This window comes from Rousettus aegyptiacus, unplaced genomic scaffold, assembly GCF_014176215.1.
Source record: "Rousettus aegyptiacus isolate mRouAeg1 unplaced genomic scaffold, mRouAeg1.p scaffold_m13_p_9, whole genome shotgun sequence".
Classification (NCBI taxonomy): Eukaryota; Metazoa; Chordata; class Mammalia; order Chiroptera; family Pteropodidae; genus Rousettus; species Rousettus aegyptiacus.
Genome location: NW_023416312.1, coordinates 82,168,178 through 82,232,733, shown reverse-complemented (window position 1 = coordinate 82,232,733; position 64,556 = coordinate 82,168,178). Strand labels below are relative to the sequence as shown.

Below are 64,556 nucleotides of genomic sequence, written 5' to 3'. Positions count from 1 at the left end.
GCCCTGTTGGATTAATGTCTTCCTCCAGCTCCCTGCCTCCTAGGCCCAGAGGTTCCACGTTTAAGCTACTGGGTGTCTTTTCTGCTTTGGAAGGACCATAGAGATGGCTGTTGAGATTTGCCTAGTATTCTTCCTCACCTGGTTTAAAGGATGTGTGTATTTTGGAGAACGGCAAGCCACTAAGGCTGTGGTTGTCTGAGACCTGGTGTCTTGCTGTCCTCACCAACCTTAAATCTATTGCAGTAATGTGGACATAATGCTTGCCATTTTACTTTGTTTGGGGAACCTCTGTTTTACTTGACTACTGCCATGCACCCCACACACACATCTCAAAAATTTTTGGCCTAAGTTGCACCAAGGGAAAGTAAAGATTGGAAACAATTTGTTTAAACTGATCAACATGTGAAATCAAAAATGCATTATTAAGAGGGAAGTCACCTCTTTTGAGCCTGATAATGCAGGCCCCACCAGTTCTGCTTTGATTTGGATTGGGTATCTTCACTGATTTTAATTAATCTGGTAATTACTAAATCTCCACTTCCCTTAAGGCCCTTAGGGCCTTAGGGCCACTATGCTCCTTGGTTTGAGGCCGAAATGGATTCTGGACCCCTTGGCTCCCACTTGTCTATGTCTCACCATTTGGCTGCATCATGGCGAAATCAAAGTTGGAGCAAAATCATTGATTCTGGCCAAAGCTCTAGCTTCTCTGAGCCCTTTCCTATTGGAGCCACGCTTCCTGCCCTACAGGAGATGATGTTGAAACCAAGGAGCAGGATGAAGAGAGTTATGGGAAACTTTTAGAGAATGTAGATATAAATGATTATTTTATTTGAGGCTAGAACCACAACATAATCATAATAATAATGCTTTACCTTTGTACACCATCAGAGTGTTAACAAAGCCCTTTCACTTCTGTTATTTCACTTGTTCCTCACTTGTAATTGAGGAAACTGAGCCTATGAACACCTATGAGTGGCTTGCTCAAGGTCACATGGCTAGTGAGCTCTTGTGTTAGGACTCAACCACAGTAGTCCTGACTCCACATTCAGAATTATTTTCAATGTGGCACAGCACCTCTATTTACTGCCAAAATATTCCTTTTCAGGCAGATTTTTTTTCTAATTATTTCTCCCATTAGTAATAGCTTCTGGCCTGGGACTAGACTCTCAGAGAGGTGTAATGGAAAGAGGATTGTCTGGGGAGTTCTAAGAACCAGATTCTAGCCCTGTCTTGTCAATAGCTAGCAGTGGGGCCTCAAGCAAACCCTAACATTTGAGTAGTGTTAGCCTAATGTCTGGTACTGTGTTTTGGGGCTTCCCCATACTCAAAAATATGGAAATTAATTCATCTGTCCTACCTCCCTCACAGGGACACCTTTGAGCATCAAATGAAATAATGGATGAGAAAGAATTTAATACACTGTAAACTACTGGACTCATGCAGAAGTTATTATCATCCACACTGGCATCATCAGCCTCCCTAGGTGCAGTACAGACACCTAGGGGTGACACCTGCTTGGGTCCTACCCTCTGAAACTTACCAGAAAAAAAAACAGCATTTGTGGGTCCCATGGTAATTTAGGCCTCAAACCAACCTCTGACTTCATAGAATAATTGTTTCAATTCTTTGCTTTGTTCTGCAGTCAGGAACCTTGTCTGTCTGGAAAAATAGCCCATCCCTATGACACCACCACAACAACAATGACAACAACAACAACAACAACAACAACAACAACAACAACAACAAAATTCCATTGATTTAGATCTTTAGAGTGCCAGAATGAAGCAAATTTGAAGTTTCTGGTCGTCCCTTCATCTCCTAAATCCAGGTCAGTTGAAGATGAGTCAGTTTTGGAATGTGAGGTCTCAGGGCTGCAACAGGGTTCATTCTAAGTCACCCCAGTTGAAAGGGGACCAGGGAAAAGAGACATAGAGAAAGAGCCTTGCAAATTCCAGTGAGGTACTAGGCTGACCATGAGTTATAGACACTACGCGCTCTCTAGTGTTTCACTTTATGTCCTGGGAAGGGCTGAAGGGAAGAATTCCTTTCCTCTACTTGCTATTTGTAAATCTCAAATGCACAAACGCTACTGCAGCAGGTTGGTGCTGGAGAGGCATTCCAGCAGCCCACTGCATGCTCTGGAAGGTCTGGTCTCTGCCCTCTCAGAGTCCTGGGTCTGATGGGGAAACAGTATGTCTGGTAAAACTTAACTCTATAAACAACCAACAACCTTTCTTAATTTTATAGCCAAGGGGAGTGAATAAGAAAGGGGGATAAAATCACCCCAGAGGCCTCTCTAGGTCAAACCCACCTTCCCTAAGATTTCTAGGCATTTAACGAGGTTCTTAATCAAACAGTGTTAGAGGAGGAAGGGACTGAAAGAAATCATCTGTCCTCCTAAAAATCTGGCCATGGCAGCCCACTGATAATTTCATAAGCCTTCACCTAACTTTCAGGGCCCTCCCTGATCTGGTTCCAATCTCCTTTCCTTCTGTGTTCCTCACAAGGCTTCTGTTCTAACCCAATTGGCTCTCTGGCCATTCTTTAGATAAGTTCTTTCTTGACTATTCCATAAGTCTTTTCTATGTCCTTAGCTTGTTGAAATCCCACTCAACCATTATTACCCTGGCCAGCTCTTTCATGCCACCTTCCCTGACACCCGCTCCCTCCCCATGGAAGTTAACTGTTCCTCAGGGTACCCCACAGAACTGAGCTTGGCCCATAATTTAGCACTGCTACTCTCTGCCCATCTGTCTCTCCAACTAGATTTTCACTTCCTTTTATTAAAGGGACCCAGTATTTCTCATCTGTTGTATATCACTGCCTCCTTCCTTTCCTCCCACCAATATCCCCCACCCTTGCCTTTGCATGTGTTTATTAAGTGAATGAATGAATGGATGATCTAATCCAACCCTCTTGTATTATAGTGGGGAATCTGAGGCCCACACCTGGGTTCCTTCTTGCCAATTAAAGACTCAGTTTTAACTCTTGGTTTCTTTTTTTCCCCTTCCATTTAATGGTTACAGGCACAGTCTCTGAAGTTAGACAGACATGGTAGTTTGAATCCCTGCTCCACCACTTTCTAGAGATATCACCTGGCCAAGTCCTTCAAGCCCCACCTCCACAAAGCTTTCTCTGAATGCTTTTGCTTCTGAACTCTTAGCGCTGTAGGTAAGTACAGTACAACTTAGCACTTAGTGTTTTTCTGTGCTCTGTGCCTTAGTTCTACTTCCCATCTGAGGGCAAGCACCTTGTCATAGAAAGCAGCATCTCCCCTCCTCCCAGTACCTGACAACGTTTGAGCAGACAGGCTCCACGAATATTTTGGGATTGATTGACAATAGGCATCCGGTGGAAGCCTGGGTCCCCTCAAGTCCTGCCCACCATGCTGTCTCCAACCCCCACCACCACCACACACCACACTTCTCAAATCAACCAGCCTTTTCAGTAGCCATCTTGTTTTTTATCATCTGTAAGTATCTGAGGCAAGAACCATGTTTTATTGTGTCCTCCATGCAGCCCAACATAGTGCTTCCAACATGAATAGAATAAGCACATAGTTTTGCTGCTATAGATAACTCGGTGAAGATACTGTTCTTATTTCAGGTGTGTATATTTATATGTATCCTTGTGTGTCTGTTCTTCTTCATTAAACTTCAAGAAGTTCCAGAGGAAGAATTGTCCATTTGGGAAGGAAGTCACAAAATGATTAAATTCCCAGTTACCTGAGATTTAGATTTTTAAAAAATCTAAGGAGCCAGTGTTTTGCCTTCAGTGCACATTCAGTCTAAACTCTCACATCAAATTTTATCAAACTCTAATACACATAAGAATCATTGAGTCTATGGCCATACTACCATGAACAAGCCCAATTCTGTCTGATCTCTGAAGCTAAGCAGGGTTGGGCCTGGTTAGTACTTGGATGGGAGACCACCTAGGAAGACTAAGTGCTATAGGCGTAAAAAATTTAAAAAAATAAGGAATTGTAAGCTGACGAGGTTGTTGCAATCTGTGAAGTCAAACAAGGGTTGCCTCACCTTAAAAAATAAATAAATAAGAATCATTGGTGGGGAGAGCTTGTTAAAAGTCAGATGCTAAGGCACCCTCCCATGCAGAGTCTTATTGAATAGGTCTGGGGTGGTACCTTGTACTCTGAATTTCTAGCAATCCCTACTGGGAATTCAAAATCAGGGGACTCTTGGACTTCACCTTGAATTATTAATTAATTAATACTTTTTCCATTTTCATCTTCACCAGAGATCCCCAAACTTTTCACTACCAAGGGTTTTATTGTTTCTTTCCCCTCATAGATTCCATTTAACACACAGTTTTATATCACTTAGTATATGCCACATACTGTCCTAAGGATTTTAAAAATAGTAACTCATTTAATACTCATAATAACCTCATAAGGTAAGTGTTATTATTTTCCCCTTTTATAGATGAAGACATTGAGGTATAAAGAGTTCCAATGATTTCCCCAAAGTTGCCCAGCTTGTAAGATTTTAAAAAATGTTATGTCAAATTTCCATAACATAAAATTAGCCATTTTAAAGTGAACAATTCAGTGGCAGTTAGTACATTTACAATATTTTGCAGCCATTACCTCTACCTAGTTCCAAAATGTTTTTGTCACCCAAAGATGGATCTCCATACCCACTAAGCAGTTGCTCTGATTTCCTCCCTCCCCCAAGACTCTGGCAACCACCTATCTACCTTCTGTTTCTATGGACTTACCTATTCCAAATATTTCATTTAAGTGAAATCATAATATATGGCTTTTTGTTTCTGGCCTCTTTCACTTAGCAAGACATCTTCAAGGTTCTTATGCATTGTAGCATGTATCAGTACTTCATTCCTTTTGATGGCCAAATAATATTACATCATATGGATGTATTATAATTTGTTTATCCATTCCAAGCTAATAAGTGTTCAAGTTGGTATCTGAATCCAGGCAGCCTGATTCTAGAGTCTATGCTCTTAACTCTCTGTGTTCAAGGCGCTTATCTATGTGAACGGGATGTATTTTCAAGTAATAATTTGCCACTTGAAAATGTATCAGATACACATAAAACTGCACCATAGCTTCAGATCAGTCTTAGAGAGCCACACAGAGGTCATTTAATTCCAGCCAAAGCCAAAAACACTTGACGTTGTAGTTAACCTCTGCAGCCTCATGTGGGTACATTTCACTAGACTTTATGAAATACAGACGTAATTTATAGACTCTCTCCCAGGCTTTTATGGGCTCTAGGACCCCAGTTTGGGATCCTTTAATCACAAATTCTTGCAAGACACCTAGTCAAAAAAGCCAGGTTCCATCAAGATGCTCAGTAGACTCTACTGATAATCTATAAAGGGGGTTTCATGCATGTTAGGTAGATTTACCACACCAAGCAGCTAAACAAGAAAGGAGTTGGAGGTGAACCTTCAATAAATTAGAAAATTCCAAAATCCAGGATGTCATTCTGCCTGAATGTTCTAGTTAACTAACTAGAGTTTCCCCACCAAGGATGTACATGGCCAAGTACTGGAGGCGAAAAAGATGGCCCTTTAACTGCCTAAGCTGGATTTACCAGAGAGTCCTTCCAGACCCTAAGCGTCTGCCCTGACAGAACCTGAGGTGAGAATACTGTTTCAACACAATGCTAATCACATGATTTTTCTCCTGACCTTCCAAGGGTGTGGACAAAAAAAAAGATTCAGGTTTGCTTGCATCTCTTCTGGAGGTTTGTGATACATGATCCCTATGTCTGAGAGTCCTACTTGATGTTCTGAGCACTGTCCTTTCCAGAGGGGACCCTCGTTGCCCCATAGGAGACTAAACAACCAAGCTGGATTTAAAACCACTCATACTGACTTCATTTAGCAGAATAAAGTGAACATCAAGGAGAGCCTTGCAGGGGAAGAGATGCCACAAAACATGTCGCTTGAGAGTTGAGAGGTGAACGGTGAGAGATGAAGGCTTCTACATTTTTGTGCCCCCGGGGGCCTACCAGAAGGCCTGGAACCATTGGGAAAGCACTCAAAATATGTTTGTTGATTGAATGACTAACTGAAAGGGAGCCTTCTTCTTATTCTGGAGATTGTTATGGAGGCATTGTAGAGCTGTACCATGAGGGAAGAGAATGGAGGGAAGTTGACATGGGTCTGGAGTGTCCTGCCAAGACCTGCACAGACCATGTTTTTTGTGCCTGAAAATTTATCCCAGGCAAAGTTTTCAAAGCCTGCAATTCTCAAAAGTAGATTCCTCCAAGCTCCCTGTGTGCTTTATTTGACTGAATGCAAGTCAGAGGGATTTAACAGTGGCATATCATTGTGGGGAGATGCTAATGAAAGCACCTATTTAAAAGCATATTGAAAAAGAGGGCCAGGGACTTCTTGTTAACTTACCAATATTGACTTTGCATGGTCTAAATGAATCTTTGTCTGTGCCATTTGGCAAGGCAAGTTTCTGTCTATGGGTCTTATTCTGAACACGCACATGTGCAGATACTCTACACGTACTTATTTTATAACAAAGTAAACTCCTGTTTGCCGAAATCCAAATAACCACAACCCTCAAAGAATCCAAATCTCTTTTTGCAATATAATGCAATAATCCCTTATATTTTATGGGGCTTTGAAGGTCACCAAGTGCTTCTCCATCCATGATCCCATTTGTTTGTTGATTGATGTTCAGAACTGTCCAGAGCCTTTGTAAGAACCTGGAGGGCCCTGTGAATCAAATAACAGTGACATGCGGTGCAAGTGGCCTTGGCTATGTCTTTGCCCTTTGAACGCCAGGCCTCTAGTTGTGGCAGAAACATCAGGGGTATGGTGACTTGGTGCCACAGACTTCCGAAGACTCAGCAGCACTTGGAGGACTGGGCTGGTAGGACATGACTCCTGCAGCTACAAGGAGCTGAGATTCAACTGCACATAATCAGCACTATAGTGGCATCAGTGAAGACAGAAGGGTTGGTGCACCCCTCCCTCATTTTGTACCATCAGTCATTCATTTGGCAGACAGACATTGGGAGTTCAAGCTCCTCCCCCCAGCTTGCTCTGTGTAATGAGGGTACAGAGAGAATAAGACTTGTCTCCTAGACCTCTCTGACCATATGATTTGTTTAGTTTTCCCCCCCTAATGTCTCTCCTTCTTGTTCATTACAACCCCATTTTGTCAGGGTATAAATGTTGAGAGAAGGGGTTCCACCCAGTCGCTCCCTCTCATTACCTTCCCTCTCTGTCTCTGTATGTCTCTGTCTCTTTGACTCTCTCTCTCTCTTACACACACACACACACACACACACACACACACACACACACACACGTGATGCTTCACTCAGGTCCTCAAAAACCCCAGGTTAGCCTGGCTGTGTCATGCTCCTCTATTAAGGAGAGTATTTAATAAACCAGATCCATGGAAGCAAAATGAAAATCTGTAATGCATAGTAATAATAGTAATCCCTCATATCTTTATAAAACTTAATAGTTTACAAAACACTTCTATCCTTATTCCTTTATTTGATCCAGTGTCCTGTCATCATCTTTCATATTCAAAGACAATCTTCTGATTGTGAGCTCCGTCACTGAGTGAAGCAAGGCGAAGGCAGGGTTAAGAGTCCCTCCAGCCCCCTGGTAATAGGCAGCATGGTGGGTTTGTTTTTTTGTATCTTTTTTCTTTTTTTTCTCCCCTCTTTCTCTTGCTACTTGTCTATGGAGCTTGAAGTTGCCTAAGACTCAGCTTCACAGTCTTCCTGGAGCCTGGAACTTCAGGGAAAAGGGCTGCCTGCACACATGGCTGCTGACATGTATCCCCAAACCTGCTACCACGACACCTTGGCACACGCTTTCCCCAACAGCTCCCTAGAAACTGAGGACACCACCCCTCCAAGCTGGGCCACAAAGCCTTTGGCTCCTACCTGGATGGGCGGGATGGGGAGGGGAAAGCCTCATCTTTGGACAGCCCCAAAATGAGCCCAGCCCACCTCAGCAGATTGAGCAGTCCTAGCCTGGAAGAAGGGGAACGGTGTCAATAGGACAAGTAAAGGAGGGCAATGTGAAGTTTTCATAGTAGGATGTGAAATGGGGCTCTGAAGCTAGGGAGGCAACCACTGAGTGCAGGCTTTGTAGAGTGCAGACATACCCAAGGAAACTGGGGCTTTGCAAGAAGATGCTGGTGAAGGGCAAAGAGAAGCCCCATTGTATTCACTGAGTTCTAGGCTTTTTGTTGTTGTTAACCTAACTACTTCACTTATTCCATTCTCTCCTATACGCCCATATCTTCTTCATTCCTCCGTCTCTTCACTAAGCCCCCTTCTACCTCCATTCCGCCAATGTAGCCTCAATGTTCTGAGCTAAAGGTGCTTTCAGTGAAAACCTACCCCAGAGAATTCTGAAGCTGTCCCAGCCAAACATTCTCAAACTGCCCCATCCCTCCGTACACAGCACTTAGCCCTTAGCCCATGCCTGTGGCCACACTAGTCACACCCTCCACATGGCCCAGAGCCCACTCCAATGGGAATGCCCAAGAAACTATGGACAAATGGGGGTTATAAAGCTCTGGTGGTTTACAGTAGAAAAGGATCAAAGCCTGTCTTATCCTGGTAGGAGGGATCAGGGTGTGCTGTCCTGGCGGTTGAGAGCAGGAGACCCAAACATCAGGGAAAAGCTGCCTTTAGCTAGTGACCAGGATTAAAAGAGATGAGGGTGCTGAGCGAATGCCATGCTGGGGTGGGAACAGAGACCCACGACCCCCACCTTTCATCTCTGGATGTAACCAGCAGGTAATTGAGGTTTCCAGCCTTTGCCCAGCCTTGGATACTCTCCTCTTTCTAGAAAGGAGCTTCATTCCAGCCCGGGAGTCCCTGGCCGAACCCTCTTCTAGCCCCTAACCTGGCGTTTGAGGCTGGCCGAGTTAGCAATGTCTCTCTGGCAGTGGCAGGCAGTGCAGGGCGGGAGTGTGTAATTGCAACCACTTCCTGCCCCAGCTTGCCCTAGGGCTGGCTCCACCCCTGAGGACAGTTGGGGCGGGGCCCAGGTACCTTAAGGGAGTCCGATTGGTGTGTATGTGGGGGGTGCCTAGTGGGGCTGCCCTCAAGGGAAATCAGCTGAGACTCATAAAAGGGGAGGGGGGCGCCCTCAGCCCAAGCCAGCCCGAACATAAGAGCTGGGGCCTTGGGGCATTGTATCGGCACAATCTGTCCCTGTAAAGAAGGACCCAAACAACAATCCCTCTCCCACTAGTATACAACTAGTTCCAATATTCGCTTAATTCATGAGCTCCAAAGCCCCAAAGGAGAAGGGGAGGGGAGAACCAGGGTCTACACGATAGGAATGCTCTCCTCTCTGGCCTTGGCTCTGCTCTCTTTGAGCCAGTTAGGATAGAGAAGAGACGCGTAAGTGGTGGACTGCTGGAAAGGCTCTGGTGGTACACCACAGTGTTTGTCTGCAAGTGCCTCTTCCTTCCTGGAGCTTCCAGTACTTACTGGCTGGTTGTATCATCTGTCTGTCTACCCGGGCCTCTGAATGTCCATTGTGTGCAGAGCCAATCCCACATCAGGCACCCTGGAGGTACAAAGGAAGCATAAAGACAGTTCCTTTCCTTTGGGGAGCCAGGCATCAACTGAGAATTAGGGTGATAGCATGGGCAAAGTCTGTATTTTGTAGTCAAAGATGGAAGTATGGCTGCCCCATTCCATGTATTGGCTGTTTGACTTTGGGTAGCTGTCTTATCTTCTCTGAGCTTCTCCTGGTGTATAAAATGAAGCTACTAATTCTTGCCTTGCCAGGTTGTGGTAAAAGTGAAATAAGACACGTGTGGGAAAGTGCTTTGAAAGTTATAACAGCACTTTACAAAAGGCAAGGATGGGACGCTCATGCTAAGTGGGGTGGAGGTGGGAGAGAGGACCCTGCTGGGGAACAATGACTAGGCACCAATGATAAGTGTGCAAACTAGCCATGGGAGCATTAAAGGAGCATGCTGTAATGGGGCCACCAGAGGTGGGTGGGGTGTGAAATCAGCCTTGGCTTCCAGTTAGAGGTGGGTCTGAGAGAAGAAACTCCCCTAGGAAAAGGTGGTTAAGCGAGGTGGAGAAAAAGCCATAATTTCCCTTCTTTTGAAAAGGGCTTGCAACAGCCCTTGGTTTCCTTAATCATGCCCATGTGATGAGAGGCTAGTCATGGGTGGAGAGTTTTGTTTGGGAGGAGGGGGTTGCTTGTCAGCCCTCAAAGTGCAAGGCAGCAGCTGGAAGCACACTGCTTACTTGCATACCACACCTGTAGCATGCACATGGCTTGCTGGGATGAGCCCAGAATGTCTCCTCTCCTCACTCTCTACGAACAGAGGTGAGGCCTAGGGGGAGCTGGGTGAATCGAGCGCATTAAATGACAGCTGTAAACCTGTAGAATTCTCACTTCTCAATCTCCTTCGCCCTGGCAAGGGCTGTCCAGTCCTAGGTTACCCCTGTCGTTTTTTCGCTGATCAGCAGCCACATGGGTGTGAAGTTGTCCTCAGTTTCTAGGGAGCTGTTGGGGAAAGCGTGTGCCAAGGTGTCGTGGTAGCAGGTTTGGGGATACATGTCAGCAGCCATGTGTGCAGGTCCAGGCAGGTGTCTGCATACAAACATGTGTCATACATGTGTATGCTCCAAGTGGCAAGAATGCAGGACTGACATTTCTGCTTCTGACTTTGGACCTTCTCATCTGTAAAATAAAGACACTCGTGCCAGAGCATCTCAGAGGGCCCTTTCAGCTCAAATATTCACTATTTCTACATGTATGGCTGTGGCTGCTTTAAAAGTCACAAAAGTGGGGAGGAAATCAGCCAAATCAGTTGTGATGTTGGCTGTCAACACTTCAGATGTTTAGATTTGGAGACTCAGCTTTCAAAAGGCCAGTTACTTGGCATCATGTAACATCTGTTCACTTTTCAAGCAGTTGTCTTACACTGACACCCAGACTATGGCATGATGCTGATTGTCTTTTTGTTTGTGTGTTTACATGTATGTGAGTATCTATAGGTACATGTTTAAACTGCATCACCGAATATTGGAGCTGAATGATATCCTGGAGGTCATCTAATGGAATCCCTTCCATTTCTAGTTCATTTATCCAACAGCCCTTTTGTGAGCTAGGACCTTTGTAGGGAACTGTGGAGATAAATAAGGCATAGTTTCTGTCCTCCAGGAGCTCACTGTCTAGCAGTGGGGAGAAGTATGTAAACAAATAATTACAATATGGTGTGATAATAGAGGTATAAATTCTATGCTATGGGAGCACAGAGGAAAGACCAATTGATTCTGCCTGGAGGTGTCTGTGACAGTCTCACAATCATTCTACAGCCAATGAGGTTTTTTTACCTTCACCTTTTTATTTCCAAAATATACATTCTTGTTCCGCTTGCTCCCCTTCCTCTCAGGAAATCTAGGAAGATGCACACTGAGTCAAGGCTACAGTGAGCTGGGAGTGAGGATTCCCTGGTTAGGAGTGTAAGGCTATGGGAAGAGAATGAGCATTTCTACACAAAAGGCCTGTCTGCACAACCTGGAAAGGATTGGCCAAGCAAAGTGCTAGGATCAACATGGCCCACTAGGATACACCATGACCCATGACTCCTCTCAACTATAGACCAGCAAGAGGCTTAAGAAGGGATAGTTGAGGTTACCTGAGGCAATGGTTTAGCTCATGTTGGGGTGGGGGTGGAGAGTGAGAGGGAGGCCAAGGGGACTGAGACTCTCTAGTCCTTCCTGCTTGGCTAAAGGGGTGTGCAGATGGAAGACACCTTCAACAGGGCATGCCTTTTGAGTTTTCCTACTCAAGGAGTGGGGCCACATTAGGCATTCCCTCTCCATTGCCTGGTGCCCCTGGTGAAAAGCCGTGCCCTTTGGTGATAGGATTGCTGAAGATAATAGAGGCAGCCTTAGTGTGGGGGACAGATTAGAGCTGAGCTAAGTGGCGGAGGTGAGGAGAGACAATAACCCTGGGCTCAGCACCAGGTTCCAATCTTTGCCCTACCTGCCCAGAGATGGCCCTGGAAGGCTAATCTCCAGCCCTCTTCCTCCATCCAAAATTTCTCCCTCTCCGCGAGCAGAAGACGAACTACCCTTAGGGCCTACCACTGCATCAGACAGCAGAAGCACTTCTCTCTCACCCCTAAATCCAGAAAGCCCACAGATGCTACGGCAAAGAGAACCCTGGGAGTGTGCCTTGAATGATCCCCAAACACATCTGGATTTTTGGAATTCAGGCCAGCCCCCGAAATGGACCCCAGGGAAGTCCGCCTGAGGGGGACGGGAGGGAGAGGCAGCGCCGAGTGCAGAGCCTTGCCGTTTAGGGCTCCCGGCCCCACGACTAGGACTGTCCCAAACTTCCTGTTTCTTCCGGTCGCTCTGACCCCGGGGCTGCAGCTCCGAGATAGCTCGGGGCCTGGAAGTGCATGCCGGGTAGGCGCAGAAGGCCGGGGTAGAGGAGCTGCTGGCGGTCACCGCGGTGCGGGGCCGGTATGGGAGCGCGCGGCCGCCTTCCCCCGCGGTCACGCTTTGCATGTGGGATGGGCAGCGGGCAGGTGGCAGGGAGGCCTCTAAGCTGAGGGCTTGAGGCGGAGCCTTCGCTGGGGCGGAGGCAGAGGGGGAGGGGAAGAGGCGGCCCAATGGGCTGGGGCCAGGAGCTGGTGCTGTTAAAGGGAAGCCGAGTTGCCTTCGTCAGAGGCTGAAGTTTGAGCAGACCTCCGCTTGCTGAGTGCAGGAAATCCTGGAGGGACAGCTTCGCGGGCTTGCCCCGGCCCAGCCCCGCACTCCCGTGCCACCCAGAAACCCTAAGGGAGTCACGACAAATAAAAGAAAATCCTTTACTTAGCGTGGGGAAAACGTAATGGAACTGGTGACCCCCTCCCCATAGGTGAGCCGGATTTAAGATTTAAAAAAAAAATTGTAGGCAAATGCCTAACTCCAGAAAGAAACTAAGGCGATTCCAATGGTTGAGGGGTGGAAGTTGGAAAGGACAACCCGTCCCTCAGTGCCTCCGTCCTCAAGACGAATTGCATGGGGGCGGGGGTGCTGAAGCAGACCGCACTTGACTGCTGGTCTTGAGCTGCCTTTTCCCCAGCAGCCTCACTCTCTCCTCCCCGATGCTGCTACTTTAGGCACGTAAAGATGGTTACGTCAAAATAGAAGGTCGATCCCCACCCTTACCTGTACCTTCCTTTGGGGCCACACCCTCTGCACGTAACCGAACCTCTGTTCCACTCCCACTGCCTCTCAAAATTCCCTACTCTCAGGCTCAGCCACATTTTTGCTTGGCATCTTGAAGAAACTGGAAATAATGCTCTCACTCTGGGATCGATGTTGGATATAGGACCAAGCAAGATGGGAGGTAGGGCACAGAGGACACATAGGGGCCCATTTCCAAGATTATTGCTCCCATTATGATGATGAAACTGAAGCAGCCCAGAGAGCTTAAACATTTACTGAGCTCACACAAGGAGTCAATTATCTGAGAGGTTAAAACAGCTTGGAGACGGAGAGGGTTGATGCTTAAGACTCACATTGATCGATTGCATCCAAGTCTCTCCAGACTCTGTCCCCCCACTAGGTGAATGTTATTTTAGCAATCCTCTCTTATCTTCTCTCTGATGGCACACTACTGCACTAGAGTTATCTGATCATGTTTCTGTCACCTGTGCTAGACTATGAGTGCCTCAATGATAGAGATAGGGTCTTGATATTTGCTGTGTTATCTCGGTGCCTTGTAAAGTGTCTGACACATATATAACACTCAATAAATGTTTCTTTATTGAGCAGCAGAAATGAGAAGTCCAGACTCCCAGGCATTTCCAAGTCAAAATGTTACCTCAACTATCCATTCACCTACACATCTGGCTTAGAAGTACCCCACTAGGGGCAAGACCTTACTATTGCCACATGTCTTGGTGTTAGAGTCTGCCCTTAGAGGGACTTTCAAAAATAGACACAAAGGATGAGGGCCCATTGTTGGCTGGCTGGTAAACTCACCTAGTCAGGGCCAGGCCTGAGTTGCCCAATTACAAATCTGTTATGTGTGGTCTGTGGCCTGGTGCCCTTCTCTAGAACCAAAATATAGCAGGCAATGCAAACATTTATGCAAATAAGCCAAAAGCCCTGCTGCTTTCAAAAATAAATGATGGAGTCCCTATCAGTACTTGCAGTGTGTCTTGGCAGGGTTTGGAAGGGGCTCTGCCTGCCCTTGTTAGTTCTCTCATGAAGCCCAGAACAGTGAGAAGCAGTGTCCCCTACCCCTGTCATTTTCCTCTCCCTTCCAAAACTACAAACAACCACAAACTACATGCCCCACAAGCAACAGAGATTTGTGGCCTTTGGAACCTCCCAGGGCAGGGGTCGGTGGGGAGGTCAAAGGTGGTGTAGGCATCACACAGTCCAGAGTCATTACTCTCATGCCTTCTGGGAGAGTTTAGAATCAATGGGTCTATTTGTCCTCCCTCCAGGGAGGACTGGAGGTAGGGCAGTGGGGGTCCATTATCAAGCCCACCCCCACACCGCATAACTGTCTCCAGGAAGCTCACTCAAGGCTTACTATCCTGCAACTCTTGCCACTACCCAGAAATAACAGAAACCAGAAGTGGGATGACTTCTGTGGGGATGGGCAGATAGGACACATCTTTCGGATTCTAGGAGTATGGACTTTTATTTGGGAGTCTGAGGCATTAACAAAGCCAGCAGGATGACTTGAGGTCCCTGTTGAGCCTTCCACATTTTGGTAAATAGCCCATTTCCAGCAAGTTTGTGCCCTGGCCCATGTTTGTCCCTGTTCCTTCTGGGAGAGTTTTAGAATCATTCCCTGTGGGAAAAGAGGCAGGATGATATAGTGGTTGAAGGCCCAGACTTGGGCAGTGGCCAGACCTGGATTCCAAACCCAGCTCTGCCACTAACCAGCTTTATGACTTCTTCAAGTTACCTTCTCTGAGCTAGTTTCCTTATCTGTTAAACAGGGATAACAATAGTACCTACCACATGAGACTTATTTGGATTAAATATGAGGTGTACTATGTACTTGGCACTTTGTAATTGCTCAATAAATTATAGCTGTGGTGACCATTCTTCTTTGGTTTCGTTGCAAGTAAGCATTTTTTTGCATGATACCCACCTGTCAAGCCTGGAGCATTTCTCAGCCCAAGTCCCTCCTTAAGATCCTGGAGGGATGGAATTCCTTCTCCCCTCCCAGCATTCGGGTAATTTGTAATCAGGATTTGCCTGGGGTATGCCAAAGGTGCAGCAAGTGTGGCTCTGGCCACAGGCAATAACCCCTGAGGGAGTTTAGTTTTATTGCCAAAAATGGTTTTGAGTCCTCAGCTGGGAGGGGGGCTCTGAGGAAACTGTCCCTCCCTAGGCTCTAAAATGAATACTCATGGTGTCTAGGATCCAGCTAGTATCCTGGCTATAGCCGCTAGCTAAGTGTGCATTTACAGCGACACAGCTTTGAACATGTTTTGTCTGATTGACTTGATAACTTCTATCTTAAATAGCCTTTGTTGAAAAATTTACCCGGGTATGGAATGAGAGTAGAGTTCACTTCTAATTCTAAAATTTGCTGTCGGGGATTGGTAGGCTTGGGAGCAGGAGCTTGCTAAGTGCTGGGCAAGATGGGCAGGAAAACAATCTGGTTCTGCCAGAAGTTCATGAACATGTAGGTCCAGCTCTGCTTGCAGAGCACTTTCATCACACTTTTGGACTCGTCTTTGTTTTTTCTTTTTACTGAGCTTGTACTACAGAGGGGAGGGTGACTGAGTTTGTCCCATCTGACTCAGTCCCCCTGAAGTTGGAGACCTTCTCACCTCAGAGGACAAGGAGCCTTCTGACGGCGGGGCCCCAGTCCCCTCGCTTAGGCTGGCTGGTGCCCAGCCTGGGAACCGAGAGAGCGGCCTCAGTCCTCGCAGCGTCTCCCCCATCCACGCCCGGTCCTTTTTTTTTTTTTTTTTGGTGTCTGCGGCGCTGGGAGGCTCAGCACCCGCGGCTGAGTGAGTGGCGCGAAAGAGGCCCGAAAAGGACAGTGTCTCGGGGCCCAAACTCCCCAGACCTCCGGCTGGGGAGGAGAAGCTGTAAATGACCCGCGGGGGGAGGGTCACGTGGTGGGGCGCCTCTTAGGGTGCCCCCGAGTTCATCCAAGCCTTTTCGTCTGACCCCCGCGCTGAAGCCCCCTCCCCAAAGAGGGCTGGCAGCAGAGGAGGAGGGAGGCCCGGGCAGGGTGAGGAGAGGAAAGGGAGGGGAGGGCAGTGAGCACTGTGGGGGCTGGGAGAGGCCAGAGGGGTGGTGGGCCCGAGGCCCAGCCGGAGGAGCGGCTGGAGCTGCCGGAGAAGGCGAGGAGGAAAACGCGGAGGAAGGAAGCCCATCCTGCCCCCAACACCCGAGTGTCTCCAGTTACCAACTGAAGGTGCTGCCTCAGGAAGAGGTGATCGGAGCCGTTGAAAGCAGGCAGTCACGTGAGCCAAGGGAGGGGGAGAGAGAGAGAGAGAGAGAGAGAGAGAGAGAGAGAGAGAGAGAGAGAGAGAGAGAGAGAGAGAGAGAGAGAAACGAACGCTGGAGAGCCAGAGCCAGCAGAGAGAAAGCCAACAGACAGACCGACAGACAAAGAAGGAGGCCTGCGGGGACTGTGAGAGAAAAGAGGGATGGGAGAGAGGGCAGTGTGGCCCCCTTTTCCTGATCCTACAGAACCTCAACTCTGGTCTCATATTGAGGGGTGGGGGCAGTGACTGAATGGGAGTGGGAAACTCGTCCTCCTGCCAGAGGTGCCCCTTATCCCCGCTGGCTCACTTTGCCCCTGCAGCTAGGCTGGCTGCTTCCCCACTCTTGGACCAAGAAAGTCAGCTGTAATTGGGCCTGGTAAATACTCTTCTGTAGCTTGGAAAATAAGGGCAATTCCCAGTTAATCCACAGGGTCTTCCCGGGGGCCCTGGGAATCTGGAATCTCCAAGACTTTAGAGCTGCCCCAACCTCACATCCTCTGGGAGCTGGGGTCCTGACGAGGGTGAGTCTAGTCCATTGAACAACAATAAATGAGCCTCCAGTGAAGTGTCCAGTGTGCCAGGTATTGTACTAGGTCCAGGTGGCTGCTTAGATGGACAACACAGGCGAAAGGCTGTGACCTATCTTCTGGGCGCTTCTAATGTAGAAGGAGAGGAGGTCACAGACAGACACAGACAGAGTTGACCTTGAAGGGGGCTCTACCCAGTGCTAGGATGGTGATAGAAGGCACAGAGAGGGAGGAGAACTGACCCAGGAACCACAAGGTTTCTTGGAGGAAGTAGGATTTGAACAAGGCCTGAGGGCCGAGGAGAGCTCTGGAGTTTTCCTATTCAGGTGCAGGTGGAGAGGAGCACCCTCCAGCTCCTTCTGTCAGGAACCTGCACTGGATCATAATTATAAAGGTAAATCTGTTGTTTCAAAACAAATTAGATTGTAAACATTGCTATTTTTCTTTATTTAATTGCAGGCCCTACTGCTGGCCCCTTTTTGGTGCCGATTACTGAGAATTGGTTATAATTTTCCAGAGTGCTACCAATTCAATGAAATCTTTCCTTAGCCCACTTTAGCATGGGCAAAGAGTAAATGAAGTCATTATCCTGTCCCTTATCCCCCTGCCCCACAGGGATAAGAGGTGGCCACACACTCAGTGAGTATGGACCAGGGGCATCAAGAAGTTTGCCTTGGCCCTGCTTTCCCCTCTCATCACAAGCATGGCCTTGCCATTGGCATCACTGGGAAGGAATTCAAAATCCAGTTTCTAGATTCCTGTGAGCAGGTCAGGTGTTCATTGGCTATTCAGGTCCTTTCTTATTGGCATTTTAATCATGTGAATTCCATTATCTATTATTCTTTTTAGCTTGTGAAATATAGTCTACTTCCTGTTATCCACAGAGGCTTTCAAGATGCTCTAAGATCCAGCATCTCCCTGATCTTAGACCCCTCCCTCCTCCAGCCAGTAGAATTTGGGGTCTGACAACCACAAAGGTATTTCAGTGGGGGGAGGGACAAGGTAAATACAAGCCTTGGGTGGCAGGCCCAGTACATGGAGTCCCCAAAGTTAGGAATATCACTTGAGATATGGTTGGCTGGATTGCTCAGGGCAAGGGGACCCAAGTCTCATAGTAAGGTTATAGACTTAAGGACACCCTTCTCAACATCCTGGTGAAAAGGCTATCCCCTCCCCGAACACTTTGAATATACAACGAATCAACATCATCACAATTAACTTTTTCGTTACTGTTCCTCATTTACTCCTTCCTTTAGTCCTTTATTCCACAAACATCTATTCAGCATCATCCCGTGCCCCTCTCTGCTCAGGACTGGGGACTGAGTCGTTCCCCAGCAGGACCTCCTGCTCTACTGAGAAAGCAATCACAAATTCTAAGGAGCAGGAGAGAATATTTCCCTTTGTTCCTAATCCAAGAAGGATTGATTAGATGAAGAAAGTTGGGTAAAGGCAGAAAGCCCAAGTTCATTGTCGAAAATTTGGAAAATAGAGAAAAGCAGAAACATAATTTTAATCACAATTTTTAATTAAGCCATTTCCAAGCTGTGTGGATTTTAGTTAGACATTGAGAGCCTCAGTATTCTCACCTGTAAAATGGGAGTAATTGCTTCATAGGGTCCTTATGCAAACACATGTGATAATTTATGTAAGTAAAATGCCAAGCACAGAACCTGGTACCTAATAGATCCTTAATATTTTGCAGGTACCTAGTGTTGTTATATCACTATCATCCAAAACAATCAACTGCTACTAACATTTTGGTACATTTCCTTCCAGTCTTTTTAAAAATGCATATTTTTTCCCATATAGTTTATGATTCAACTCAATATACCATTTTATAGCTAGGCTTTTTAATTTTTACTTAAAATTATAACGAGAATTTCTTCATATTATTAAAAAATTCTGGTAAACATCATTTTAGTGGCCACATAATAGTCCATTGTGTAGATTCCTGTTGCTTTTTAAAGCTCTCAGGTTATATGTCAGTTATATCTCAATAAAGCTGGGGACAATAAATAAAGAATAAAATCTCCCAAGCCTACTGTTTCTTTCATCCTTTACCCATGACAACCCCAGACAAACCAGATCTTTGCTGAAGACAATTATGCAACCACCTGTTCTCCAAACCCCATATCCAGATCCAGTTATTTCCTGAGACATTGATCAGGATTGGTCCTTTCCCTTAACCATTTCCACAAGTGTCTGCTCTTCTATACACTCACTGGCAGCGAGGACATCCTCAAACATTGTGATATGCTGTAATTAAGTACAATCCCTGCCTCAGAGGACCCTCTCTTCCTTCTCCTGGTCATCTTTGCCTCTCCCCATTCCTGGGCATATCCTCTAAGCCTGGGCTGAGGGTTCCTCAAGGACTCTCTGGATGCCAGTCTCATTTCCACCCTTCCAGCAAGATATGGCACCTCCATTGCTTTACAAACTCAGTTTTGATGTCACCAAGAAAGTAGGTAAGGAGGTGAGTACTGTAGACACTGGTAGGCTTCAGGAAGGCTGGATCAAGCTCTTATTTCTGGAGGAAGGTTAATAGGTCCACTTCTCACCTGGGTGTTGCCATAGGTGAGCATGAGAATAATAGAATAGGGAGCCAGTGAGGGGGGTGGAATGGGAGTGGGTACTTGTCTTGGGCCATTTCTTTTCTTTTTTTTCTCATTAGGTAAATGTCTCTAACCCCTCTGAGATACTCCAAATTTGGGCTGGAATTATCAGATAGATGGCTTGCTATGGGGAGACCTAAAGTCAGCAGACATGTTTCTGAATGCAGTCCTCCAGCTTTAAGACATGGAAATCCTTAGATGTCCAGAGGGTTTAGTATCAAGGAGGTTGTCTGGGGTTCTAGAACATGAGAAAATAAAAAAACCCTCTGGGGTTCTAGAAGAGGGTGGGATTCTAGTCAATGGGACAGTCCCAAGGGCAAGAGCTCATTCAATGGAAAATGTCACCCATTTCAAATCAGTAGGGGGAAATAATGGATTGTTTAACAAATGGTTTAGTGATATCTGATTATTTGGTAAGAATAAAAAGCTAGCACCTCTTACCATCTGCCAAAGTAAATTCCAGAGTTAGATCGTAGGCTGATCCGTTAGGTTCTTGGTTGCAAACCACAGGGTCTGATTCTAACTGAAGCAGGAAAAGAGTTTATTGGAAGGCTAGTGGGGACCTCACTGTGACTGGAAATGTAAAGAATCTGTTTTGGGAAAGGGGTAGGAACCAAGGGAAGCAGGAACAATCAGGATCATGTCATAGGGCTGGCTTGCTCAGGATGCCTTGCCTGCATGGTCCACTCCACAGAAACTTGCAGCTGTATATCTGAACACCTGGCTGCTGAGACCTCCAGGAATAACTGCTGCTCTCCCCTACAGTGTTGTAACACTCAAATTCCAAAGTCCAGAGGGAGATATCTGACAGGCAGACCCTGAACCACATTCCCACTACCTTGCTGCCAGCAGATAGGGAGAGAGAATATCTGTCTCCAGTGTCTCAGGATTTGCTTCAAATCATCAGTTTTTAGATACTAAACGACCAAAACCAAAAATGTCCAATTACATTTGCTGATGTTGCTTGAGCACTAGCCAATGACTTTACATATATTATTTCATTTAATCCCAAAAATGACCTTGTAAGTCCAAAACTATTATTATCTCCACTTTATAGATGAGGAAGCTGAAAGATGCCCTTGGTCACACAGCTGGTAAGTAAGGGGTGAAGCTGAGATTTGGTCCCAGCTCTATCTGGCTCCAGAGTGGAAACCTGTGCTTATCCACTCTGCTCCAGAGTAGTCAAGAATGGCAATCAATAAGGCCACAAGCAATCCAGAAGAAAATAGGTGAGCATTCCTCTGGTCTTGAGAGTAGGGAGTCTTTTTAGGCATAAAAGTAAATGAAGAAATGATAATGGACATGAAAATATAGATTTGGCTATGTAAAAACGTCTAACTTTTGTATTTTTATTTTTAACCTCCTTCATCCATTTCTTCCACCCCACCTCCCCCAACTTTTGGCAACCACCAATCTATTCTCTTTATCTATGAACTTTTTTTTTCATTCCACTTATAAGAGAGGTCATATGGTATTTGTCTTTCTGTCTGACTTAGAAAAAACTTCTGTATATTAAAAATGATAAAACCACAAGCAAAATTAGAAGGACTACTGGCAAGAAGTATTTGAAATATATGACAAAGTGTTATTTTTATATATCTCTGATATATAAAGAAGTCTTGCAAATCCACAAGAAAAAAACAAACATCTCATTAGAAAACTAGGCAAAGGAACTAAATCGGCAATTCAGAAAAACAAGAAATACTAATAAACTAGAAAAAATCAATATTACTAAAGAAGTGCAAATCCAAATATTGAGATATCAACATATAATTTTTACCCATCAATTGGCAAGTGTGTGTGTGTACACACACACATACACACACACACATTTTTACTAATTTTAATAATATTTATTTGTATAATACTCTGTCAGTAAAACTTTAGGAAGCATGTTTTAAAAATCAGCTTTATTAAAGAATAATTTAGCCACAATTAATTGCAGCCATTTAAATTGTACAATTTAATGAGTTTTGACATGTATATCCACCCATGAAACTACTGCCACAATCAGATACAGAACATATGCATCACCCCCAAAACTTTGCTTATGTCCCTTTATAGTCCATCTCTTCCTCCACCTCTGTCCCCAGGAGGCAACCATCCATTTGCTTTCTGTCACTATAGTTTCATTTGTATTTTCTAGAATTTTACATAATGGGATTATACGGTATATAGTATTTTGGTCTCATTTCTCTCACTCAGCTTCACATTTTTGAGATTCATCCATTTTGTTGCATGTATCAGTAGTTTCTTCCTTTGCATCACTGAGTAGTATTCTGTTGTAATAAATATACCATTTTAAAAATTCATTTACCTGGTGATAGTCATTTGGGTTGTTTCCAGTTTGTGGCAACTGGGCTGTTGTAAACTAGTAAAATCTTTTAATACATCAATTTGGTACCATGTGACAAAATACTAAAACTATGCATACCGAAATTACATGACATCCAGGATTTGCTTCAAAAAGAATCTGTTGATAGGAAGAAATAGGTGAGGGTGTAGGTGAAACAAGATTGGTCATTAGTTGACAGTCACTGACACTAAGATATGGGTACATAGGAGTTTGTTATGGTATTTTACTTTTGTATATGTTTGAAAGTTTCCATCATGAAATTTTAATACACTACCTCTTGATCCAGTTGTTCCTAAAATCAGATATTCACAAAGGATATTCATAAGGAATTATATTTATAATAATGGAAAAAAGGTAAACAATCTAAATACCCAACAAAAAATTGAGTAAATAAATTATGGCACATTCATTGAATGGAATACTATGGAGTCTTTAAAAATCATGTTTTCAAGAATATTTAATGACATTTAAAAATGCAATATATATTTTAGGAGAAAAACAAAGGTTACAAACCAGTTATATACAGCATAATTCCATTTTTATTTAAAATATATAATAAATATAAATAAAAGATTGCAATGTTAATGATGCTAAACTATGTGGTAGGATGACAAATGATTTTCATGTTGTTTATAATTTCCTATATTTTCAAAATTTCAACAATGAACATGTGATACTTTTATAATATTTTTATTGGAGGAAAAATAGTATTTCATTTCTTTTTGATACTTTGCATTTTTTTTCAGTTTCTTTTCCCTTACTTTGTCTTTTTAAAAACCCTACAAGATCAATAGAAGAGCTTTTTAAAAATACTCTTACAGATTCAAAGTAGTAGATTTTCAGAACTAGATGAAATCTTAGAGGTGAAGACTGATTACCCATTGTTTTGATGAAGAAACTGAAGGTCAGAGAGAGGAAGTAACTTGCTTAAGGTCAGGCACACAGAAAAGGGGTTTCAGAGCCAGGACTGGAAGTCAAGCCCCCTGAGGCCAACTCTAAGGACCTTTCACTGCCTCTTAGAACAAGGGATCCCAGTTAAACCCAGTTCCTGACAGGGATCATGACCAGACATTCCTGAATAGAATGCCTCAAAGATGAGACCATGACCTTGACATCTACTCCTGGCTCTAACCCTGGCCACAGACAGAACTCTCCCCTTCATGTTAATCCAGGTAGGAAATGGACTCCTCAACTCCACACACAGACCAATCTCCCTAACCCCTGCCAGAGTCTGAATTCTGGTATGTGTTGCACAATGAGCCCTTTCTCCACCTCTGCCCCACTCCCATCCTCCATCATACAAATCTGTGTGGTTGAAAGGGGAACAGAGGTAAGGTATAGGTGAATCAATATAAACTCCTCCCTTCAAAGGTCAAGGACAGCTCTTTCTGAAAGGCAGGCAGGCAGGTAGGTATCTTTAGAACAGAGGGCAAGGGCAAGTCCACAGCTTCAACAGGATACTCAGAACCAGCGTTCTAACCTGGGGAGAGCCTAGTCTAATGTGGCCATTCGAGGCTCTCACCCGTCTGGATCAGAAAGGCCAGGTCGAGAGGCTTTTCCCTGGGTCCCTGATTAGCTGAGGGGAGGGAGTGGCCCCCGCATAGGGAGGTTCTTTAAAAGCCTTTGGGAAACAGGGGTGGAGCACAGGAGTAGGGAGTGTTGAGAAGTTGAGAGCTGCTGGAGGAGCACCAGAAAAAATGGGGGGGGGGGGCGGTGATGCAACCCAAGACCGTTAAAGGAACTGGAGAGACAGAAAGGGGTGGATAATCCCCTCTTCACCTCCATTCCTGGAAGTTCTATCAAAACTCCTCAATGTTAGGAACCCCGGTGGAGGTGACTGGGATTGCTCCAGGGATAAGGAGGTACCCAAAGCTGGAAAGGAATTTCCCTTCCTCCAAGATAATTGAGCCAGTCATGCTTCCCTCAGTGCCTCAGTTTCCCCCATCTGTACAATGGGGCAGCAACAGCCTCCCTGATCCAGCCTCCTTGGGGGAATAGGTGAGAATGCATAAAACAGAATTGGGTATAACATTCCTAAAGCATCTCTGGTTCCAGGCTTAGCTGGGAGAGAGGTACATGGACCATTGAGAGAGTTACAATCAATTTTGGTGCCTGTGCTGACAGGCACTGGAAGGCTGGGCATTTAGTGTAGGACATTTTAAGAGCTAGGATACTGTCCCCCCCCCACCCTGTGTCTGCTTAAATTTGGGGGGTTGAGGTGGGGCTCAAATCTTGCCTCTCCATCCTCCCTGGCCTGGCAGAGTAGACCTATCTCAACTGTCACTGCTCGAAGATGAAGGTGACCCCTCAATGCCCAGTGGAAATAATTCCTTTGATGGCATAAGGTGTCCCCATCTCTGAGTCTGTGGAACGTTATTGTCCAGCACTTCCCTGCTCGTTGTTCTTGAAATCTGAAAAATGGGCTGTCTCTTCCTAGCTATAATTGTGTGTGTGTGTGTGTGTGTGTGTGTGTGTGTGTGTGTGTGTGTTTGCGGGGCTAGGGGGAAAGAAAAGGGGGAGGGGTGAGGTAGATAAAGAAGAGGGAAGTGGGAGGTAGCGTTGCAAACATTAACATGCCCAATAGATTGTTTCAATTTTCACAAATGCTTAGATGAAAAGACCTGCAGAGCCCGTGAGTAGATTCAAGGTGAATTTTCTGTGGCTTAAGGCTCCAGTTAAGATTCCAGTTAGCCCTTTGTCCATCTGGGCAAATGAGAGACAAGAATGAAAAAGCAAAAAGGATAGATCAAGGTAAACATGTGAATCTCCTTTTTTACCTCATGATCTTTGTAGAAAAGATGCCAGTGGCAGTAAAGCTAGAAACCCAAGCGTCAACATGGAGGAAGCAAGAGGACCATGGGAAGAAAAAGGAAGCTGACCACATGTTTTTCTTGACTTTCCTTTATTTCTCTGTAGCTGAAACTGAGCTCAAGGAGCTTACAGTGCAGTCCAGGAAACAGCTTACAAGAAACAACTAAAGAACAAGGTGAGAGAACAGAACACCAAAATGCAGGTAAAACACAGAAACAAAATCATCCCAGATGGAAAAGTTGAGAGGTGATTAGAATCAGGGAAGGCTTCAGGAGGAGGTGAATCTTGAACCTTGATTTGGAAAATTTAAGTATGGGAGTGAGAGGGAGGGTATTTCAGGCTAGAGGAAACCCACTAATCTGTGTGGGGTGTGGGATGGTGCAAGAAAGAACAAAAGCTGAAAAGAGCAATGTTTGTTGAGGGAGGTAGTATGGCTGAAGAGGAGGGTGCAGGTTGCAAGGTCATTGTGGAGATCTGAAGAGAATGTACTGTACTGGTGGAAGCAAGGAAAGAGACTTTGTTTCCCTTTTGAGAACAATGTGGCCCCAGGAGACCCTGGGGCCTCCCTCTGCCCCAACCTCTCCCCCCAACACACAGGCTCAGCCCTCTGTTCCCTCCTCGCACCCCTCCCTTCTAGGCTTGCAGGGTGAAGGGGCGACTTATTAGATGAGAAGACTGATCCCACAGACAAAAGTAAGTGCAATGATTTTACAATCTTGTGAACCTATGGGTCTCATGGGTGTGCATGTATGCCTGTGTGCATCCTACTCTGCATGGGCACACACAAAGCATGTCTTATATTGTTTAAAACTTAAGCAGAACAGATGGTAGGTAGCCTGTTTGGTCTTTTTTGAGGCAGGCTGCATGGCCTAGTGAGGAGGGTGCAGGGATTAGCTTGGATTCAAATCCTGGCTCTGCCATTGTCCATTCGCTTAGCCTTTATAAGCTACATTCCCTTGTCTGTGAAGTAGGGATAACAGTACCTACCCCATAAGGTGGTGAGGATGAAATGAGATAAACTGTAAAGCACCTGACTCATAATAGGTACTCAGCATGGACAACTTTTGATATTCCCTACTCTCCCAGCTCATGTCCCCCAAGGAGCCTGACCTGCAAGCCTCAATGCTCACCATTTCCTCTCAAGTTCCAGCTCTATTGTTGAAAGTGAGTTCAAGGCAGTGCTAGACACTTTGTGTGGGAGGGGGATTCAAACATGATGCAGAAACAAATGTGGCAATGTCAAAAGTTGTGGAACTTAAGTGTTGGGGGTTCACTCACTATGCCATTCACTTCTTTGTGTAGGTTTGAAATACAAACTATAAAAAGAAGCAGAAGCACTTCTTGTCCACAAGAAGGTTGCAGGTATCCTTAGGAGAGAAGCAGGCTTGCAACTAATTTTAATGCCAGACAGAAGGTACAAGAAGGCCCTCTAAGAGGGACTTCCCATGTGGGAGGGGAGGACGACTATACCTGCACACTACCAGCAGCTTCTTGGAGGCAGGGACAGTTCAGTTAGTCCTTTGAAAAAGAATTTGATTTGCAGAGAACCAGGTTGGAGGGTGGGGGCTAGTTACAGTAGCCCAGGCTCAGAGAGAACCGTTGTAACAGCACAGACTCGAACAGAACATGACTGGTGTGCTTTGAGAACTTCAGTCCAGTTGGGTGTGGCAGGAGGGAGAATGCATTAACATCTTAGCATTTGATAAACAGTTGTGGAGAGGGCCTAATTGATCAGGTTAACCTGCTCTCTTCTAGTTAAGTGCAGAGCTGGGAGGGGTCCTCTGTCAGGGCTCAGCTGGAAGATGTGGATGAAGGAGAATGAAGCTTGATAATTAAGCTGGTTGCTGGGGTGTGTGTGTGTGTTGGGGGATATTCCAGGTGTAGAACCGGAGAGGAGAGTGCCTGGTGGGGCTGGGTGGGGCTGCTTAGAGCCCCCGAACTCAAGATAGAACTTATAAGGAGGTAATACAGCATGATGGACAATGAAGAGTAAAAGTTTTCTCCTGCCCATGCCACCTCAACCTGTCGAAGGCCCAGATATTCCCTGCCATCCATCTGTTTTCATACTTTTTAGGTACTTTGAGGATTTTTCCAAGTTAAAAAGGCTCCAATGCAATTACAAGATCTGGAGAGGGGGTGGTGTGTTGAGCCACTATTGGCTTGACTCCTTATCTGTGTAGAGGGAATTCTCTAAACCAGTACCAACCTTTCAGATGAGAGTAGGACTCTCCTGGAACAAACAGGAAGGGAGGAGGGAGACTGGAGTATCAGTAGAGGAGAACAGTGCTGGCAAGTCAAGAGGGAGAATCTATTTGGCGAAGGACAGACCTTAGCAGGTGACTGTGAGCTTCAAAAGGAAAGGGCAGGGAAAGGGAGCAAAAACCAATAACTTTGTCTAGGTCACAGTTATTTTTCCTGTGGGTCCTATGTGCCCCTCTCTGACCTCCTTCCTCCTCACTCTGGTCCCTCTCAATATTGTGATCCCTACCTGTCTCCACAAACAACAGGAAGGAGGTAACCAAGAATAGTCCAGAATACTCTCTACAGAATGGGTCTGGCTGTCTGGGAAAGGGTGCCCAGGATGCTGCCAGGTTAGTTTTCACCTGTGAGGGCCAGCTTAACTCAAGCTTCTTAGGTAGGTGCCAGGAGAGAAAGCCCCAGAACCCAGCAGCCCTGGGACAAGACAGTGATTTTAAGAGATTGAACTAATCCCAGGTTAAAGGGACAGCCTCAAGAAGTTAGAATTAACCAACCCAAAGCATCCCTTTGCCAGTTTTATGCTGGAGGGTCTTGGACACCAGGGATCCATGTTCACTTTTTATGGCTAGTATCTAACAACCATAATCATTTCTTTTTCATTTTCATTGCTGACATTTTTTGAGTGTCTGCCATATGCTAAGTACTTTGTTAAGATCATTAATATCTAACAGGCATCAAACACTTATGATGTGGCAGGCTCTATACTAATAACATGACTTATATTTGTTCATTCCCCTAACAGCCCAGTTGCTGTAGGTACTGTTATCATTCCCATTTTAAAGAACAGACAATAGGCTCAAGGAAGTGAAAGAATTCAAATAACTCACCGAAGGCCATGCAGCTAACAACTGGTAAAGGCAGGATTCAAACTCAGGTCTTGTTGGCTGCAACACCCACATACCATGTGCTTCAGCAGTCTGCTTCAGTCTCCAGCATGCTTTGCTGCCTTACTCCTCACTAGCAGTGCCTTCTCCCAATTAGTAGATTAGTCATGTGTTGACACTTCTAGTCTCAGTCTAATGGCTTATTTATTTAACTGATGGATGCTGCTCCCCATTTGAGGCCATTAGCATTTAAACAAAACAAAAACTGTTGAACCTGGCAAAGTGACACTGTGTTTACTGTTTTTCTCCCAGTGTTGTGAGTTTTCCCCAAATATGTATTTTGATGTGCTAAAGGTCCCTAAAGAGGGGTGCAGAACAGTTTAGTAATCTCGAGCAGCTCCAGCCCTTCTCTCTTTAATTTCCTTTGTGAGGGGGACAAATAGCCCAGGGGGCCAGCCTTGGCTAGGATAGGGAAGAAACATGGCGACAATCCCATTCTGAATAATTAGGGGGAAGAGAGGCTATGCTGGGCTGGCAACCGTCCTTGGGGGCTAAGTCCTAGAGCATCCCCCCTCCGAGCTTGGGGAGGGAATTTCACATTTCTTTCCAGGACAATAAGAATATCTGTGCCAAGGCAGAGGAGGAGGCCGGGAGCTCTGAGGCATCTCTGCCTGAGTCTCTTGACACTGATTGTTAGTGTTGAGTTTTTTTTGCTTGGATCACTAATCATGTCCATTTAGAGCAGGCTGGCTTGGGTGAAGGCAGTGGAGGGCTGAGGAAGGGCAGAAAGGACCAGTCTGGTTGCAGGTGGTGTGAGTTGGGCAAGGAGCTGGACTGACTCTAAAGTGGCCAAGTTACAAATGAGTAGCTGCGAAGTGCAGGGTGAATCTTGGATCTACAGATGGCCAATGGAGCACTTCCACAGTCCCTTCTCCGCTGGGGTTAACTGCTGTTGACCATTTCCTTCCTCTGAAACATTGGGGTTCAGCTCGGTTTTGGGGTAAATGAAAAGCTACAAGTTTGATCCTTATATGGGACAGTTTGTTTACACTGGGAAAAAACTGGCTACTCCCTATCTCCTGGCTCCAGTTACCAACTGATAGGAGTTAAAGTGGGGAGTTAGGGATCCTGGCAAACCCATTCCCAGTACTAGAAATTCATGTCACCCAGTGTGTTCCAATGGTGAGTGCAGCCGGATCCGGCCCCAGCAAGTTGGTATTGGGAAAGAGCTGAAATGGCTCCTTAGTTTCTTCTTCACACAGGATGTCCAGCTCTTGAACTGTGAGTTCTGGGGACAAAGAGGAGGTAAGCATCTTCCTCCTGCATAATTAGCTACATCAGTCTCAAAAAACATTGACGGCCCATCCCTTTGGACATCATGCTGTGCCTAGCACTAGCTAGTAATCTCAACCCAGTCCTGGCCCTCCCGAGTTGACAACCTTAAGTCACACAAAAATCACACAGATCCCAAAGGCGGGCAGATAACAAATATATCCACTTGTCTGCCAATCACAAGGGATCCACTGAGTGAGCCAAGCAACAAACAGAGCCCCCTTCAAAGAGCTTCCAGTCTGGTGGGAAAATAGGTAAGACTGAATGAGGACTTGGGAGAAGACGTTCACATGAGGAAACATGGTCAATTTGGGCATTCTCGAACAGCCTTTTACTTTTTTTATTTTTACAGTACTTATTGGCATGTGTCAGGGTTTTCTGTTACTTGAGCCGCGTCTCCCACCCCCGACCAAGGATGTAAATCCAGCCCTCCACGCGCACCCGGGGTCCATACAAAGGACCAGAGGCAACCTCGCTCTGCGCGGCGTGGTGAGGAGACCAGTGCTAGGTTGTGGGGCCGGAGGCGCCCAGCGTGGGCTCGTCATTCTCCGTGGGTGGTCAAGGCTTGTTACCCGCCCTCGCCTCACGGTCCCGTCCGCGGATGAGCTCCCTTGCGGCATTTTCAGGGCAGTCCTCCACCTCTGTTCGCGCTAGCTGCGAATTCCGGCTGCGCGCCACTGGCACAGGTTTGGGGCAGAGGCCCGAAGGAGGATCCAGGTCGCTAAGTCTCCCCAGCTTGCGCCTGCCAGGCCTGGGCTGCAGAAGGCGTCGCCACCGGCTCGTCCCGCAAACGCTTCCAACTGGCGCCTGCATCCCGGGCGGCTTCGGAGGGCCGGGGTGGGTGTGGGGCGACCCAGGCGGAGATCGCGCTTTGGGCTGTGCGCCCACCGGTGAGGTGCCCATTGCTGCGGGGCGCCGAGGTGCTCCCGAGGGCCGGCTGCGCGCCGCACCCAGCCCAGCAGCTGCTGGGCCTGGTGAGCTGGCGAGTGAGCGAACGTGGCGCAGGGAGCGCGGGAGCGGGAGCCGCGGGCCCGGGAAGGAGGGCGGCGGCGGCGGCGGTGGCGGCGGCGGCGGCGGCGGCGGCGGCGGCGGCGGCGGCGGCGGCGGCGGCGGCGGCGGTAGGAGCAAGCGGGGAACCTGGGCGGTACTCAAGCTGGCGGGCCGGAGCATAGGGGAGGAGGCGGAGCGCTGGGGGCGGAGATGGGGCCGCGGGAGAGTTGGGGCCGGCGGGGCGCGGCTGGGGGCGGGGCGCCGGGACCTGGGGATGATAAGAGCGGGCTCGCGGGGAGTGAGGGCGGGAGTAAGGGAGGGGCGGGGGACTTAGAGACCAAAGAGAAGACAAAAGGAAGGGGTGCGTGGGAGGGCCCTATACTAGCCAGGGGGTGAGGGAGGGGCACCGGAGGACGCCTGGGGGGAGGGGCATGTAGCGGGGGGGGCACGGTGTAGGAGGGACTTAGGGACGTGAAGGGACAGCAGAAGGGAGCGCGGAGGGGGGGGGCGTATGGAGAGGGGGTATGGCCAGGGGTGCTCCACCTCTCCGCTCGTGAAGGGGAGGGGAGGCCTCGAAGGGGAGGCCGCTGGAAGGAACGGCCACACATAGGGAGGGGATCCTAGGGATGTACAATTCGCGAGGAAGGGAACCGAGGGGCTTCAGCGGGCTTCGCAAGGGAAGAGTGAGCAGACATGGGAAAGGGAGTGCAGCGAGGACCCGAGGACGGAGGTGGATGGGCGTGTGTGGAGCGCTGAGGACTGGGGTTTAACGTTGCTGATAGGGACGACCGAAAGAACTCGGTGGGGGTTGCACAGACGGGATGGGGCTACCTAGGCAGGACTAAAAACTGCCCGAGAAAAAGTAGGACCTACAAGGGCTGTAGAAGGGTGGCGGGAGCGGCCTTGGGCTCGGCAGGAAGGCGCCACCACCGCCCTCTGCCCGTCCCCAGCGTGCCCCGCCCCGTCCGGGGGCCCTAAGGGCAGCGGCCTGGGCCATGGGGGAGCTGAGCCAGGGCGGTACCATTTGGAAAAGAGAGGGGGGCCTTGGGGGGAAGGGAGGAGCTAGGGGGTCAGAACCCTGTTGGGGGCGGGGGGCGCCACACCCTGGGAAAAAGGCTTGGGCACATCCAGACTGGACCAATCAGCAAGCAAGGCCGGGGTGGCGTCAAGGGGCAGTTTCGGCCAATGGGAAGGGAGAACACTTCGGAGGTTCGGAGGAAGAAAAGAAAAAAAAAGCCCCATGAAACAACAATCGAATCCGTTTGGGGGCCTGGAAGGCTAGGAGTGGGCATCGTTTACAGCACGTTCTGGTGCCTACCCTCCCCTTTGAAGGATGGGGTCGCTTGCATCACTCCTAGGACGCGGGAGCACACCGAACTGAGGAGGGTCCCGGGAAAGTAGACAGGGATTGGCCTTTTACCGGGGGGCACTTGATTGGCCGCTTCAATTTGGAAGAGGTGGGTGGGACGGAGGTGGCAGCTTAATGCTCAAGAGTGAAGGGGTTATGTTCTCTTAAACCGAGGCAGGAATGGACAGGCCTTCTCCATCTCCGCCTCCACTGGCCACTGACTTAAGTATCAACCAGCAAGTGGATCTCAGATAATCTCAAACCAATGGATAACTTTAAAATGCCCCTTGGGTTCTGAACATGATCAGTGTATTTCCCTTCCCATCCCAAGGCTGGTTCTTGAGAGGATGAACAATGGTAATAGGGGCCCACAGCTACCATGGGGAATTTCATAGAAATTTATGGCGTGGCTTTTGGCTTTGGAGTTAGTCTAGGTTCCTAGTGCCTACTCAGCCTCTAATGTGTAACACTGGAGAACTCTACTCTGAAATATTTTGCGTATAAAATAAAGGAATTGGGACTAGTTACAGTGGAAGTCTAAACATTTTGAAACTGATTTGGGGGGTGGCATGCTTGGAAAACGAGGGCCGTGTTGGTGGGGAGAATTGCAAAAGAAAGCTGTTGACCCAGGGATTACAAATGTCTGTAGAGCTCCTCAAACTGCATATGGGATGGTGTATGTTTGTGCACTTTTCTGGGGAGGGTTCATAATTTCATAAAACTCTCAGAGGGGTCTGTGACACACAAAATCAACCTCATCTTGGTGTAAAAAATCTGGGGGCACCAACCTCCAAGGCAATAGGTGAAATGCAATTGAAGTATGTCGTTTTGGAATCAGGAGGGGTTTCTCTTATCTCTTGTTAGGACTCTGCTGCAGGGGCCTTGTCCATTATGTATGTCATCTAAAGAAAAGTAGGTTCCTCAGAACTCAGAAACCCAAGTGAACTGCCATAGTGCAAATTAAAGCTTGAATAAACTATACTTTGAATCAATTGGGAGGAGTTGGCCCTGAGTTAGGGGATAGAGCTTTGCTTCTGAAAACTCATCTACTTCAACTATAAAGTAAGGGTAAAGTCTGCATTGTCTTAAGAATGAGAAAATAAATGCTAGCTTCTGTAAGACAGCTACCTGTGCATGCCCAGAGGCTTGCACAAGTGAAGAAAATGATAATGGCTAGACTTAAAGCTGAACTTAGCTTTAGCACCATCAGGACCAGCATAGGGCAGAATTCAATTGCATGGTTTGTGTATGCTGTTTCCAGGTTCAGAGGTTAAGCATATATAATAATTAGTTACTATCTCTGAGCCTAAAAAATTGGTTATTTGTGGTAGATTATGTCTGATGTGGTGTATTTAAGATTATAAACTAGGATATCTTCTCTCTACTCCAATTTAGCAGACAACACAATCCTTGGTAAGAAAATGAGGTGCCCCTGACAAGTACATCTGAAGAAATACAAAGGTGTCTGACTTGAAAATGATCCAATTAGGAGACAACACAGAACATACTCTAGTTAAATAGATTAAAAAGCCTTTATTTTTAAAATGCTGCTTAACTACACCCATAGTGTGCTAAGCCAGTTTTGAATTGATCCTGCAGCTCAGAGTAAAACCAGCCAATGGAGAAGCAATTAGGGCTCCTGGTTCTAGCCACCAAGATGTCACTCCTCCAGCAACTCAATCTTTAGAGTTTTTCTTTAGCTGTTTTTTTTTGTGACATATGGTGGGTCGTTTTGGATTCCTCGGTATGACAGAGAGGTCCGACCTTGAGGAAGACCGGTAGCCCACATCCTCTGCTTTTATAGGCTTAATGATATGGCCTGGCTTGGTGACAATCTTGGATGTAGTCAGCTTTTGGAAGGCCCTCTGGGTGTTCCACGTTGATCCTATTGGGGTCTGGATTGTCCTTTCAAATTGTTGGTGGTGAGTGAATGGATACGGAAGCACCCGCACCTGGAGAGGAAGACAGAGTGACTAGGCATGTGCTAGGCAACTAGTCAGGTAGTTTTGGCACACAGGCTACAGGATTACATGATGGCAGCAGTGAGTAAAGCTACTGACAGGTCAAGGCATCCCAATGCCCTCATCTAACCTTAGGAATCCTAATGTGCATGAAGACATTTGGCGGTAGAGGGGCCTAATTGGAATTTAGGACACCCCTCTCTGCAGACTTATCCAACAATTTAGAGATTGAAAAACCACCCTGGCACTTGCCCTGTAGCTGTGGGAACACTGCAGTAGCTCCAGGGCTGCTGTCTCCAAGTTGGTCTTCTACACAACCTTCTTATTCTTATGACTATTCTTGTGATACCCAGGCATCTGTGTACTCCTGTAGATTTTGTGACCCTCCTAACCTCTCCATACTTTCTTTTCCTCTCCTTGATACACAGGATTGATGTTTTAAGGAACCCAAAGATTGCTTCCAGAATCCTGAACTCTACCAGGCTATCATACTTAGTTAGCTTCGTCCTCTTTTGGCATCACAGACTGTCAGAGCTGGAAAGCCCTAGATAATGGCAAAGGTCATCTCCCTTAGTCCCAGAGTTTAGCTTAGAAAGGCTAAGTGATTTACACAAGAAAATTAGGAGCATCAAGGGAGAAAAGAACCCAGGCTCCTTTCCTTGGCCAGTACTCTTTCCCACTCTACCATAGCAATACCATCAGACACTTAAATAATCTTTAAACACTTCCCCAATGGCCAAAGAGGAGGAAAAAGGTGTGAGCAGAAAAACAGGGAAGTTACAATGAGTAATTTGGAGATATTCAGTGGAATACTCAAGAGAAGCTGAGTACTGCCAGGTGGTCTTGGTGGTACTGAAGGGCTCAGATTCCCTTTGGGTTAAGGGGATGTCTTATTTGGGATGGTAGTTAAATTTGTACCTGTTACCTAGGGCAAGAAAAAAAAATACCTTGACAGAATATTCAGCCTTGGAAGGTCTTTTTTTCTCCCTTTAGCGCACTTTATTCTATTGCACGCTGAGACCTGCAGTCTATAGCTTATAAAAAGATGTGGAAAATCACGGGAGATTCTGGAAAACTGTCAGTTTGCTATATGAATCTATTAAAAAACGAATAGATAACACCCCTCGAAGGGAAAGGTGATCTATATTGAGGTCCACACTCTGCCCTTCACCTAGAATCTTGGCCTGGTAAAGTACTTCCTTTCTCTTTTATCCCATACCTGCCTATTCATTGCCTGCTTTCTGGTTATATAGCCTCAACTAGGATTACAGTGGTTACAATTCAATTTCTGTAGTTATTGGGTCACAAAATGAAATCAGTAAGATTTGAAAAAATGAAATGTTATTTCCTCACCTCTCTTTTGTACCTTTTAAATAGTCTCCCCCCTCTGCCCTTTTTCTGAAGGGAAAATATAGCTCATTTTAATATTATACTGCCTGGGGACAGATATTAGGGTGACAGACTTTCAGAATTGAAGGGAACATAAAGGTCATTGAGTCTAATCTTATTCCTAAGCCCTCTACACATGCTCATACCCCCAGAGCAATCCATTCTCTCTGGACCAGCAGAAAAATTTTCCTTGAATTGAACTCTGCCTTTCCTCTAACTTCCATTTTGTGACTCCACATGACAGCCTTCACTATACTCGATCCTGTTCAAATCTACTTTTCTTTTGGGTACAAAACACTGAACAAGTACCCGCTTGTCTTTGTTTTCTTTAAGATGCAGCTCAAACCTTATAGCCACTGCATATTACCTTGACTATAAATACCAGTCTTAAGAACAGTGGTTCCTCATTTGGTGAGACCCATTTACATCAGTGTTATCTGGGATACTAGTTGAAAATGCAGATTTGAGGGCCTCACTATTGCTGCAAAGATTATCCTAAAAGTGTTAACTTTATTCCTAGTCAGTAATTCAAACAGCAGAGCCAATCTAGAATTATTCATCTCAGAGCCAGTCAGTAAAAACGAAAATATATTTGACTCTGTGGTCAAGATCACATATCCCTCTTGACCACAGAGCACTAGAATATTCCTCCCAAGCAAGAGAGCTGAGCAGCAATAAGGAGGCAGCTAAAGAGTTCTCCACCCCTCACCTGGTGAGCTGCTGCATGGATGTTTCGCTTCTCATTGATAATCACATTTGGCAAAGCCTTGTCTTTTCTTGGAAGACCCTCAGGTGCTTTAATGAGAAACCTGGAAAGCAGAAAAGCAAGACATCTAAGAGCATTAAAGACTTAGTCAAAAGAGTAGAGAGGGTGTGTGAGGGTGAGGTGGGAGAACCTGGTGCCCTTCCCTATTCTTACCGACGTCTCTTCTTGGCACTGGGTTTCAGGCCCAGCCCACCCCACTCGCCCCAGCCAGGCAGAGTCAGGTCCATGTCCTTTGGCTTACTCGCCTCCATAGCTTCTCTCTTCTCTTTCAAGAAGTCTCTAATGACATCATCCCCAGCAAAAGCTTCTTTTATCATTTGCTTTTGATCTCTCTCCTGTTCATCTTCCTGGGAAGAAACAAGAGTGAGAACATAGAAGGGGGCTTTTAGAGGGACAGAAGGAGCCACCAAACCCTAACCACAAAATCTCCTTTCTTGCACTTTCTGTACCAGTTTTTATCTCCCACAATGGTCCCAAGTCCCTGGCTCTGCTCACTAGCTCCTCTATTGTCATGGGGACGGCCAAAGACTTCAGGGAAGGAGATTTTGTGGTTAGGAGGCTCTGTAGCTATGGCTTGCCTTAGGAGCCCTGGTTCGCGGCAAGAACGCTTGAATTTCGGGTCGTGGCATTTTAGCGCCCTCTAGGGGGAAAGCGCAAAATGATGATAGTTTTGCAATACAAACCCTTTGGTAGCCAATCATGCTCCAGTTTTCTTCTCTCTAGGGTAAATATCCCCAGCTCAATATCATATGGCATTTTTAAACTTTCTGTAAGGAAGCTGCAGGATGGAGGAATGAATGGCCTATGTTAGGAGGAGCTCCAAGTGCCATGGTTAGAATACAGGCATTCTCAAGCTTGTGGCACTGAAAAGACAGGGGCCAGGGCTCCTCACTTGAGCAGTTCAAGTACTTAATCAGGGAGTTCTCGACCACTTGAGATCCCAGTGAGTAGAACAAAACCTTAGCAAGAGCTCAATGACTCATTCTTGAGTTGTCTTGCCTGGGATCTTGTCAGAGCTTTCAGTGCCTCCCCCTTTTCCTCTGAGGGCAGTTTTAGAGTCACCACAGGGAGGGTTTGGTGGCTCAGGATTTAAGATGTTGGAGTCTCAGCAGCACTCATAGATCTGTATCTATCTGTCACCGAGGCCAGTCTGGCCCCATACTATTCTGGGCTTCTCAATTACTGAAATGTGCTCCCAGCACAACCAAACTTCACTGATTCTATTCTTTGTGCAAGAATGGCACTTTCTGCACAGCTCGGATTTCCCACAATGGCCCATGACCTTGGCTCTGCTCACCAACACCTCTATTGTCGTGGGGACCACCAAAGACTTCACAGAAGGAGATTTTGTGGTTAGGATGTTCTGTAGGTCAATCATTTGCTCCTTCCTCTTCTTTTCCTTGGGGGCACCAGGCTGATTATCTGGGTTCCTCTCCAACTGCTGCTCTTTTAATGCAGGTCTGGGAAGTTCCTTATTTTGAAAGTAGCCTTCTTTGCCCAGCTCTTCTAACTTTTCTAGAGTCTTTGCTCTCTCTGGCCTCTGCAGCAACAGGGGATCGTCTTCTTCCTCGGCAGGTCCTTCTCTCTGGACCAGCATAACTGCCTTCACTGAACTCACTTTCTGCTTCCTGGACTGATGTTTTTTGTTGTGTTTCTGAGACAGTGTCCTCAATTCAGACAGCATCTCTGGGGTGCTAGAACCTAGAAGAAATGAAAGCTATCAGAAAAGGAGGTTGGAAGTTGCCTCATTGACAAGTATTTGTTGAGCACCCACTGAGTGCTAGGCACCACGAAAGGCATTGCAATGAAGAGGAGACTCTCTGCTGAGATTTCACTAAGCAGGCATTGGGATTGTGTAGTTAAAAGCAGCATGTCGGAAAGCAGATGTCCTTGGTTCTATTCCCAGCTTTGTCAATGACTTACTATATAACTGGACTGTGGCTTAACTTCTCCAAATTGTAGACTCTGCTTGGGGAGCTGGCCCCAAGTTCCAAATTTTAAAAAGGCCTTTTAAACAGGTGGCTTCCATATGCAAATTCATTGTAGTATACTACTTGTAATTCAAAAAAATATTGTGATTTACCATTTTTAATTTGCACTGTAATGTCCTATTTATAAAAGCCTTTTCCAGCATTGTTCTGTCTTCAAGCATTTTATAACCTGTCATGGCCAAGTCAAGTAGCTTGCACTTTCTAGTCACCAGGAGCATCTGAGCAAATATCACTAGTTTCTAAAAGCCCTGAGGGAAACATGGCAGTGACACACTTCTCAACTGTCCTCTGCATTGACTCGCGTTGCCTCCATCCCTAAGTTCATCATGCTCTCTAGCTTTGGCTTGAAGCCACTGAGGAAGCTACTTGAGATCTGGCCTTTGGACACATGTATGTTTATTCCCTAAGGATCAAATTTCCTTGCCCATTTTGTTTGAAGTTCACAACTTCTATTTCCCCAAAGGTTTGGGAACATTCCATTTATTTATTATCCAAGAAAATCCAAATTCACCTCTCATACCACAGCCAACTGCTGTACACATTTAGCTAGATGACCAGCTTTTGAGGGGCCTTGGGAGGATGCAGTTGGTGTCCTGTGGTTGTAGAGAAACTGCCCCACAATCTTGGCCTGCAATGCTGCCCTCCAAAACCCCCTTGGAAGTGACTTTCTATTAATCTCAGGACTCTCTGCTGAAAGCCCCAAGTAAAGGCCCTATAATATATATTCTATCTGTCACCACATATTTGACCCTCTTTAGCACCTTCTACCTCCCCTGTCCCTTACCCCCTATACTCTGGTAATCAATCTAACTATGGAAGGTGAACACACAGTATAAACCTATATATGCCTTACTGGTAAAGTGTATAGCTGAAACTTACTGGATTTCATTAACCAATGTCTCCATAAAAATAAACAAATTAAAAATAATAATACAAAATCCACCCCAAGTAAAAAAAATATTCTAAATTTTTGTCATGGAAAAACAGACTATCATTGTCATCTAAATTCATATTCCAGGAAATACAATCAGACCAGAGACTCTGTCCAGATAATGAGGTAATTTTCAATGTAGGTAGTTCCCTAGGTAGGCTTTGTAATGCCCTGCCTTGTGCCCAGAGTGGGAGCTCTCTGACCTGTCTCAAGGGCGCTAACATTGTTCATGTAAAATCTCAAGATAACAGGTACAAAATATAATTGCAAATTGAGTCCGAGGTCCGGGCAATGATTCTAATTTACCATGTTACCTTGTGGAGTCATTCATTCCTGTTCGGTCTCACCCCATATCACATATCAATCAGCATTTATGAAGTGCTAAATATGCCACTCCTACTTTACAAACAAAACAGAACACTGCAGCCATAATTTGAAGATGCTTTATAATGCTTTAATATCAACCTATGTGCCTGTGGGTGTGAACGATTTTCAGATTTGCCATCCCACCACGTGTACTTCTCTCTGGTTTGTGGGTAGCAGTAATGTTAACTCTTGCCCTGACTTCGGGGATGGTGTAGTCCTAAATTTCTGAAGACTTTAAGCCTTCAAGAGCAGAAAGCGTGTTAGAGTGCACATTGTACAGCCACATGCAGATGACTGCTTATGAAATGCCTTTGAAGAAAAACAGTAATTATGACAATCTATTTTCTCTTCAGGGACCCAGAACACTCTCTTGAAAGCCCCCAGAGCCTCATCATTATGTGGCGTGTGTGGGTGGGCAGTTTTCCTCTCTCAGTTGGTCTGTAGCACTCGTACTAAGCAGCCCTCCCTTCTGGTCCACCACAAATTACCTTTTGTTTCTTGTCTGCCCACTGGCTCGGTGTCCTGGTTGAGCCCAGACTTTTTCCTAAATAATCGCCTTTCCTCAAATTCTTTCAACAAAATTTCTTCCTCTTCCACTGGTCTTTCTTCTTCCTCACTTTCAGAAGCCTTGTCAGCCATAGGCTCTGAAAGTTTCTCAGGGTCCTTCTGGATTTCAGCCTCTTTTGCATCACCAGAGTGATTCCTGACCATCCAGGGGTTTGGTCCATCTGCAGTCATCTGTACCTCATTTATCGCATCAGGGACAAAGTCATCCTCTTCCTCTGCACTTCTTTCCTCTTCTTCACTCTCAGAGGTCACCTGGAGTTTCTGCATCAGTTCTTTGTTCCTGGCCAACTGTTCCTGCATAGCCTGGCGTGCCTGGAGGAAGAAGTCATAGCACACATGCCTTATCATTACTGTCTGGATTAATATCTTTCATGGTCCATTTCTTAAAGCTGCTTCCTCTTAATTTGACAAAGTATTTCTTCCTGGTGCTTACTGTTTAAACTGCACACACACCACCATGTTAATAGCTATGGAATAAGATGGAAGACAAATTCTTTGTCCTCAAGGAATCAACATGTGAAACATGGTTTAAAAAAAAAAAACTCTCCCCTTTAACTGGACTTGCCTTCATGCTCTTTCTCTTTCATCTCTCCTTTTCCACCTTGTTCCTGGTCATTTTCCTCCCTGCCTTAGAGATTTTCTGATGCCTTTTTAGATTCCTGGTTTTCCTTATTCCTCATGGCTCTTATGCAACTGTTTTTTTCATTCCTCCAATTCCAACTCTTCTCTTACCCTGATGGTCCCTTACCTCCAGGTCATATTTGGCCATAATTGCCTTTGACTTTGCCCATTTTCCACTGTTTTGGTGTTTAAGGTTCATTCGCTCCTGAAAAGAAAGGGCAGAGTAAGATCCTTATTGCTTTCTGGGGAAAGTTGGTTCAAGGGGTAGGGCAAGAGGCAGCCTCACCATCATTCTGGCTTTTTCAAGTTTTTCCAGTTCTTCTAGAGCTGCAGTAGGATTGACCTTCCGTAGCTTCTCAAAGTCTTTTAGGGCTTTCTTGGCCTTTCCTTTCTTCAGAACTTTGTGATACCTATAGCGCAATGAGAGTGGTACAAAGGAAGAGACTTAGCAGAAACACAGATGCCATATACAATAGTGTCCCCACTATCCAAGAGGATTCCCTATGCAGTGGCTAGAATGGATGTCACAGAGATAGCTGACTGGAGAGAACCATTTCCTCCAGCATCCAGGGGCAGACCTCTACCGAGCAGAGTCCTTCTGCTTCTATATCACAAAGGAAGAGTATAAGAAGTTCCATAGAGGCTAAAAGGAAGGAAGGAAGCCCTGCTGGCCTCGATAGCTGTAGAATTCAGAGCTCATTCTGCAGAATCTCTCCATCATGCCCTAGAAAGGAGAGAAAGTAGTTGAGCAGTCCTCTTTTCAGCAAAACCAAGACAGAAAGCCAAAGCCAGAGGGCAGGGCACTATTGAAGCAGGCAAACCTCTATGAGGTTGGTCTGAGTTAAACAAAAGGCTAATCACTCTTATTTGGGACCTCTTCCATATGATCTCAATTGCCATGTCAAAGATTCTTTCCTGAGGACTTGTGATTAGCCAACCTCACTTTCTTTCATGGAACCCAAGCCCAGTTGACAGGGGTTTTCTTACTTTTTGCTTTTGATTTTCTTCTCTCTTCGAGCCTTGGCCTCATAGTAGGACTGCAGGGCCCGAGCCCTCTGAAGCTCTGCTCGGCGCACCTTAGCCTACAAAGAATGACATTTACAGTGACTCAAGGGCTTGAAGGCAAATGCTGAGAGAAACAGCATGCCTGGGTATACCAAAGGGCCTATCATACTCACCTCTTCTAGGCTCATGGCATTGAGAGAGGCCTTTTCCATGGGAGTCAGTAAAGGGTCTGTCACTGGCTGCTTGTTCTTATGGAGGAGGTTAAAAATTTCCCGCTCCAGGGGAGTTCTTCCCTTAAGGAGGTAACAGAACATTCTGAGTCTTAAGCCATGGTCCTACAGTCTTTTTAGTCCTATGGCCATCTATTTTGACACTATAATTGGAATCACTAAACTAGATAGGATTGGCTGTTACAGTAAGAGAGAGAGAGTACCAGGTTTGCTGCCTAGCTGTGCAGATAAAGCCTTATTTTATTCTTATTTAAGACAATTTCAGCAAGGGGGCTCTGAGGCTACTCTCTAATATTACTGAGGGGATCACTCTGTTCAGATTATCAATATATATAACACAGAATGCCATTCTCTTAATAAGTGAAGCAGGATGCCCTTAAGTTAAATGCTGGCAGGACAGAGGAAGAGCAGTACCAAATGTCAGTTTTGATAGCTGCAAAAATGGTCCCTGTGTTGTTATTTACACTGTGTAGTTAGGAATCTTAGATTCATATAAGCCTCCTTTTAAAAATATTTTTAGAGGAAAGGGGAGACTGAGTCTTAGGATGAGCACAAAAAGACATTGCCTTTAAAAATATGACCTTCATATAATTAGCCTGTTTTCTGACAGTTCAAATTTAACTCTAGTCATGTTCTAACTTTGGCTTTAATTCCTCAGTTTTCAGTTAACCCTGCATGCTAGTTAGTGTCTATGCATATGAAATGAATGGACTGTGAACCAGTTACTTCACATGTCAACCAAACACCTCATTTGCTGCTTGACTGATAAGTGTGAGGATGGCTAAAATAATCAGACTGATCATGCCGTGGTCCACTTTGGCAATGTACAAAGGCAAGAGAGCCTGTTTCAAACCTCACACACATGTTACATGTGGTTTTCTTCAACAGCCATATACATCATGGTCAGTATCAAATTTACAAATACCTGGACAAACGCATTAACACACATCACCATATGTTACCCAGTGCTATTGATTTAATCATAAGCCCATTCTTTTGAATAATAAAGGTACATGTTCTTTCACTTTTAGTATTTGCAGTAGTGATCAATCACAGGCTACAAAGTGATTTATATTACAATGCTGTAATCTCCCTCCGATTCAATTCAATTTACAAACATTTATTGATTACAGCAACATTCCAGGTAGTTGTGCAGGGTGCTAGAATACACAATGGATTAAAATCATTCCTGTCCTCATTAGAGCTCCTAGCCTTTCAGAAGAAAGAGACACATGTACCACTAACAGCATAATGGGTTAAATGTTAGTCCAGAGGCATAATCACAGAGGAAGGATTACTTCTTTCTGATTAATTCTGATTAGAAGGTGGGTTAGCCTTGGTGAAGGAAGATACTTGAGTTAAGCTTTGAGGTTTAAATCAGATTCTGTAAGGGGGCCAAAAAGACAGATAAACATAAACAAAAACAGACATATAGAAAGGAGAGGTGTGTAAGGGAACAGTGTGTTGTCCAGTACAGCTAAAATGCTAGGTGCTTCTGTGTCACTCTCTAAGTGGAGCACCTTTTGAAACACTTACTTTGTTGTGTATGAAGTTTAAGTTGTATAGTGGAGACCCAGGTGAGGCCTGCTAGTTATATGTAATCTGGGACTGGAGCTCGGAGGGGTTTAAGTGAACTGTAGAATATATAGGTGATAGTCAAATGTCACAGAATTTACAGAGTAAGAATAAAATAAACTAAGAAAAGTCTGATGCTTGGGATGTGGTAACTGGGAGGACCCTCACTAATGGCCTTTGAGAGAAGTTTCAGTAGGGCAGAAGGGGAAAGAGAGTGAAAGAATGCAGATAGCAGTAGAGACCAGCTCTTCCCAAAGCATGTTCCCCATCAGCTAACAAAATTCACTTCATTTAAAAAAAGTTTAAAAAATTCAATTTATTTGCTTTTTAATAACATCGGTTTGTACACTCTGGGTTAGAATAAGTCAAAGGGGTTTCTTTACTATCTTTTCATAGACCTTAAAAGGCTGGTTAATATATATTGTGAAATGCAGGCAGCATTTTCTAGTAATGGGACCCCCTACCACCCTCTTGTTTGGACAGCATAGTGCAAAACTATAGTTTTGAGGCAAACACTTTGGGAAATGCTAGTGTAGGCTGTTAGTAGAGGGAAGGAGAGAGGGGATGGGAAAATTTACCCTACATCATTACTAGCACTTTGCAGTTTACAAATGCTTTTGCATGCATTATCCCATTTAATTCTTCTCAGCTAGAGTCCAATGGAACTTTAGGAAGCTGGACTGTAGTACAGACTTTTTGGATTCTTAATCTCCAGAAATACTAGTATATTACTAGTCCTCGGTACTTTCCCCTCTTTAAGTTGCAAGAAGGGAACTGTGAGTTGCTAGCCAGAAAGAACTCCCTGACCTAAGTGTTTCCTTATTTCTCTGTGCCACACTGGGATAATGTCTCTTAAATGAATCTTAGCATGAATGGTCCAGTAGATTCAATGTATAGCCTCTGGGCCACTCTGTCCTGCACGAGGAGTTCCTGGAGAATAGAGGTTGTGCCATTCTTAATGCAACCTTCTCCCCCACCATCTCACCTTTAATACCCAACTTAGCATTTTCCTGTGCTCTCCAAAATTACATTGTCATTTGGAAAAAGCAAGGTGCAGAAGAGTGTGTAGTAGCTCATGACTATTTTTGATAAATACAAGGTAAACATGAATATATCAGTAAAACTCTTAAGTTAACAATAACAAAAAAAAACTTATAGAAGTGGCTACTTCTGGGTGAGTATGGGGTAAAAATGAGCAGATGGGGAACAGGGGTGGGGTCAGACTTTTCACTAGATATCTTCTATACTCTTATTTATTTTTGAATCCTACAAGTTGTATTACCTCTTAAATTTTTTTCCTAAAGTCTCCCTTCCATCCTGCAGCCACACTTTAAACCTGATCTCATTTTCATGTGGAAAAGGAAGCATCCTAGAAAGAGAATGGCAGAAACAGAGCTTATCCCCGCAATAAGCAACCACTTGCTCAATTTCTAGCTATGGCGACAAAACATGTTTATTTTGACTAGCCTTAATTATTTTAAGTCCCTGACACACAGGACACTTATCATTCTTGGATTTTTAGAAAGCAGGAGAAAAGCATAAAGGGGACCATCTATCCATGGTTTGGGAACTGGTGTTCTTGCCTATTTTTCTACTTAAGACAGAACATCCCATTACAGACTCCCTAACCAATAATGTATTGGAAAAGAAAGGCTAGTTGTGCTGAAGCAGTCATTCACAGACTTAAAAAAAATTGAGACTTTAGGGGCTGATGTAAGAATATCACCTTCTAATTTAGCCAAGGGCATAACTATCGTTCTACTCTCAACCCCATACTTTGGTACCACCATCATTTCATAAAAGGAAAGCTATTTAAACACTATTAAAGTGGAAAGAATAACCTCATAATAAAGAAGAGCTGGCAACCTTATACCCATCATACTCACAATCATTCTTTTGCTTCAGACAGATGAAAAATTTGCCAGGATCAGTGTTTGGGAAACCCAGCTCTAAAGTATCTTATTTATTTTCTGCAGCTCGGTCATAACGAATTACTTGCTAAGATTTTAGTCATTATCAACAATATGTTATATTTTAAGGTAGTATTCCTTTATAAGCAAACTTTGATTCTACTGCTCATAAATCCTTACTAAGGCATCAATAATGTTGCCGAGTTCCTGATTTTCTCCAGATCAGAATGTGGCTTTAAAAGCTTTTAAAAAACTGGGGCGTGAAAAAGAAAACATCATTATGTTCCCTATCTACTGGCAATCAGATGTTTTAACACAAAAACACAGAAATAACCATGTATTAATTAATGAAAGATGACTAGGGCCTGGTTGGCTACTGCATGACTGACAATGAATCTTGCCACCCTCCTCTCCCTGACTGATAAATTATAATGACTGCAGCTAAAATTTATTTCAGTTTGATGTGTCCAACCAAATCAACTGCACACTATGCAATCTCACCTTCCAAGGGGCGGTTTCCTCCTAGTGCACGTACCTTCCAGCCGCTGAGCACATGTTCAATGGGAGCAAAGGCTGACTGCTCCTTCCTCAGGGGAAAAACCAGCTGCTCTGCTTGCCGGTTCTTCAGAACAATGGGATCCCATTTGGAGAGGGCATGTGAAGTTTTATTGAACGCCACTTCTCTGTGGATCTTAAACAGGCAAGGTACACAAAAGGAAAGAGCCACGAAATTAGGCATCAAACTCAAAGGACTAGCAGGAAATAAGGAAGCAATGTTTTTAGCCCAAGAAAGAATCCGAATGCTAAAGATTATCTCTTGCTTACTTCTCAGGACTGTGCTTTCCCCAAGATTAGTTTTAATCTTTTCCATGGTGAGGCAATCACAACTTACTCCTCCCATTTTTCAGGCTTTCCCCCTCCTCTTCTTATCCTGTTTCTTTGTCAGTTCAATTTCTTGCCCTTAATGGACTACTTTCTCTATAACTCACCCGCTCAACCTCTTCTTTGTTAAGGGGTAACTCCACAGTCTTCTTTGATTTGACTCTATGCAGTTGCTTTTTCACAATGGCCAATGAGGATGAAGTTTTAACGGGCTCAAGCAGATCTGAAAGGACTAGCTTTTCTCCTGATCCTGTAGAAAGGCCAAACTTTCTTGTCAGAATGACAAGTGAGGCAAAATCTCAATATCACATAGGGAGATGCCTAAGCAGAGAATGTTGGCAGTCAGGCAAGTGTGCAGGGAAGCAGGAATTAATTCTCTTACTTCAATAGCCAGCCATTGTAACACCATCACATTCCTACATCCTCACACTTGTTGGAGGACAGAAGACAGAAGAAAATTATTTATTTAAAAAAGTCATTTGCTTTTCTCTCAATCTTTCTTCCACTCTTGCCCCATTGAAATTCATTCTTCACATAGCAGCCAAAGTGATATTTTGAAAATGTAAATTATAGCATAACATGATCCTGCTGAAAATCCTCCAGTGGTTCCCCATTACACTTGGAATTACAGTTATCTCTTGGTATCCATGGGGAACTGGTTCCAAGACCCCTTGTGGATCCTAAAATCCAAGGATGCTCAAGTTCCTTATGTAAGATGGTATAGTGTTTGCACGTAACCTATATTTGCATATAGGCTACAGCAGGGTAGGCCTACACGTCACTTCATTTGCGTGGATTCAGCCTAGTGCTCCATGTGTGGAAAATTCAAGTTTTGCTTTTTGGAACTTTCTGCGTTTTGTAGTTCAATGTTTTCGATCCATGGTTGGTTGAAGGCAAAAATGCGAAAACCAAGCTGACCACATCGATTTAAAGGACATAGCTCTATGGGATCTGGTCTCCATATGGGATCTTGGTCTGTCTCCCAACCTAATATCACCCCCATCTCCACTATGCTCCAGTCACACTGGCCTTTTTCCTATTCTTCAAACATGATGAGCCTGTTTCTTCTTTAGAGGCTTTGTACTAGCTGCCCCCTCCCCTGGAATGCTTTCCTCTATCTTGCATGATTGATTTTTCTTGTCATTCAGATCTCAGCTTAAATTTTGCCTCTTTAGAGACCTTTCATTACCAGCCAAACTAAAGCAGCAACTTGGTCACTTTACTGCATCACCCTGTTTTAATTCTCATTGTCTCCCCCGACTAGAATGTAAGCCCCAGGAGATCAGTGTCTTATTCTTTCCTATAGCCCAGTATCTAAACTGTTCCTGAAACTGATACATAGTAGAAGCATAGTAGATACATAATAGAAGCTAAATGGATAAGTTTAGAAGGTTACATTGTTACTTATTCTAGGAGATCAGTTAGTGGTTACTAGAAGAGTATAACTCATTCAAGTCACTAAAGTTGTGAATATGATGAAAAAGATTTGGTATCAGGTTAAAAATCTCAACTCTGCCATTCACTAGGTCATGTATTCTCAATAGGGGTAATATCACTCTCCTATCCAGAAGGTGAAAATTGGTCCTGGGGCAGTGGTATGAAGATCTTAGATATTACAAATTTCGTGTCCCTCCAAAGCTCAACCCTATTAAACAAAATTTCATTCCTTAATATTTCATTTCCTGCTAGGGGGTGGTGGGGAGAGAGAGAGGGAGGGAGGTAGCAAGGGAACAAATGTCTAAGAAGGCTCCTCGGGAGCAGTAAAGAGAAAATGTTGAGAAATATTGTACTAAGTGAAGGCCCTTGAGTAACTTGACATCTCTGAGCTCCAGCGGGAGGGATTATCTGCCTGTCTGAACTCAAAGTGCTGTGAGAACTGAAATAAAAATGAAATCACGAACATGGCTAAGCTAGTGAATGGCAGCTGTCTTCATTCATGTCCCTCTATCCTAGAAGTAGCTCATCAAGCTCAGTGGGAGAACTTGACCATAGCCTTCTAGGCTTTTTCTAGAAATGGAAGAAACTCAAAGGCATCCGACTACCATTCTTCATCTAATTACAGGTGAATATTTATGGCATGATCCATAAAACAGTTACTGGGAGGAGGCTGAAGTGACCATTATATTTTGGGAATGCCGCAAGCTTCATGCAGATAGCTTCCTTTGTTAACTTACCTTCGGAACTGACAGTGAACTCTGACACTTTCAGACTAGCCTCAGATCTCTCAGCCAATTTCCTCCTGAAATTTAGGCAAAACAGAATATAGCAGGAATGGACACATTTTGCTGGGAAACAAACACTTCTTTCTTCAGACAAGGCTTTGGTTTCACGTATTTCTCTTCTAGAGTCAGGTTTTGTCACAAAGTAACCAGGAAATCTGTTTCTAACCTGGATTTGGTAGGCTAACCATCTCTTAATGTTAACTCAGCCCCTCAAAAACACAAGGCAATGCCAGGTAGTCATAGTAGAAAAGGTATTGGACTTGGATTCTAATGTACCTGGATTTAAGTCCTGGATCTTCCACTTATGAGCAGAGTGAGTGTGGGGCAAGTCATTTAACTTCCCTAATGGGAATAAGTAATGTCTACTCAGTGCTTCAATACTGTACTGTGGATTAAGTAGGAATTCAAATGCACGAAGGTCTAACAATAATAGCTAACAATTACATAATATTTATTATATGTTGGGCATTGGTTTAAGATCTTTACATTCATTACCTCATTTAAATGTTGCAACAACTCTATGAGGTATGTACTATGATTAATCTTATTTTCTAGCTGAAGAAATTGAGGTACAGAAGGGATAAAAAATTTGTCTATACAGTCTGTCTCCAAGGTATGCTCTTAATAATCATGCTGACACTTGTGTGTTCATTGTCTCAATAAATGTTAGCTGCTGATAAATCTCATGGAATCAGCTAGTTATAACCTGTCCAACCTGGTGGGAATGTTACCTATTCTTTCCATCAAGGGAACTGATTGCTTCCAGAAGTTTTTGATGTTTTCGTTCTCCATTACTTTCCCCCTAGACACAGAAAAGGAAAAACCATCAGAATAATGAGGGGAGGGAAAAGACAGTGTGGAAATTGAAGATGTAAAATCTCTTATTCTTTTGGTCAAAGGAGAACTGGGGAATCAGATGAGATTTGGTGTGCGGGTCTGAAAGAAGTGCTTCAAAAACCAAAGTTTCTCCTTATAGAGCCTTAGTAACTGGGAGCTTATGTTATGCCTCTGTCTTAACTTGTTTGGGGAAGAAAAGTGCTATGGAAATAATGTTTCTGTATGGAATATATATATAGTGTGATCCGACACAGAAGCTCTCGTATTAGAAAAAAAAATCTAAGTAGTTTTGTCAAGAGAATAAAGAGTTGGAATTCTTATGGCATCTGTTGGAGACATAGCTTAATTATGTAAATTTTAGTCAGACACTTAAATAACTCTCTACAGAAATCCAAATCTGGGAAATAGGGAAATCATTTAATGAGGACCATATGTTTTGGTCCACATACTCGATTATACTTAGTCAACTGGAGGACAGTGACTGTATTTTATACAGTCTTCAAACTCCCATAGCACTTAGTATCTTATACATGAAACACTAAATAACTTGATAACTTATTTGCAAGACCTGAACAAACAATAAACAATGTTGCCGCCCCTTCACTTTCCAGGAATGTGCTGGCTACCCTATTTTTGAGGTGGAAGGAAACTGGAGAAGGCAGAAGGCAGTTTAGCAGTTGTCACCTACCTCATCTTCACTGGTGCTTGAGGGGTAGTCTTTTGGCAAATCCTCTAGTTCTTTCTGTTCACTTAAAGCTTGAAGGCTGTTAACAGAGATATGAAGGGTGGCTCCATAGTGTAGTAGTTAGCACATATGCTTTACATGCAGAAGGTCCTGGGTTCACGCCCCAGATGGAGCCATGGACCATGCCCCGGGTGCAAGCACCTCGGGCACCAAGCCCCAGGGGCACCAGGCCTCGGGTGCATGCCATGAGTATGTGGGAGACACCCCACCTTCAGAGATCCAGTTCTTAAGGGGAGATTGCAACAACCATAGGTCAGAGTTGGAAGTGGGGGGGGATTAAAGAGGGGGAAAAAAGAGATATGAGAAATATTATCACTTGAAATAACTAAACAAACTAAAATATAACTTCATTTCTCAGCAAAGAATCTCCCCTGGTGCTACAAATGAAGCAGGTGGGCACCTCTGGAAATTTGTCAAGGCATTAAATTTAGACTGCCTGTCAGACATTACCTCTAATAGGTGAACAGTAGTTGGTGATACTCATACAAAACTGCATGAAAGATTTAACTCTTCAGTGCCTGGCACTGCATTGCCCACTGATCTCTGTCTGGGAGGCTGTAAAAATGTAAGACCCTAGGTACGGCGCCCCTAGGTACAGTGGCAGAAGACGCTGTTGCTGTCCTTTGAGGCAAAGCAGTCTCACCATTAACATTTCTAAGAATACTCCACACGAAAGAACCGTGATAGGTGCAGCTTACTCAAAGTGGCATCTTGATCATTTGTTCCCAGGAATGAGGAAACGAAATTGGACAAAAGCAACTGAGTAAGCCATTTTACCTGTATAAAGTAGGTGCTTAACTAAGGAGTATTGGTACTCTGAAACAAATTATGGAGTCTATTACCTAACAGTATATAGCAGTCTTTACAAGCAAACAGTACTAAACGGATTATATTTAATTCCCTGGGTGGGGGCTGGGGTAATGAAACATCAGAGGAGAAAACGTGGATGACTCCAAAGGTTTCCAAGACAAGGGAGTTTACAGCGCAGGCACTGCCTGAGCTGAGGACTGAAATGCGCCGCAGCAGCGGCAGAGAAAGGAGTCACGTGACGAGAGCAGTGCAACATATTAACTTAGCTGCAGAGGAAGAAGCCGCATCAGGACCACAGGGATGAGTCTACAGAGCTGGAGAGCCAAGGGGGCGAATTAAATTAAAAAGGATTTTAAAGGATAGATCACGGAAACTGTAATGAATGGTGAAGTCTTCGGAAGGGAACAAATGTCATCTGTTAAAAAGCGGCTTCCACGTCTCAAAATCCAGGGAACCTAGCCCCCAACGAGACCAGACCACTCCACCCATCTTTACCCCTCACCTCTCCGCTGCCCACATCACGCTCATCTCAGCAGCCTGTCTCTCACATGGACCAGGAGCGGAAGCCGAAAAGAGGGCAATTTCCGTGCAGGCCGCAAAGCAATTTGTGCTTCCGCCAATCACGCGCGACGAGTCGCGTCATTTCCGGCTCGCCTCAATCATATGAGGAACCGGAGACATTTCGGGAGGGGCCTGCGGGAACCCGGGAGCCTGGAGTTTAAATCCTGTCAGCGGGCGGAGCTTTGCCTGCCCAACCCACCCCTAATATGTGGCGAGCCGGTCTGTCCTCCGGTGCCTTCATATCAAAGCAGCCCAAGGTGGGTGAGCTTTGCCTGATCCAAAAGGAAAGGCTCCAGAGCCCGCCAGTGTTGGACAGCGTCCTGCGAGCCCGCCGCTGGCCTGCTCGAGGCTTCCTAAAGGCCCATGAAGTGGCCAGCCAGCATTGTGCTGGGCCCCGGTGATTCGACAGTGAACAAAACAAGTTTCCTTCTTTCTTAAGGAAAAATCCCCTTTCATCTTGTTGTCCCTTGTCATTGGAGCTCTAGGTTCCTCCTTCCCTATGTAACAGTTGCATCCAAGAATGGTCTGTGTTAGTGGCTGCAGCTTCCTCAACTCCCATTAACTTTTAAGAACCTTTTTTTAAATTAAAAAAGTAAAAGTAACGGACGAAAACATTCTTTTAAGCCACTTCCATTTTACTTTTGCCCCACCATAGCACTTAAAATTGCTGTGGACAAGATCATTGGTGACACCCAGGGTTGCTAAATAAAATGGACCCTTCTCAGTCTTTCTTCTCAGAACTTTGTCTGGTATTTGATATTGTTGGTTTGTTTTCTTATTCATATTAAGGAAAAGTTTTTGACCATTTACTATGTGCTAGGCCTCTAAGCACTGGAGATACATTGGCGAACAAAACAGACATATTCCATGGTTTCATAATCTACTTTCTAATGGGATTAAAGATAATTGTGTCTTTGTTGAAACTCCACCCTGGGCCTCCATGACACCACTCTCTCCTGGTATCTTAGTTTTATGACCGTCTTCCTAAGTTTTCTCTGTTGGCTACTTTTTCTATACTTCCTGAATGATGATGCTCCCCAGGTTCTGTTCTCAACCCTGTTTGTTTATTCTACATGATCTTCCTAAGCCTTTAACATTTGTGTGGGAACTTCAAATCTTCATCTCTAGCCCAGATCTCTTCTTTGAGCTCCAGACTAGTATCTCTGATTGCTTCCTGGCAACCCTTTCTGTCACACAGGCACATCAAACATGAAGTGTCCAATAATTTCTATCTTGTCCACCAGACTTCTGTATTTTTAGATCCCTATTACTGGCACCATCAACAACCCAGTTAGTGAAATTAAAATTTGAGAGTCATTTTATATTCCTCTATCCCTTATGCTTCAGAGTTGTTCCCTCACATTCTCAATTTTATTTCCCAAATCTCTCCAGCTTTCCATCATTTTTGTCATGTATCAGACCCTTGCAATTTCAAGCCTGTGTTATTGCCCTATTCTATTATAGAAAATGGGAAGCATTAAACATATTGACAAAGAGCATGAGTTTTGAACTGGACTCTGGGTTTGAATGTTATCTCTGCCGCTTACTAGCTTTGTAATTCTTGAGTAAGTCACTTAACTTCTCTGTGCATTTTCCCCTCATCTTTACAATGCATGTGATAATGCATTGGGTAGTTGTGGGGACTAAATGAATTAATATACCTAAAGCGCTAAAATAAATGGAAACCCCTTAGAATAATACCTTCATAATTAAATGCTCAATAAATGTTAGCTATAATAATTATTTTTACAGGCTTTTCAGTCTTTAGTCTCTCTTTATCCAATCATATAAGTCTGATCATGTCATGCCCCTACTGAAATGATGCAAATAGTCTTGCATCACTTTCAAGATAAAAATTTTAAAAATCCTCTTTAGTCCTTGTCTACTTCTTTAGGCTCTTACCACTTCCCCCAAGGCACTTCAAATTGTATTTTTATGGACAGGTAATATTCCTGTATATCTTATATAAAGTTTGAATAAAAGCATTTTAAGAAAACATTGACATCTTTATTGATCTATAGTTGATCTAAGTAAAGACAGCGTGTTTGCTATGCAAATGCAGCTTTGGGACAAGTCCCCTAGCTGTCCCCCTTCCCAGCTCTAACCAGTTTGCTGCCCCATTTCCCCACTATGTAGAGGTATGGAATAGTCAATACAGTGTTTCAACTGAGACCTAAAGGAGGAGAAGGAGCTAGCATTGCAGAGAACTGGGAAGTGGTCTGGGCAAAGGAAACAATGTATACACAGGCCCTCTGGGTTGGAAAGAGCTTATTATATTTTAGCAACTAAAAGGCCACTGTGGATGAATGGCGGTGAACAAGAAGGTAAGTATAACAGAAGAACAGAGAGGTGGGCAGGGTTTGGGTCTCGGGGTTTTGTAGGCCATAGTAGATTTTGGATAATACTCTACATTAAATGGGCCACATAAAGGGGTTATATAGGAGAGTGACATAACCTAAATTTTAATAAAAATCACTTTCACTATTGTGTGGGGAATGGATTGGAGGGTTTAGGAGTGGAAGCTATTGTTTAGTAACAGCAAAAGATGTTATAGTTTGGAAGACAGTGGTAGCTGTGGAGATATAGTCATTGATGGGTCCATCAGAGTAATGTGGGAAGTAAGGGAAGGAGGGTTATGCCTATGCTACTGGCTTGAACAAGTGCAGTAGACTAATAAGATGCAGAAGATGAGTGCTGGAACAGATTTGGGGAGTGAGATCAAAAGTTCAGTTTAGTACTTTTGGAGCTTGAGAACAAGATACCTAGGTGGGGATATTAAGTTTGTAGTTGGGTATAGGAGTTATGAAAGATAATTAGTTAAGAACTTTTGATTTTGATTAGAACTGTTAGTGATTATCAGTGAATAAAAAAATGTTTTTACTCCAAAGTATATTTATATTTCAACTGACTTTCATTTCACAAAAAGGACCCAGGCTCAGACAAAACTCGCAACATGGCAAAAACTGCAATTTTACCATAAATTCATGAAGTTGTATGCCATATAGCATCTAACCTAGTGCTTCAACATGGTAAAGTCTCGCTAAGTGTTTTTTGAATTAGTGAGTGAATAAAGTCACAATAGTTCCATGCTATTCATTCTCGTGAAAGATGCATAATAATAATTATTTGCACATAATTTTAGAATTTACGATATGTTTGCTAGGAATGAGGGCCAGAGGCGAGATTCACTTTGTACAGAAGTGCTGGCAGTATCCATTTTTCCTCTATTGAGCCCTCTCCCTCCAGGTGTGCATACTCTCAGCACAGCCATAGCTGAGATGTCATCAAACTGGATAACACAGGTCACTCCGCCCGGAAGCTTTCCTGAAACTCCAACTCCCTCAACTCATAGTCACACCCAAGCCACATTGAAATGTGTCCTTGCTTCATCAGGTTCCCCTTGCTAAGTAGTGCCTAGACTCACACTGTTATCAGCTGACTGTGGTTTCCAGTGTGCCCTTTTGAGACAACTATAAGCACAGCATCTGTGGATGGCTCTGGAAGGGTAGAGGCTTGAGCTAAGTTTGGCCTACAGCTGAACCCCTCTCAGGACTGCGCCGCTGGACACCTACTTTACAAAGCCTCATTAATAAGACCGGAAATCTTAAGAGCTTTGCTTAGTACATAGAAACAGACATGGAAGTGCAGCCAAAATGGGAAGACAAAGAAGCAGAAACCATATGAGAGAACAGAACAGAGACCCAGGAATAATTGAGTCAAACAATCTAACAGATGCAGAGTTTAAAACACTGGTTATAAAGATGCTCAATGAACTTAGGAGAAGTGTAGATAAATTCAGTGAGAACTTTAACAAAGAAATTTTTAAAAAAACATAAAAATGAAAATGGAAATTATAAAAGGGAACCAGGCAGAAATGAAGAACACATTACCTGAGATGAGAAGTATTAAATGGAATAAACAGAGTGAATAAAGAGGATCGAACAACCTATATAGAGGTTGGGAAAGCCAAGGACACTCAACCAGAATGGCAAGAAAAAAGAAGCCAAAACTATAATAATAACTTAAGAAGCCTATGAGACACTATTAAATGTAAAAATATCTATGTCATATGGATACCAGAAGGCAAACAAGACGTTGAAGAGCTATTTGAAGAAATAATGATGGAAAACTTCCCTAACCTGGTGAAGGAAATAGACATAACACCCAGGAAGCTCAGAGAGTCCCAAAAAAGATGAACCCAGAGAGGCCCACACCAAGACACATCATAATTAAAATGCCAAGCTAAATACATAGAGAGACTCTTAAAAGCAGCAAGAGAAAAACAGTTGGTTACCTAAAAGGGAGCACCCATAAGACTGGCAACTGCTTTCTCAAAAGAAACCACATAGAACAGAAGGGCTTGGCATAAAATATCTGATGTAATGAAAACCCAGGATCTACAACCAGGAACACTTTATCCAGCAAAGCTATCATTTAGAATCGAAGGACAGATAAAGAGCTTCCCAGACAAAAATAGTCTAAAGGAATTTATCAACACCAAACCAGTATTACAGGAAATGTTGGATGAACTTCTTTAAGAAGAAAATAACATGTATCAAAAAGAAGAATAAAGAATGGTAATAACTACATTCCTATCAACAAGCACTTCAAATGGAAAAAGAATTAAGTGCTCCAACCAAAAGATAGGGTAGCTGAATGGATAAGAAAACAAGACCCCTACATATGCTGCCTATAAGAGACTCACTTCAGATTAAAAGACACACATAGACTAAAAGGAAGGGGATGGAAAAAGATATTGCCTTGGTGGGCCTAAAGGGAATTGTGCTAAATGAAACGGGTTGGACAGAGAAAGATAAATATCTCATGATTTCACGTACATCTGGAATCTAAAGAACGAAATCAACAATAACAACAACAAGAAAAGCAGAAATAAACTCATAGATATAGAGCATATTTTGAGGGCTACTAGATGGGAGGAGGGTTGGGGGTATGGCAAAAAAAAAAAGGCAAAGGGATTAAGAGAAACAAAGGGATAGTTGCAGAATAGACATAGAGATATAGAGTATATAGCACAGGGAAGATGGTTAATAATGTAATAAATATGTAAGGGGGAAGAGGGGCCCTAGGTTTAGTAGGGTGATTGCCTTGTGAGTTATGTGGATCTCTGATCACTGTGGTATACAACTGAAACTGGTATTATTGTATGCTAACTATATTTGAAAAAAAAACTCATTGAATTGTACAATGTAAATACAAGCAACTAATTGTCTATTATATTTCAATAAAACCAGAGGGGAGGGGAAAGTACGAGGCTGGAGGCATCATTCTGCCCAACTTCAAACAGTACTACAAAGCAACAATAATCAAAACAGCATGGTATTGACAGAAAAACAGACATACAGAGCAGTGAAACAGAATTGAGAGTCTAGGAGTAAACCCATATGTATATGGGCAAATAATTTTCAACAAAAGAGCCAAAAACATACAGTGGAAAAAGGAAAGCCTCTTCAATAATGGTGCTCAGAAAACTGGAAAGCCACCTACAAAAGAATGAAATTAGACTGTTATCTATCACCACACACCAAAATTAACTCAAAATGGATTAAAGACCTGAATATAAGACCTGAAACAATAAACTTCACAGAAGAAAACATAGAAACTAAACTCATAGACGTTGGTCTTAAAGATGGTTTTATGAATTTGACCTCAAAGGCGAGGAAGTAAAAGCAAAAATAAATGAATGGGACTACATCAAAATAAAAAAGCTCTGCACAGCAAAAGAAATTGTCAACGAGGTAAAGAGACAACCATCCAAAAGGGAGAAGATATTTGCAAGCAATGCCTCCAACAAGGGGCTAATATCCAAAATATACAAAGAACTCATACAACTTAACAACAACAACAACAACAACAACAATCCAATTTAAAAAGTGGGCAGAGGACCTGAACAGACACTTCTCCCAAGAAGACGTACAAATGGCCAAGAAACATATGAAAAGATCCTCACCATTGCTAACTATTAGGGAAATGCAAATTGAAACCACAATGAGATACCATCTCACACCTCTTAGAATAGCTGTTATCAACAGGACAAGTAACAACAAGTGTTGGAGAGGATGTGGAGAAAAAGGAACCCCCATGCACTGCTGGTGGGACTGTAAATTGGTACAGCCATATGGAAAACAGTATGGAGGTTCCTCAAAAAAAACTAAGAATTGATCTACCATATGATTCAGCAATCCTTCTACTGGGTATTTACCCCAAAGACTTGAAAACCCATATCCAAAAAGACATTTGCACACTGATGTTCATAGCAGCATTATTCATGGTAGCCAGGACATGGAAGCAACTGAAGCATCCTAGAGTAGATGATTGGATAAAGAAGCTGTGGTACATATATGCAATGGAATATTACTCAGCCATAAGAATAGATGAAATACTGCCATCTGCAACAAGGGGGTAGACCTTGAGATAATCATGCTAAGTGAAATAAGCCTGACGGAAAAAGTTGAAAACCAAATGATATCACTTATATGTGGGATATAAACCTAAACATAACAAACGAACAGGACAGACAAACAGAGACTCATGGACATGGACAATGGACTAGTGGTTACCAGAGCATGGGGGGAAGAGGGGAGGGGGAAAGTAGATGAGGTAAAGGGGGTCAAATATGTGGTGACAGAAAGAAATCTAACTATGGGCGGTGAACACAGAATGCAATATTTATTTATATATATAAATAAATATGTATTGACATATATACACGTATGTATATGTACATATGTGTATATATAAATATATATATACATGTGTGTGTATGCCTTATTGTTAAATTGAATACCTGAAACTTACTGGATTTCATTAACCGAGTCACCATAATAAACAAACAAACAAATAAATATATTTTTAATATTTAAAAAAAGGGATGAACTTCATATACATGCTATAACATGGATGAACCTTGAAAAATTATACTAAGTGAAAGAAGCCAGTCACAAAATACCACATACTGTATAATTCCATTCCTGTGAAATGCCCAGAATAAACAAATCTATAGAGACAGAAAGTAATTAGTGTTTGTCTATAGCTGGGAAAGATTGGGAGGGTCCAGTACATGTGTTTTTTCTTTAACACATCAAACAATTCCCCAAGTCTCAGCAGACACTGACAGGTCGCCTACAAATTTAACTCAATTGTGACTACTTGGAGATAGTGTCAGATCTTGCAGGTTAAGGGCTCAGTCCCCCAAGACTGGCTCCACTCGAGATGCCAATAGCAATTCCAAGTTGTCACCTGTGCTTCTGACTGACTGGCTATAAATCATAGGTTCCCACAAACCCCTTCTTGGGTTCAATTAATTTATTAGGGTGGCTCGCCAAATTCAAGAAACAGTTTATATATTATATTACCCATTTATTAGCAAAGGATGTAACAGAAATAGCCAGATGGAAGAGATACAGAAGGCAAGGTATGGGTTGTTATGGAGGCTTCATTACACAATCATGATTGATTAAATTATTGGCTATTGGTGATTTAACTCAATTTCCAGCCCCTCTCCCCTCTCAGAGGTGTGTGTGGGGGGGTGTGGTGCTGAAAGTTCCAACCCATTAATCATGGTTGTTTCCCTGGAAACCAGCCCCCACCCTTAGGTTACATAGAGGCTTTCAAAAAGTCACCTCATTAACATAAACTCAGGTGTGGTTGAAAGGGGCTTGTTATAAATGATAAAAGTTACTCTTATCAGTCAGAAAATTCCAAGGATGATGGGAGCTTTGTGCCAGGACCCCAGGACAAAGATCAATATATATCCTAATATACACAGGGAGTGATGGCTAAAAGGGTTTAAGGTATGTTTGGGGGGTAATGAAACTGTTCTAAAATTTATTGTGGTGATGGTTGCACAACTGTGTAAATATACTAAAAACTATTGAATTATACACTTAAAAAAAAAACAACAAAAGGATGGAACCGGTTCACTATACACAATAATTTGAATGAATCTCCAGTGAAAAAAATCCAATTCCAAGAAGTTGCATGCTGTATGATTCTGTATGACAAAACTATAGAAATAGAGAACAGATTAGTGGTTGCCAGGAGTTAAGGAGGCAGGGATGGGAGGGAAGCAGGTGTTCTACAAAAAGGCTACATGACTGATCCTTGTGGTGATGGGAATTTTCTGCACCTTGACTATATCAATATCAATATCCTGATTGTAATACTAGAGTTTTGCAGGATGTTACCATTAGGGCAAACTGGGTAAAGGATATACAGTATCTCTCTGTATTACTTTTTATGATTTGTATGTAAATCTACAATTACCTCAAACTACGAAGTTTAATTTAAAAAGAATAAAATGACATAATCAATTTAAAAGCACTTAGTCCATTGAGACTGCCATAACAAAATACCAAAACTAGGTGGCATATAAACAATGGAAACTTATTTCTCACAGTTCCGGAGGCTGGTAGTCCAAGATCAAGGTTTAAGCATAGCTTGATGACAGCCCTCTTCCTGATTCATAGCCAATGCTTTCTTGCTGTGTCCATGCATTGCAGAAGGCGTAAAGAGATCTCTCTGGGGTTCCTTGTACGGAGTACTAATCTCACTCGTGAGTGTTCCACCCTCATGACCTAATCACCTCCCAAAGGCCCCACCTGGATCTCTGTTCTGTTCTCTCATATGGTTTCTGCTTCTTTGTCTTCCCATTTTGGCTGCACTTCCATGTCTGTTTCTATGTACTAAGCAAAGCTCTTAAGATTTCCGGTCTTATTAATGAGGCTTTGTAAAGTAGGTGTCCAGCGGCGCAGTCCTGAGAGGGGTTCAGCTGTAGGCCAAACTTAGCTCAAGCCTCTACCCTTCCAGAGCCATCCACAGATGCTGTGCTTATAGTTGTCTCAAAAGGGCACACTGGAAACCACAGTCAGCTGATAACAGTGTGAGTCTAGGCACTACTTAGCAAGGGGAACCTGATGAAGCAAGGACACATTTCAATGTGGCTTGGGTGTGACTATGAGTTGAGGGAGTTGGAGTTTCAGGAAAGCTTCCGGGCGGAGTGACCTGTGTTATCCAGTTTGATGACATCTCAGCTATGGCTGTGCTGAGAGTATGCACACCTGGAGGGAGAGGGCTCAATAGAGGAAAAATGGATACTGCCAGCACTTCTGTACAAAGTGAATCTCGCCTCTGGCCCTCATTCCTACAACTCAGTGTCCCCCCGTAAGTCCCTGGTGCCCCCTGTGCAGCCGACCAGATGCTGGTGCTCAGAGCAAGCAGGTCTGTCACTGTGCAAATCCTCTTGTGGACATGGCCCTTTAAGAAGTGTCTGCAGCTTCCAGCTGTCTCTGCTATGGCCTCTGTCCCACTCAGCCACTTGGGACTGGGCAGCCTTGTGTCCTTGCCCTGTCCTGCCTCCTCCTGTTGCATGGAAATTTCTTATTTCTCTCTTTAGTTGTAGGGCTTGTTCATCTAGATCCAGGTGATTTTCCTTGCTGTTTGCTCCTTCTTTCTGTCACAACTATGATTTAGTTGCAAGAGGGATGACCAGAGCCTCTATAATCTATGCCATTTTTTCTTTCTCCTCCAGCCTCATTCTTTTTTCTCAGGATGGCTTTGATGATTCGGGGTCTTTTGTGATTCCATATGAATCTAATGATTTTTTTGTTCTATTTCTTTAAAAAATGCTGATGGGATTTGGATGAGATTGCATTAAATCTGTATAATTCTTTAGGTAAAAAAGTCATTTAAACTATGTTAATTCTTGCAATCCAAGAACACAGAATATCTTTCCATTTCTTTGTATCTTCTTCAATTTCTTTTAATATGGTCTTATAGTTTTCATTATATAGGTCTTTCACATGTTTCATTAGATTTATTCCTAGATGTTTTATTCTTTTTCTTGCAATTGCAAAAGGAATCATTTTTCCACTTCTTTTTCTGACACTTTGTTATTAGAGTATAGGAACGCTATGGATTTTTGAACATTGATTTTGTATCCAGAAACTTTACTGTTTTTGCTTGTTGTTTCTAGTAGTGTTCTTGTGGAGTCTTTAGGGTTTTCTATATAGAGAATCATGTTATCTGCAAATAATGACAGTTCGACTTCTTTGTTTCCTATTTGGATGCCTTTCATATCTTTCTGTTGCCTGATTGCACTTACATAGGACCTCCAATGTTATATTGAATAACAGTGGCGATAGTGGACAGTTTCTGATCTTATAGAGAAAGTTTTTACTTTTTCACCATTAAGTATAACGTTGGCTGAGAGGTTTTCATATATACCCTATATTATGTTAATATATATGTTAATATACTTTCCGTCTATACTGATTTTGTTAAGTGTTTTGATCATAAATGAATGCTGTATCTTGTCAAAGACTTTTCTGTACTTATTGATATGATCATATGATTCTTATTTTTTAATTTGTTCATGTGGTGTATCGCATTAATCAATTTGTGTATGTTGAACTATCCCTGTGCCTCTGGAATGAAGCCCGTTTGATTGTGGTGTATCATCTTTTTAATATGTTGTTATATTCGGTTCACTAGTATCTTATTTAGGATTTTTACATTGGTGTTCGTAAAAGAAATGGTCTGTAATTTTACTTTTTTGTGTTCTCTTTACTAGGTTTTGGTACCAAGGTAATATTGGCCTCATAAAATGAGTTAGGAAATATTGCTTCCGCTTTGATTTTTTTGGAAGAGTTTGAGGAGAATAGGTTTTAAATCTCTGAATGTTTGATAGAATTCACTGGTGAAGCCATCTGGTCCTGGATTTTTACTTTTTGGTAGGTTTTTGATGATTGTTTCAATTTCCATACTGCTGATCAGTCTATTTAGATTTTCCAGTTCTTGATTCAGTCTAGGAATGTTGTATTTTTCTAAGTACTGGTCCATTTCTTCTAGGTTATTAAATTTGGTGTTATAGACTTTTTCCATAATATTCTTGTATGATCCTTTGTATTTCTGCAGTGTCTGTCTTCATTTCCCCTTTATAATCCCTGATTTTGTTTATTTGTATCCTTTCTCTTTTTTTAGTGGATCTAACCAGAGGTTTGAAATTTTATTAACCTTTTCAAAGAACCAGCTCTTTGTTGCATTTTTTTGTTCTACTGTGTTTTTGTTTTCAATTTCATTTATTTCTGCTCTAATTTCAATTATTTCTTTCTGTCTGCTGACTTTAGGCTTTATTTGTTCTTCCTTTTCTGATTTTTTAAAGATGAATGTTAGGTTGTTTATTTGGGCTCATTTTTGTTTTTGCAGATAGACTTATAATATGAACTTTTTTCTTATGACCGCTTTTGCCATGTCCCAAAAGTTTTGATATGTTGTACTATCATTCTCATTTGTTTCTATGTACCTCTTGATCTTCCTTTTTATTTCTTCTCTGACACAGTTATTCTTCAGTAGTATATATTTTTTAATCTCCATTTATTTGTGGTTCCTCCTGATTTCTTTTTATAATTGATCTCTAGTTTCAAAGCATTATGATCAGAGAATATGGTATGATTTCAAACTTCTTGTATTTGTTGAGGCTATCTCTGTGTCCCAGTATGTGGTCAATTCTTGAGAATGTTCCATGTGCACTAGAGAAGAATGTATAAGCAGCTGTTTTGGGATGAAATGCTCTGTAAATGTCAACTATGTCCAGTTGGTCTAATGTGTCCTTTAAGGATGTTATTTCCTTATTGATTTTCTGTTTGGATGATCTGTCCATATCTGACAGTGAAGTATTTAGGTCCCTTACTATGATAGTGTTTTGATCTGTTTCTCCCTTTAGTTCTTTTAGTAATTGCTTTACATATTTCGGGGCTCCTTGATTGGGAGCATAGATATTAATAAGTGTTATGTCTTTTTGGTGCATGATTCCCTTTATCATTATGAAGTGTCCCTCGGTATCTTTCTTCACATTTTTTTTTTAATTTTTGAAGTCTATTTTGTCTGATATTAGCATTGCTACTTTCACTTTTCTCTGAATGCCATTTGCTTAAAATATCACTTTCCGCCCTTTCACTTTGAGTCTATATTTGTCTTTGGAACTGAGATGCATGTCCTGGAGGCGGTATATGGTTGAGTTTTGTATTTATATCCAGTCCGCAACTTTGTGCCTTTTTATTGACGAGTTCAGTCCATGTACTTCTAGGGTGATTATTGAAATATGAGATCTTCTTATAGCCATTTTATCTTTTGCTCTCTGGTAGCTTGGTGTTTCCATTGCTTCCTTGTCCTTGTGTTTCTGTTTTCTTTATTTGGGTTGGCTTTTTTGGGTTTTCCTTCTGATCTTTCTTGTTTTATCTTGTATATTTCAGTTCTGAATCTTTGGTGTGTGGTTACCATTATGAATATGTAAATGATAGTTTTATGTACATATTAATTCATTTTTTTCTGCTTGTGCCTTATCTCCATTTCCCTTTATGAATTTCGATCTTTGAGTCCTTCCCTTTTCAATTATTGTCATCTTATTTTGTCTCTAGGTATTCTGAACATTTATTACTCTCTTATAATAGCAAATCTCTTCTTATTGTTTAAGCTTATAATGCCCTGTTCTTAATAAGGGTTGCACTCCTCTGCTTCTATCTGCCTTCTAGTTGCCTTGCTCCTAATTGTGCATTTTTTTGTCATTTTATTTTAGGTGAGTTGATTCCTTCCGGTATTTTCTGTAGTGCAGCCCTCATAGTGGAGAATTACCTCAATTTTTGTATGTCTGGAAAGGTCTTTATTTCTCCTTCATATCTAAATGAGACCTTTGCTGGATACATTAGTCTTGGCTGGAAGTCCTTTCATTTAATAGTTTGAATATTTGATTCCACTTTCTTGCTTGTAAGGTTTGTGCTGAAAAGTCTAACGGTAATCTAATGGGTTTTCATATATAGGTTACCATCTTCTTTTCCCTGGCTGCCCTGAGATTTCTGTCTTTGTCATTGATTTTTGATCATTTTAATGCCATGTGTCTTGGAGAAGGCCTTTTTGGGTTGAGATAATTGGGTGGTCTGTTGACTTCTTGAATTTCCAGCTCCAGTTCCTTCCTTAGATTTGGGAAATTCTCATTGACTATTTGTCTGAATAATCCCTGCTCCTTTTCCTCTCCTTTGAGAACACCCATTATTCTTGTTTCCTTTTCTGATTGTATCAGCTAGTTCTTGTGTTTCTCCTTCAGTATTTTTCATTCTTCAGTTTCTCTTTGCTTCCTTCTGATTTATTTCTAGGTTTCTGTCATTGATATCACTGATCCTTTCCTCCATTTGGTTGACTCTATTTCTCAAGCTTGTTATTTCACTTTTCATCTCTTTCAGTGTGTTCTTTATCTCCAGAAGTTCTATTTGGTTCTTTTTGAGGGTTTCAGTTTCCTTGCTAAAGAACTCATTCTGCTCATCTAGTTGTTTTTTCAATTCCTGAAATTGTTGATATGAATCATTTTGGATCTCATTGAGGTTTTTCAGAAGTACCATCCTGAATTCTCTGTTATTTATGTCGCATATTTCTATGTCTGTAAGCTTATTTTCTGGAGATTTTTCTCTTTCTTCCAGAGGCGCCTTGTCACCTTGGTTGTTCACACTGTTTAATGGACTATTTCTCTTCCTGGGCATTAACGGAAGTGTGCTCTGTTGTTGTTGTTGTTTTTTCCTAGCCTATTGCAAAGAAGGTGTTTTTCTTTTGGTTTCCAGGAGGTGGTGTCTAAGCCTTTTGG

At 43.5% G+C, this 64,556-nt stretch overlaps 1 protein-coding gene and 1 pseudogene across 1 annotated transcript; one reads left to right on the top strand and one right to left on the bottom strand.

The window, feature by feature from the left end:
• Nucleotides 1–3,840: 3,840 nt before the first annotated feature.
• On the top strand, nucleotides 3,841–3,959 carry LOC118607911 (annotated as a pseudogene).
• A 29,088-nt stretch (nucleotides 3,960–33,047) lies between these two features.
• On the bottom strand, nucleotides 33,048–50,982 carry UTP14A (UTP14A small subunit processome component). The gene is made up of 15 exons (XM_016152767.2): nucleotides 50,850–50,982; nucleotides 49,481–49,556; nucleotides 48,687–48,757; nucleotides 47,908–47,972; nucleotides 45,841–45,983; nucleotides 45,387–45,542; nucleotides 41,310–41,429; nucleotides 41,119–41,213; nucleotides 40,418–40,541; nucleotides 40,259–40,336; nucleotides 39,432–39,822; nucleotides 36,953–37,356; nucleotides 35,809–36,002; nucleotides 35,599–35,698; nucleotides 33,048–33,491 (listed from the first exon to the last, which is right to left on the bottom strand). Exons 1-15 carry the CDS (start codon nucleotides 50,873–50,875, stop codon nucleotides 33,216–33,218), a joined length of 2,319 nt encoding a protein of 772 aa, XP_016008253.1. The 5' UTR covers nucleotides 50,876–50,982; the 3' UTR covers nucleotides 33,048–33,215.
• Nucleotides 50,983–64,556: the final 13,574 nt, after the last annotated feature.

Coding starts and splice junctions, on each gene's coding strand:
- UTP14A (XM_016152767.2), bottom strand. CDS start 50,875: ATGAGCGTGATGTGGGCAGCGGAGAG. Junction 45,543..45,840: donor ACAAAGAAGAGGTTGAGCGG/GTGAGTTATAGA, acceptor TGCCTGTTTAAG/ATCCACAGAGAAGTGGCGTT. Junction 40,542..41,118: donor AAGAAAATCAAAAGCAAAAA/GTAAGAAAACCC, acceptor ATTGCGCTATAG/GTATCACAAAGTTCTGAAGA.